Source organism: Pseudophryne corroboree, chromosome 1, assembly GCF_028390025.1.
Source record: "Pseudophryne corroboree isolate aPseCor3 chromosome 1, aPseCor3.hap2, whole genome shotgun sequence".
NCBI lineage: Eukaryota > Metazoa > Chordata > Amphibia > Anura > Myobatrachidae > Pseudophryne > Pseudophryne corroboree.
This window is the reverse complement of record NC_086444.1, coordinates 1,167,727,888-1,167,799,976: the sequence shown is the minus strand read 5'-3', so window position 1 is coordinate 1,167,799,976 and position 72,089 is coordinate 1,167,727,888. Positions and strand designations below refer to the sequence as shown.

General features: G+C 46.8%; 2 protein-coding genes across 3 annotated transcripts; one reads left to right on the top strand and one right to left on the bottom strand.

Moving 5' to 3' along the window:
- Positions 1–3,531: 3,531 nt before the first annotated feature.
- On the top strand, positions 3,532–6,985 carry LOC134929453 (uncharacterized). Its single transcript, XM_063925078.1, has 6 exons — positions 3,532–3,710; positions 3,879–4,398; positions 4,474–4,980; positions 5,070–5,195; positions 5,271–6,352; positions 6,872–6,985. Exons 1-5 carry the CDS (start codon positions 3,534–3,536, stop codon positions 5,954–5,956), a joined length of 2,016 nt encoding a protein of 671 aa, XP_063781148.1. The 5' UTR covers positions 3,532–3,533; the 3' UTR covers positions 5,957–6,352; positions 6,872–6,985.
- A 17,409-nt stretch (positions 6,986–24,394) lies between these two features.
- Positions 24,395–65,554, bottom strand: SMYD1 (SET and MYND domain containing 1). Of its 2 annotated transcripts, XM_063925067.1 has the most exons (10): positions 65,006–65,554; positions 46,783–46,959; positions 45,891–46,104; positions 45,152–45,282; positions 40,413–40,451; positions 37,510–37,705; positions 30,677–30,769; positions 29,776–29,939; positions 28,627–28,795; positions 24,395–24,807 (listed from the first exon to the last, which is right to left on the bottom strand). In XM_063925067.1, the coding sequence occupies exons 1-10, from the start codon at positions 65,125–65,127 to the stop codon at positions 24,649–24,651; spliced, it is 1,464 nt and encodes a 487-aa protein (XP_063781137.1). In that variant the 5' UTR covers positions 65,128–65,554; the 3' UTR covers positions 24,395–24,648. The 2 variants fall into 2 exon arrangements, with proteins under 2 accessions (XP_063781137.1, XP_063781142.1); XM_063925072.1 differs by lacking the exon at positions 40,413–40,451 and having other exon boundaries at positions 65,006–65,553.
- Positions 65,555–72,089: the final 6,535 nt, after the last annotated feature.

Sequence of the window (72,089 nt, the reverse complement as noted above, 5' to 3'; positions counted from 1 at the left end):
AAAATTTACGCTAGCCCAACACTTTTTGTAAGTCTATGGATATTGACAAAGCTTTTGCTCGCACTTTTGACAAAAGCCCAAAGAAGACTGCAGTCAACAGACACCAGACAAGACTTCAATCGACAAATGTTCATTAACCTCACATAGAATACGACTGCATTTCCCATAATTGTTCTTTATCTTCATTTCTACAACCTTCAGGTAATAACACACATAGTCGATAGGGAATACAGGCACAGATATCAGCATTCACATATTCCCCCATTCATGTATCATCAACTAAAATGTGCTCCCCCATTTTGTTGTAACCAAAAGCTGAAGAGAGCTCGGTAAAGTTTGACAGCCCATCCACAGACCCGTACCACGGGATAAGAAGGAATTCAAATGTATACTTCGCAATACCTCGAAGCTTGATTTAAAACACGTACGGCACGATGATACATGACCCCCAAACACGGATTCATACACACATGCTTCTGCTATCTCACTAGGTCATACCCTTTTCCCACCTTCTTCTCTCCTCCCTTACCCAATCATAGAAATGTATTTACATATGACATATATTTTTCTCTTTTTGAAATGTTTTAGGAAGTGGCAGTTATTGGTGACTGCCAAAGGGTGGACTGTCAAAGTCAAAAATATTACATAGAGAGAACATACAAACTGCACACATTTAAGTCGCTATACTTGCAAATATGCGCAGCGAACACAGCAATATATGGTAACACACGCATTTACACGGACATGGCACAGAGATGGATTCGACACTTATTTCATACAGTACATAATTATAATAATATCAAGCACCAGACATCATGGAGATTTAAAATTAGCTAATGAATTAATGTCATGAATGTGTATTATTTGAACAGAACCAGATATACCCGTCATGTTTAATATTGAAACAAGCAGATTGGTGTGTAGATTAATTTGATACTTGTTGTGAAGTTGTGGGACATTGCAGCGGATAGATATGATTATATGTATAAAAGCTAAAAATCACTTTGTTAGAACAATGCAGTGAACAGGGAACTGAAGACAACCCTTTTGGCAGTTTCCAGGGCTGAACCTGATCAGCATATACAAAGCAAGAGAGACCCCTCCCCCAGGAACTAGTCACACAGGAATGTAGTTCCTGGCTAGAGAAGAGGTCAGGGTTCAGTCGCTTATGGCCTCAGAGGACAGATGTACTGTAGCTACACTCAGAACAAAGCTCTCAGAAGCATGGCTGGATCATCACCAGGCACCTTACAAAGGCTAAGGAGTATATGCAATAGCGGGCGAATCGCGTCATTAGATCCGCCTCTGTATGATTCGCCCGCTATCGCCAGCCGCAGCCCTGTCGCCGGGACCCTGAATTCGCAATATTCAATGAAAAACTGATTCGCCCCTCCCGCAGGCGGATTCCGGCCAATCGGCGAGCAGTGGGCGTACTGAATTCGCCTTCCCTTCCAAAGCAGCACTATATTAGGGCTTGTTTGTTGCATGTGCTCTGCAGCCATTTTGTGAACCTGCAGAGAGGTGTGAGGAGGTGCAGAGCTAGCAATTTGGTTGTTTGCTGTGGATATCTTTGGACACCCCAGCAGGCTTTATTCCAGGACAGTCAGGAGGATTCCTGTTACCCCGGAGCAGAGCCATTTTAGGAGCTTTTACTACAGTTGTAGGTAAGTACCACATGTGTGTCTGGTGTTGCATGTATGTATGTATGTGTTTGTGTAGTGGGGGTTGCCATGAGGTGTACATGGGGTGTTTGTGTATGTGTGCAGGTATGTGTATAGCCCCTTGCTTGTGCTGCTGCATTTTTAGGGGGAGACTTGTGTTTTGGGGTAGTTTTTCACGTTTTTTTTTTTTTCTTTAATTGACTTTTTTGGGTCTTCTATTAGCATTGGTGTACCCCCTGAGTGTGTTGGGATGCTTTCTGGCCATTTTGGGGTGATTTGGAGCAAGTTTAGTCGACAGCCTGGTCGACATGTGCTGCTGACTGTTTTGCAAACATGTGTTTTCCCGCCTAATTTTGCTGTGGGGTGCCTCCTGAGTGTGCAGGGATGCTTTCTGGCCATTTTGGGGTGATTTGGAGCAAGTTTAGTCGACAGCCAGGTCGACATGTGCTGCTGACTGTTTTGCAAACATGTGTTTTCCCGCCTAATTTTGCTGTGGGGTGCCTCCTGAGTGTGCAGGGATGCTTTCTGGCCATTTTGGGGTGATTTGGAGCAAGTTTAGTCGACAGCCAGGTCGACATGTGCTGCTGACTGTTTTGCAAACATGTGTTTTCCCGCCTAATTTTGCTGTGGGGTGACTCCTGAGTGTGCAGGGATGCTTTCTGGCCATTTTGGGGTGATTTGGAGCAAGTTTAGTCGACAGCCTGGTCGACATGTGCTGCTGACTGTTTTGCAAACATGTGTTTTCCCGCCTAATTTTGCTGTGGGGTGCCTCCTGAGTGTGCAGGGATGCTTTCTGGCCATTTTGGGGTGATTTGGAGCAAGTTTAGTCGACAGCCAGGTCGACATGTGCTGCTGACTGTTTTGCAAACATGTGTTTTCCCGCCTAATTTTGCTGTGGGGTGCCTCCTGAGTGTGCAGGGATGCTTTCTGGCCATTTTGGGGTGATTTGGAGCAAGTTTAGTCGACAGCCAGGTCGACATGTGCTGCTGACTGTTTTGCAAACATGTGTTTTCCCGCCTAATTTTGCTGTGGGGTGCCTCCTGAGTGTGCAGGGATGCTTTCTGGCCATTTTGGGGTGATTTGGAGCAAGTTTAGTCGACAGCCAGGTCGACATGTGCTGCTGACTGTTTTGCAAACATGTGTTTTCCCGCCTAATTTTGCTGTGGGGTGACTCCTGAGTGTGCAGGGATGCTTTCTGGCCATTTTGGGGTGATTTGGAGCAAGTTTAGTCGACAGCCTGGTCGACATGTGCTGCTGACTGTTTTGCAAACATGTGTTTTCCCGCCTAATTTTGCTGTGGGGTGCCTCCTGAGTGTGCAGGGATGCTTTCTGGCCATTTTGGGGTGATTTGGAGCAAGTTTAGTCGACAGCCAGGTCGACATGTGCTGCTGACTGTTTTGCAAACATGTGTTTTCCCGCCTAATTTTGCTGTGGGGTGCCTCCTGAGTGTGCAGGGATGCTTTCTGGCCATTTTGGGGTGATTTGGAGCAAGTTTAGTCGACAGCCAGGTCGACATGTGCTGCTGACTGTTTTGCAAACATGTGTTTTCCTGCCTAATTTTGCTGTGGGGTGACTCCTGAGTGTGCAGGGATGCTTTCTGGCCATTTTGGGGTGATTTGGAGCAAGTTTAGTCGACAGCCAGGTCGACATGTGCTGCTGACTGTTTTGCAAACATGTGTTTTCCCGCCTAATTTTGCTGTGGGGTGCCTCCTGAGTGTGCAGGGATGCTTTCTGGCCATTTTGGGGTGATTTGGAGCAAGTTTAGTCGACAGCCTGGTCGACATTTTGTGAGGGGCAGCCATTTTGTAAGGGGCAGCCATTTTGTGTGGGTCAGCCATTTATACATGTATGTATTTTTTTTTTATAACAGAGATGTCAAGGGACAAACAAACCCGATCCGCCCCTTCCCCCACCCCCTCGGATCTATCCCTGCAAAGCAATGAGGAGTGGGAGCCAACCCAGGAGGCGGATGCGACCGACCAGGCATCTAGTGACCAGCCGCGGTCGTCAAGGGCCCATGAGAAGTCCAAGAAAAAGCCTAGTAAAAAGGTACTTAACCACACCTGCAGACACAAATAGCATCAAACTTTACCCACTGTAGTTTGTGCAATTCCATGCACACCTACTGTAATAGGTGCGCAATGCCAGGGATACTGACACTCACAGGTACATACCGATCTTAATAAAATTTATTTTTATTTTTTTTAATCCCTAAAGGCAAGAAGCCAGCCAGAGGAGCAGTCGGAGGAGGAAGCCTCTGGTGAAGAAGCAGGACAGAAAAAGCCGCGTGGACCCAGATACACTGAGGCGGAAAACTGTGTCCTAGTGGATTGCGTCGACAGGTCCTACGACGTTTTGTATGGATCAAGGGCACAGAAAACAGCATTTAAGGTAAAGCGGAACATCTGGGAATCCATCGCCAGTCAAGTAACTGCAATTTCTGGAAACCGTCGGAGCACCCAAAATTGCTTGAAGCGGTACAGTGATTGCCGCAGACAGACCAAGAAGAAGATGGGGATTCAGCGCCGACATGAGACAGCTACGGGAGGTGGCCCGGCTCTCAATTTGAAGTGGCTATCCTGGGAGAACGTTATTAGAAGGCGCTTGAACCCTGCCATGGTCGAAGGAGTTCGCGGAGGTGTGGACTCCAGCCGTCCTGCTGGCTTTCTCGAGGAGGAAGAACCGCCCAGAAGACGGAGGAAGGCGGGAGACCAGCCGTCCAAAAGGAGGTCTGATGGTAAGAATACATTCACATGAGCTGTACTTCCCTTTTAAATTTTTGTATGTGCTAATGTGTTTTTTTTTTTTTCAGACAGACCTGCCCAGAGGACATCACCTGCGCACAGGACATCGCCAGCGCACGGACCGTTACCTGTGCAGCAGGCATCGGCAGCAGCGCGCGGACCATCAACTGCGCCGCAAGCATCGCGAGCACACAGATCGTCACCTGTGCGCCACAGTTCGTCATCGCGCAGTTGGTCACCTGTGCACCAGACGACATCAGTGCACAGACTATCACCTGTGCACCAGACACCGTCGGCGACCACACCACAAGATGGGCGCCAAACTACAGCTCCTGCGCGCAGGCCATCACCAGATCGTCGTCTCTCCAGGAGCTCTGGGACTGTGACTGAAGAGCCTCAAGACACAACCCTTGTGGACCCATCACCCGATCTGTTTGAGTCTACAGGGTTAACTGACGAAACTTTTCTTGGGTTTGAGGACAGCCGTGCAGATGTATCCAGCCAGACCCTTGAAAAGTCTTCCGAAACGAGGACAAGTGGAGCTCCTGGAGCAGCGGCATCACAGGATGGAGAAGGTTTGTTTGTTTTTTTTGTGGGGGGGGGGGGGGGGGGGCAGTAGTTGTGTAAAGTTTATCAACTTTTCCAAAATTTATTTTGCAAACAGTGGTGCCACGAACCAGCAGCGGACTAGCTTCGGGGATTGGTTCGTACTTCAGGCCGGATCTCCTACAGGGGTCGTCAGAGGATGACGAGGTGGAAGTGCAGGATGATCCAGTTGCTACATCCCTGCGTGAGTAAATTGAATTGTGAACCTTCCAAAAAATGTATGATGAATGTGGATAATATTGTCTAATTTTCTTTTCAGCTGCCCAAATGAATGTGGTGGCAGACATCCAGGAAGGGCAGAATCCCTCAACTGTTCAGAGGGTTCACACCCTGGCATCAGAGATTGGGACACGCCAGGATACATACACAAATGTTGTGGGAAGCAGACTGGACAACATTGAGAGGACAATGGAGAAAATGTCCAACAATCTGCATGAACTGCAGAAGACTCTTTCCGACAGCACGGCCACAATACTACAGATCATAATTGAAGATCGTAGGGAGAATAGGAACATACTTAACATCATGTCCGATTCCTTGGTCAAGCTTGTGGAAAAAACCACATGTTTGGCAGAAAGCAATAAGAACATGTCGGATAGTCATCGACACTCCTCTTCCAGCCAACAGCTCATCGCAACCACACTGCAGATGATCTATGATAAGCTCCCAGTACCAGCTCATCAACACGCTGGTGATCCACCATATCCGCCGTCTCAAGCCACAAGGACGCATCGTACCCTTCCTCAAGTCCCATCCCAGTACAGTCAGTCACAGATGTACCAGGGATATACAGGGATGTACCCCACCCCCCAGATGCCTCCACCACCAGCCGCACATTCTTCAGCAGCATGGGCACCGAGGGCCAGTCGACATACTCCCCAGCCTCCCAGGACATCCACGCCCTATCAGGGAGAAGAAGAGGATCCGGACAGACTTCCACCATAAACCCGGTCGTATTATTTTATTTTATTTTAAATGTTTTTCATGTATCCCTGTCTTCCCCTCCCATTAGTTTGTTGTTTTTCTTACTATTGTTTTTTCTTTGTTGGGCTTCCCCACCCGTGACCGGGTACTACCAAGGAGCTTTGTGTAGGCATACATGCGCGGGCATGTATGCGGGCGCGTGTGGTAACGGATGAAAGCTCCTTGCGGCTACATGTATGATGGGCCAAAGAGCTATTCTGATACCCCCTTTTTCTTCAAAAAATCCTTTTTGTAATGATGTACAGTAGACTTTCATTGTGTGAATTTACTATTCACTAGTCTGTGTTTTTGACTTATTCATAGGATTTGTGAGGAAAAATGAAGTGGACGGCATAAGATTGTGTTGAGCGTACCAAGGTGAGTAGAACCATGTTTAATTCAAGAAACTTTGAACCGCATGCCTTTGTAGAACAACACCGCCCAGCAATGGCTCATGCTGGGCTGTGTTGTTCCACAAATGTTAGCATGTCAAAGTGCTGACCACTGACGACACTCTTTTACTTTGAACCGCATGCCTTTGTAGAACAACACCGCCCAGCAATGGCTCATGCTGGGCTGTGTTGTTCCACAAATGTTAGCATGTCAAAGTGCTAGACCACTGACGACATTCTTTCACTTTGAACCGCATGCCTTTGTAGAACAACACCGCCCAGCAATGGCTCATGCTGGGCTGTGTTGTTCCACAAATGTTAGCATGTCAAAGTGCTAGACCACTGACGACATTCTTTCACTTTGAACCGCATGCCTTTGTAGAACAACACCGCCCAGCAATGACTCATGCTGGGATGTGTTGTTCCACAAATTTTAATTGGAAAAAAATGAACATGAATTTAGTGTGTTTTTACTTTAATATACTTTTTTTTCTTTTCCCCACAGATATCTATATACACAAGAAAAGAATGTAAAGAAGAACAAACTACTTTTTTGTTTTAATTAACTTTCAAACTTTATTAAAAAAAATTTTTCTTCAATAAACTTTTAAAAATAGAAGTTTCCTGTGGTTTTTATTAAAATTTGTAATGCAGTTGAATTGTATGTAAGTAGATTGCCCAGGGAACATCAGGGGATCTGTCTCTTCACATCCACGCCACTTGGGAAGATACACCGCAGGACCTGTGGAAGAGAACAGTATGAGCTACCAGATGTGGGTAATAGTGTCACCCTGGGACTGGAAAGAAGAGGTACATACAGTCCACACAACACAAGCGGGGAACAGTGGGTCCAAATGCAAACCTCCAGCACTTGCGTCACTACACATCCAAACATTCCCTGACCAGCATTGCTGTTTCATGGAATGTTTGGATGTGTAGTGACGCAAGTGCCGGAGGGCTGCACTTTGGGCATGCCAGGGTGATTTTGGACAAAGGGAGTTCTGGGCAATCCATCTCACCTGTGTTGACACGCCGACTGCAACGATCTCCGACGAACCGAGGGTACCTGTCAAAAAAATCATACTCACCTTCCAGCGTCCAGAGGTACATCCAGGTCCAGAGAGATAATCCACGTACTTGGCAAAACAAAAAAACGCACACCGATCCAGCGGAATAATGAAAGGGGTCCAATGTTTTCACATCAGACCCCTTTCTCCCAAATGCCGAGACAAATTTTAAACATGTTTTTATTGGTGTTTTTTTTTTTTTTGGAATAGCAGATCTATTTATATTAGAAGGGATTAGGAACTTTTTTTTTTTTGGGGGGAGGCACAAATATTATTTATATATTTTTTAAAATAATTTTTTTTTTTTTTTTTTTTATTGCTGGAACGGTAAAATCAGGAAAAAAAATGACGTGGGGTCCCCCCTCCAAAGCATAACCAGCCTCGGGCTCATTGAGCTGGTCCTGGTTCTAAAAATGCGGGGGAAAAATTGACAGGGGATCCCCCGTATTTTTAAAACCAGCACCGGGCTCTGCGCCTGATGCTGGTGCCAAAAATACGGGGGACAAAACGAGTAGGGGTCCCCCGTATTTTTAACACCAGCATCGGGCTCCACTAGCTGGACAGATAATGCCACAGCCGGGGGTCACTTTTATGCCGTGCCCTGCGGCCGTGGCATTAAATATCCAACTAGTCACCCCTGGCCGGGGTACCCTGGGGGAGTGGGGACCCCTTCAATCAAGGGGTCCCCCCCCCCCAGCCACCCAAGGGCCAGGGGTGAAGCCCGAGGCTGTACCCCCCCATCCAATGGGCTGCGGATGGGGGGGCTGATAGCCTTTGTGATAAAAAAAAGATATTGTTTTTTCCATTAGTACTACAAGTCCCAGCAAGCCTCCCCCGCAAGCTGGTACTTGGAGAACCACAAGTACCAGCATGCGGGAGAAGAACGGGCCCGCTGGTACCTGTAGTACTACTGGAAAAAAAATACCCAAATAAAAACAGGACACACACACCGTCGACAGTAAAACTTTATTTCACACTACCGACACACACATACTTACCTATGTTCACACGCCGACATCGGTCCTCTTCTCCCTGTAGAATCCACGGATACCTGAAAAGCAAAGTTCAATATACTCACCTTAACCAGGGTCCAGAGATAAATCCACGTACTTGGCAAAAAAATAAAACGCATTTACCCGCACCAAAAACGGACTGAAAGGGGTCCCATGCTGACACATGGGACACCTTTCCACGAATAAGACCTGTCAGTGACAGCTGTCACTGACAGGTCTCTAAGCCAATCAGGAAGCGCAACTTCGTTGCGCTCACCTGATTGGCTGATCGCTGTGACAGCGCATCGCACAGCTCCCTCCATTATATTCAATGGTGGGAACTTAGCGGCTAGCGGTGAGGTCACCCGCCGGTCAGCCGCTGACCGGCGGGTGACCTCACCGCTAGCCGCTAAGTTCCCACCATTGAAAGTAATGGAGCGGCTTTGCGAGGCGCTGTCAGAGTACAGACGGCGTCCAACCAATCAGGTGAGCGCCACGGCAGTAGCGCTTCCTGATTGGCTGAAGGGACATCAGTGACAGGAGTCACGTGATGTCCCGGCATTCGGGAGAAAGGAGTGTAATGTGAAAACATTGGACCCCTTTCTAGTCCGGTATGGCTCGGTGATCTTTTTTTTTTTTTACAAAGTACGTGGATTTACCTCTGGACCTGGACCTCTGGACGCTGGAAGGTGAGTATAATTTTTTGACAGGTACCCTCGGATCGTCGGTGATCGTTGCAGTCGGCGTGTCAACACAGGTAAGTATGTGTGTGTTGGTGTATGAAATAAAGTTTTACTGTCGACGGTGTGTGTGTCCTGTTTTTATTTGGGTATTTTTTTTCCAGTAGTACTACAGGTACCAGCGGGCCCGTTCTTCTCCCGCATGCTGGTACTTGTGGTTCTCCAAGTACCAGCTTGCGGGGGAGGCTTGCTGGGACTTGTAGTACTAATGGAAAAAACAATATCTTTTTTTTATCACAAAGGCTATCAGCCCCCCCATCCGCAGCCCATTGGATGGGGGGGGACAGCCTCGGGCTTCACCCCTGGCCCTTGGGTGGCTGGGGGGGGGGACCCCTTGATTGAAGGGGTCCCCACTCCCCCAGGGTACCCCGGCCAGGGCTGACTAGTTGGATATTTAATGCCACGGCCGCAGGGCACGGCATAAAAGTGACCCCCGGCTGTGGCATTATCTGTCCAGCTAGTGGAGCCCGATGCTGGTGTTAAAAATACGGGGGACCCCTACTCGTTTTGTCCCCCGTATTTTTGGCACCAGCATCAGGCGCAGAGCCCGGTGCTGGTTTTAAAAATACGGGGGATCCCCTGTCAATTTTTCCCCCGCATTTTTAGAACCAGGACCAGCTCAATGAGCCCGAGGCTGGTTATGCTTTGGAGGGGGGACCCCACGCCATTTTTTTTCCTGATTTTACCGTTCCAGCAATAAAAAAAAAAAAAAAAAAAATTATTTTAAAAAATATATAAATAATATTTGTGCCTCCCCCCCCCCAAAAAAAAGTACCTAATCCCTTCTAATATAAATAGATCTGCTATTCCAAAAAAAAAAAGCACAAAAAAAAACATGTTTAAAATTTTTTTATTTGTTTTCACCCTCCAAAGTGTGGCGGATTGAAAATCGCGAATTTGCTGTCTAAAAGCACTGCAGGCGAATTTCCAAACTTGAATTGAATATGCTGGAGGCGAATTGCAGCATCTGTACCATTGCAGAAAAGGCGAATGCGGAAAAAGGCGAATTGAGAAAAGGCGAATTTTGACGGTCCGTTTTTTTGCGAAAAAGTACTGCACTGCATAGGCGAATTGATTTTTTGAGGCGAAAACGTTCCGGAATTCGCCTTTTTTTGAAATTCGCCCGCTATTGCATATACCCCTAAGTATCATAATCTCAATATCACATGGCTGATTGGCATAGAATAGTTTAAATATGTGTTTGAGGTAGAGTAGTTGTGAAGTGATTGGTATAGAGTAGTTAGTGGAGATACAAATGGCTTAAGGTTAATGAGGCTTGTGCAGTTGTGTGATTGTTATGTGTTGGTGATGATACTCTATGAAATCTGTAATGAATTGGAACAGTAGACAATCTGTAGCATAGCATCTCTGGTATAATTATGTGGATGGTGATTTATAACAGATTGTAGTGGTTTTATATAGAGTGCATCTTGCTGAAATATAGCATGTGTTTGTAGGAATGGCAGGATGATATGTGTGGTTACATTGTGATCAGGTGTAGAAGATGGCTGCTGCTGGGTGTTTTCCCCTCCCCCTTTGAACCATGTGTTGCAGTCTTTGGAATCATGGGAGGTTTTTCCCAAAATGGAGTCTAGCTTCTGCCCCATGCGGCATTGTAGGGACAATTGTGTTGCTGGGTGTTGTGTATATAGGGACAGGCAGCCTGGGTAAGCTCAAGTATTTTCTCCACAAAGATTCTCAGCATTGACTAACTGCGCAGCGATTGTTCCTCACATGTGTAAGATTCTCTGCAGCCATATAACCATATTGTCTTATTGTTATTGTTAGCCATTCTCTCTCCCCCTTAAACGTACTTGTGTCTTTATTGTATTATATGTTAGTTACTTGGTTAGATATTTTATGTTATTTTGGTAGTGTATAGCTTGTATTGTATTATTCTTTTTGAATGTTCATTCTCTCACTAAAGGCGTTAGAACCTTGGACCGGTATTTGATTGATTATTATAAATGCATAAAGGTTCTCAGAGCGTCATAGTCGCTCATACAGCTTTTAAGCTAACAAGGTTACACTGCATTACATCTACACATTATCACTGCACAAATGTTTACAGTATAAGTACATTCCTTAAGGTATAGTTAAGGGCGTACCCTTGTGGTACTTTTTGCGCCAATTGCGTACTGTGTTCTTTAACCTTTAACGTGTTTTTAATAGGACAAATATTATAGACATTGTCAGGTACATGGGGCGTTACGTGTGTAAGCGGTACTGGTACAGGGGGCATTTTGTGTGTAAGCGGCACTACTATAGGGAGCGGTACGTGTGTAAGCGTCACTACTATGGGGGGCGTTACATGTGTAAGCGTCACTACTACAAGGGGGTATTATGTGCAGTGTCCCTTTGTAAAGTATGGGAGGGTGCAAATTTATAGTTTGCAGGGGGGCGCCGAACACCCTAGCACCGGCCCTGGCTATGCCCGTGGTCACACACCTCTCATTATAGCAGTGGCTGTAGCAAGTGGTGTAGCCGGGGGGGGGGGGGGGGGGGGGTGCAAGGGAGAAAACCACTCCCTCTGATGTAAGTGGAGTGTATTTGAAAGGGGCACCAGTCATCGGAGGGGCAGAGGAGGCAGGTTTTTGTAATGTGAGTGTGAGTGTGTGTGTGTGTGTGAGAGGGGTGGGGGGGTATTAATGTAATGTCAGGAGCAATTATTGATGTTATTTGCATGCATATAATGTATTTAGAATAGATTATGTTAATATTTGAATTTTGAAACACCTGGTTCTCGGGCGCCAATTTTTCCAACTTTGGGGGTCATTCCGAGTTGTTCGCTCGCAAGCGGATTTTAGCAGATTTGCTCATGCTAAGTCGCCGCCTACTGGGAGTGAATCTTAGCATCTTAAAATTGCGAACGATGTATTCGCAATATTGCGATTACACACCTCATAGAGGTTTCTGAGTAGCTCCAGACTTACTCGGCATCTGCGATCAGTTCAGTGCTTGTCGTTCCTGGTTTGACGTCACAAACACACCCAGCGTTCGCCCAGACACTCCTCCGTTTCTCCGGCCACTCCTGCGTTTTTTCGGAAACGGTAGCGTTTTTTCACACACGCCCATAAAACGGCCTGTTTCCGCCCAGTAACACCCATTTCCTGTCAATCACATTACGATCGCCAGAACGATGAAAAAGCCGTGAGTAAAAATCCTAACTGCATAGCAAATTTACTTGGCGCAGTCGCACTGCGAACATTGCGCATGTGCATTAAGCGGAAAATCGCTGCGATGCAAAGATTTTTACCGAGCGAACAACTCGGAATGAGGGCCTTTGTTTCCTCTCATGTCAAAAACTGAAAAGCTGGCTTCAGTTCAACCGTAGTTGTAGCTCATCCAGTTCTAGGATTTGATAATCCAAAACTGCTTCAATATATATGTCCACTCCATCCTGAAATTACTCATCCAGTGGCACAAAATCTCATCATGTGGACGCAAACAAAAGCAAACAAGAGTAGCCAACCTTCAAAGATTATCCTGACCGCCCCCGTTTATTTCTACTGCTTCCATCAAAAAATGAAAACTTTTCAATCACATGGGTCTCCTCTATAAGCGAGTATAGCTGCACAGAAATAGCCCTGCTACACCACGAAACATTAGTTATACTACAGGCCTTTGCTGCTTTGTGATTGACCCGAAAAGGCTTTTATGTCATAATTAATACAATTTACAGAAATGCATTTACTTTGATGCATAGACAGATGGTTGCAATAAATGGTAAAATGTTTGCAGTGAAATGATGAAATAAGGGCCCTCATTCCGAGTTGTTCGCTCGGTATTTTTCATCGCATCGCAGTGAAAATCCGCTTAGTACGCATGCGCAATGTTCGCACTGCGACTGCGCCAAGTAACTTTACTATGATGAAAGTATTTTTACTCACGGCTTTTTCTTCGCTCCGGCGATCGTAATGTGATTGACAGGAAATGGGTGTTACTGGGCGGAAACACGGCGTTTCAGGGGCGTGTGGCTGAAAACGCTACCGTTTCCGGAAAAAACGCAGGAGTGGCCGGGGAAACGGTGGGAGTGCCTGGGCGAACGCTGGGTGTGTTTGTGACGTCAACCAGGAACGACAAGCACTGAACTGATCGCACAGGCAGAGTAAGTCTGGAGCTACTCTGAAACTGCTAAGTAGTTAGTAATCGCAATATTGCGAATACATCGGTCGCAATTTTAAGAAGCTAAGATTCACTCCCAGTAGGCGGCGGCTTAGCGTGTGTAACTCTGCTAAATTCGCCTTGTGACCGATCAACTCGGAATGAGGGCCAAGGTCCTAATCATCTGTATAAAGTGCATCTCTGCCACCTGTTGGTTGATTGCAGTACTGCATAGCTTTCTCAAAGTTGTATAACAGCACTGTATAAAGAGAGGGGCTAGCAATTTATCATTACCGTTTATTTATATACTGCTACAAGGGATGCCATTTCGAAACTGTGGGGCCCGGGACTGACAAAATAGGCAGGGCCCCTCTCCTCCCGAAAACAAATTCTGCTGCTCCTCAGCGCTCCATCCCTATGTGACATCACACGCCATGACATTACATATAAGTAGAAAGTAGCAGACCTGGAGAAATGAATCGCAGAGAACCAATGCACAGGGAAGGCTTGCTTTTAAGAAGTTCTCCGTGCTCATTGGGCCGCTGTTTTTGCGCAGCCTGGTGCAGCTCTCCAGGTATCGGCAGTAGGAGACAGGGGTGGGTCCCATTCTCAGCCTGGTCCCTGGACTTAAGTGCCGACTGTCCCCCCCTGATGGCAGCTCTGAGATTGTTTCATCATCCACATAATTTCCTGCCTCATTGGAGTTTACATAGGGGCTATTACCAATGGGAGAAGAGCCTTAAATTCTCAAAAAAGGATTGAATTGTCGCATATAGGACTGCCGGCGGTGCCTATCACCAGGTATTACTGGTACTCTCCTGCAAAATTTCAAGTAGTACATGGTGACTGTCATTGAGTTCCTCCATATAGAAAGCTGTACTATTTGTGTCAGTATCCGAAGCCTTACCTCCGGTGCAGTCTCCCGGGGGTTGCCATCGCGGTGGTTGGCGTGGCTGCGACGGCGGGGAGCTGCTTGCATTGGGTCCTTGGGCGTATGTGCGGCTTCCTGAGGTCGGGGGCTGGGGTCTGGTGAGCAGGGCGCTGCGGTGAGTAGTCGCTGCATCAGAGCCCTCTGGCGGTGATTCTGTTTCAGGAAGTCGGGGCAGGAGCTGGGTTAGCTAAAGTGCTGCAGCTGAGAATGTCCCCTGTGCTGGGGGTGGCCATGTTGGAGACCAGAGATTTGCCAATTGAATTCACACTCCGGTTCCAGCCAATCCGGTGCAGTCTTCCCTTATAAAAGGGAGCTGGCTCAGGGAGAGAGTGCCAGTGCTTCAAGTTACTTTCCTGTGAAAGGTGCTCCAGCTCTGTGCTCCCAGGCTGCTCCTGGTTCCCCTGTTTCGGTTGCTATCATCAGTCTGTGACCTATCGCTGCTGTTGTCCTGTCGCTTAAACCCGTCACCAGTGCTTAAAGTGGTCGTAGAGAGGTGGTGGAACTCACCCCCCACCCCACGGCGCCCATGTAAAAAAGGTATTGCGCGTGCCGCAAAAAGTGGGTGTGGTCTCAAAAATAAAGTGGTGTGGTCACAGAATAGTAGGAATGCTCACAGTAGTAACACCCCGTAATACACATAATGCCCACCGTAGTAGTGCTCCTTATGCAATGTCCACTGTACTCGTAGTGCCCTCAGTGGTAGTGTCCCTTATATAGAGCCCATAGTAGTAGTGCTCCTTATGCAATGCCCACAATAGTAATGTCCCTTATGTCCCCAGGAGTGATGCCCCTTATGAAGTGCCCCCTATACAATGCCCTCATTAGGAGGGCCCCCAGTAGTAATGCCCTTAATGGTAATGCCCCTGTATAGTATTGCCCCCAGTAGTAATGTTGCCTGTAGTAATGCCCCCAGTCGTTTAGCCCAGTGGCGTCACAAGGCGGGTGCGGGGGGTGCGGCCCGCACCCGGGTGTGACGCCTGGAGGAGGGTGACACCAAATGTCAGCTCCTCCGCACTGACAGGAACCAGGTGCTGCAGTGAGAAAGTCTCCTACAGCACCCGGCTCCTGTCACAGAAGTGGAGCCGACAGTGGACGGAGACTGGCTCTGGGGGAAGCCCAGCATCTCTGGAGATGCTGGGCACGCCCCCAGAGTGACGATTCTGTGATCCCAGCGAAGCCACGCCCCCTAAATACAAGGCAACGCCCCTTTTTTGCAGCGATCGCGGCAGGAGATCAGGGGCGCGCACCGGGTGTCACCACACCCGGTGACGCCTCTGGTTTAGCCCCCTGTAGTTTAGCCCTAGTAGTTATGCCCTCAGTGGTAATGCCCCTCCAGTTATGACCCCAGTAGTTTATCCCCCCCTTTAGTGTAGCCTCCCAGTGGTAATGCCCCCAGTAGTTTGCCTGCTTGTAGTTTAGCCACCAGCAGTAATGCCCCCCTGTAGTTTGCCCCCTTGTAGTTTAGCCCCTGTGGTTATGCCTCCAGTTGTTTAGTCCCTGTAGTTATGCCTCGCTTGTAGTTTAGCTCCCAGTAGTAATGCCCCCAGTAGTTTAGCCCCTGTAGTTATGCCCCCAGTAGTTTGCCTCCAAGTAGTAATGCCCCTGTAGTTATTCCTCCAGTAGTAATGCCCTCCTGTAGTTTGCCCCAGTGTAGTTTTCCCCCAGTAGTAATGCCCTCCTGTAGTTTGCACCCAGTAGTAATGCTCTCCTGTAGTTTGCCCCCAGTGTAGTTTGCCCCAGTAGTAATGCCCTCCTGTAGTTTTCCCCCAGTAGTAATGCCCTCCTGTAGTTTGCTCCCAGTTCTAATTAGAGATGAGCGGGTTCGGTTTCTCTGAATCCGAACCCGCCAGAACTTCATGGTTTTTTTCACGGGTCCGAGCGACTCGGATCTTCCCGCCTTGCTCGGTAAACCCGAGCGCGCCCGAACGTCATCATGACGCTGTCGGATTCTCGCGAGGCTCGGATTCTATCGCGAGACTCGGATTCTATATAAGGAGCCGCGCGTCGCCGCCATTTTCACACGTGCATTGAGATTGATAGGGAGAGGACGTGGCTGGCGTCCTCTCCGTTTAGACACTTGATTTACTAATTTTGGGGAGCATTAGGAGTACTCAGTAGTGTACAGTGCAGAGTTTTGCTGATAGTGACCAGTGACCACCACTTTTATTTATAATCCGTTCTCTGCCTGAAAAAAGCGATACACAGCACACAGTGACTCAGTCACATACCATATCTGTGTGCACTGCTCAGGCTCAGGCCAGTGTGCTGCATCATCTATTATCTATATATAATATTATATATCTGTCTGACTGCTCAGCTCACACAGCTTATAATTGTGGGGGAGACTGGGGAGCACTACTGCAGTGCCAGTTATAGGTTATAGCAGGAGCCAGGAGTACATAATATATTATATAGTGAGTGACCACCAGACACACAGTGCAGTTTATTTAATATATCCGTTCTCTGCCTGAAAAAAGCGATACACACAGTGACTCAGTCAGTCACATACCATATCTGTGTGCACTGCTCAGGCTCAGGCCAGTGTGCTGCATCATCTATATATATTATATATCTGTCTGACTGCTCAGCTCACACAGCTTATAATTGTGGGGGAGACTGGGGAGCACTACTGCAGTGCCAGTTATAGGTTATAGCAGGAGCCAGGAGTACATAATATTATATTAAAATTAAACAGTGCACACTTTTGCTGCAGGAGTGCCACTGCCAGTGTGACTAGTGACCAGTGACCTGACCACCAGTATATAATATTAGTAGTATACTATCTCTTTATCAACCAGTCTATATTAGCAGCAGACACAGTACAGTGCGGTAGTTCACGGCTGTGGCTACCTCTGTGTCGGCACTCGGCAGCCCGTCCATAATTGTATATACCACCTAACCGTGGTTTTTTTTTCTTTCTTTATACATACATACTAGTTACGAGTATACTATCTCTTTATCAACCAGTCTATATATTAGCAGCAGACACAGTACAGTGCGGTAGTTCACGGCTGTGGCTACCTCTGTGTCGGCACTCGGCAGCCCGTCCATAATTGTATATACCACCTAACCGTGGGTTTTTTTTCTTTCTTTATACATACATACTAGTTACGAGTATACTATCTCTTTATCAACCAGTCTATATATTAGCAGCAGACACAGTACAGTGCGGTAGTTCACGGCTGTGGCTACCTCTGTGTCGGCACTCGGCAGCCCGTCCATAATTGTATATACCACCTAACCGTGGTTTTTTTTTCTTTCTTTATACATACATACTAGTTACGAGTATACTATCTCTTTATCAACCAGTCTATATTAGCAGCAGACACAGTACAGTGCGGTAGTTCACGGCTGTGGCTACCTCTGTGTCGGCACTCGGCAGCCCGTCCATAATTGTATATACCACCTAACCGTGGTTTTTTTTTCTTTCTTTATACATACATACTAGTTACGAGTATACTATCTCTTTATCAACCAGTCTATATATTAGCAGCAGACACAGTACAGTGCGGTAGTTCACGGCTGTGGCTACCTCTGTGTCGGCACTCGGCAGCCCGTCCATAATTGTATATACCACCTAACCGTGGTTTTTTTTTCTTTCTTTATACATACATACTAGTTACGAGTATACTATCTCTTTATCAACCAGTCTATATATTAGCAGCAGACACAGTACAGTGCGGTAGTTCACGGCTGTGGCTACCTCTGTGTCGGCACTCGGCAGCCCGTCCATAATTGTATATACCACCTAACCGTGGTTTTTTTTTCTTTCTTTATACATACATACTAGTTACGAGTATACTATCTCTTTATCAACCAGTCTATATTAGCAGCAGACACAGTACAGTGCGGTAGTTCACGGCTGTGGCTACCTCTGTGTCGGCACTCGGCAGCCCGTCCATAATTGTATATACCACCTAACCGTGGTTTTTTTTTCTTTCTTTATACATACATACTAGTTACGAGTATACTATCTCTTTATCAACCAGTCTATATATTAGCAGCAGACACAGTACAGTGCGGTAGTTCACGGCTGTGGCTACCTCTGTGTCGGCACTCGGCAGCCCGTCCATAATTGTATATACCACCTAACCGTGGGTTTTTTTTCTTTCTTTATACATACATACTAGTTACGAGTATACTATCTCTTTATCAACCAGTCTATATATTAGCAGCAGACACAGTACAGTGCGGTAGTTCACGGCTGTGGCTACCTCTGTGTCGGCACTCGGCAGCCCGTCCATAATTGTATATACCACCTAACCGTGGTTTTTTTTTCTTTCTTTATACATACATACTAGTTACGAGTATACTATCTCTTTATCAACCAGTCTATATATTAGCAGCAGACACAGTACAGTGCGGTAGTTCACGGCTGTGGCTACCTCTGTGTCGGCACTCGGCAGCCCGTCCATAATTGTATACTAGTATCCAATCCATCCATCTCCATTGTTTACCTGAGGTGCCTTTTAGTTGTGCCTATTAAAATATGGAGAACAAAAATGTTGAGGTTCCAAAATTAGGGAAAGATCAAGATCCACTTCCACCTCGTGCTGAAGCTGCTGCCACTAGTCATGGCCGAGACGATGAAATGCCAGCAACGTCGTCTGCCAAGGCCGATGCCCAATGGCATAGTACAGAGCATGTCAAAACCAAAACACCAAATATCAGTAAAAAAAGGACTCCAAAACCAAAAATAAAATTGTCGGAGGAGAAGCGTAAACTTGCCAATATGCCATTTACCACACGGAGTGGCAAGGAACGGCTGAGGCCCTGGCCTATGTTCATGGCTAGTGGTTCAGCTTCACATGAGGATGGAAGCACTCAGCCTCTCGCTAGAAAACTGAAAAGACTCAAGCTGGCAAAAGGCAAAGCACCGCAAAGAACTGTGCGTTCTTTGAAATCCCAAATCCACAAGGAGAGTCCAATTGTGTCGGTTGCGATGCCTGACCTTCCCAACACTGGACGTGAAGAGCATGCGCCTTCCACCATTTGCACGCCCCCTGCAAGTGCTGGAAGGAGCACCCGCAGTCCAGTTCCTGATAGTCAGATTGAAGATGTCAGTGTTGAAGTACACCAGGATGAGGAGGATATGGGTGTTGCTGGCGCTGGGGAGGAAATTGACCAGGAGGATTCTGATGGTGAGGTGGTTTGTTTAAGTCAGGCACCCGGGGAGACACCTGTTGTCCGTGGGAGGAATATGGCCGTTGACATGCCAGGTGAAAATACCAAAAAAATCAGCTCTTCGGTGTGGAGGTATTTCACCAGAAATGCGGACAACAGGTGTCAAGCCGTGTGTTCCCTTTGTCAAGCTGTAATAAGTAGGGGTAAGGACGTTAACCACCTCGGAACATCCTCCCTTATACGTCACCTGCAGCGCATTCATAATAAGTCAGTGACAAGTTCAAAAACTTTGGGTGACAGCGGAAGCAGTCCACTGACCAGTAAATCCCTTCCTCTTGTAACCAAGCTCACGCAAACCACCCCACCAACTCCCTCAGTGTCAATTTCCTCCTTCCCCAGGAATGCCAATAGTCCTGCAGGCCATGTCACTGGCAATTCTGACGAGTCCTCTCCTGCCTGGGATTCCTCCGATGCATCCTTGCGTGTAACGCCTACTGCTGCTGGCGCTGCTGTTGTTGCCGCTGGGAGTCGATGGTCATCCCAGAGGGGAAGTCGTAAGCCCACTTGTACTACTTCCAGTAAGCAATTGACTGTTCAACAGTCCTTTGCGAGGAAGATGAAATATCACAGCAGTCATCCTACTGCAAAGCGGATAACTGAGGCCTTGGCATCCTGGGTGGTGAGAAACGTGGTTCCGGTATCCATCATTACTGCAGAGCCAACTAGAGACTTGTTGGAGGTACTGTGTCCCCGGTACCAAATACCATCTAGGTTCCATTTCTCTAGGCAGGCGATACCGAAAATGTACACAGACCTCAGAAAAAGAGTCACCAGTGTCCTAAAAAATGCAGCTGTACCCAATGTCCACTTAACCACGGACATGTGGACAAGTGGAGCAGGGCAGGGTCAGGACTATATGACTGTGACAGCCCACTGGGTAGATGTATGGACTCCCGCCGCAAGAACAGCAGCGGCGGCACCAGTAGCAGCATCTCGCAAACGCCAACTCTTTCCTAGGCAGGCTACGCTTTGTATCACCGCTTTCCAGAATACGCACACAGCTGAAAACCTCTTACGGCAACTGAGGAAGATCATCGCGGAATGGCTTACCCCAATTGGACTCTCCTGTGGATTTGTGGCATCGGACAACGCCAGCAATATTGTGTGTGCATTAAATCTGGGCCAATTCCAGCACGTCCCATGTTTTGCACATACCTTGAATTTGGTGGTGCAGAATTTTTTAAAAAACGACAGGGGCGTGCAAGAGATGCTGTCGGTGGCCAGAAGAATTGCGGGACACTTTCGGCGTACAGGCACCACGTACAGAAAACTGGAGCACCACCAAAAACTACTGAACCTGCCCTGCCATCATCTGAAGCAAGAAGTGGTAACGAGGTGGAATTCAACCCTCTATATGCTTCAGAGGTTGGAGGAGCAGCAAAAGGCCATTCAAGCCTATACAATTGAGCACGATATAGTAGGTGGAATGCACCTGTCTCAAGTGCAGTGGAGAATGATTTCAACGTTGTGCAAGGTTCTGATGCCCTTTGAACTTGCCACACGTGAAGTCAGTTCAGACACTGCCAGCCTGAGTCAGGTCATTCCCCTCATCAGGCTTTTGCAGAAGAAGCTGGAGGCATTGAAGAAGGAGCTAAAAGGGAGCGATTCCGCTAGGCATGTGGGACTTGTGGATGCAGCCCTTAATTCGCTTAACAAGGATTCACGGGTGGTCAATCTGTTGAAATCAGAGCACTACATTTTGGCCACCGTGCTCGATCCTAGATTTAAAGCCTACCTTGGATCTCTCTTTCCGGCAGACACAGGTCTGCTGGGGTTGAAAGACCTGCTGGTGACAAAATTGTCAAGTCAAGCGGAACGCGACCTGTCAACATCTCCTCCTTCACATTCTCCCGCAACTGGGGGTGCGAGGAAAAGGCTCAGAATTCCGAGCCCACCCGCTGGCGGTGATGCAGGGCAGTCTGGAGCGACTGCTGATGCTGACATCTGGTCCGGACTGAAGGACCTGACAACGATTACGGACATGTCGTCTACTGTCACTGCATATGATTCTCTCAACATTGATAGAATGGTGGAGGATTATATGAGTGACCGCATCCAAGTAGGCACGTCACACAGTCCGTACTTATACTGGCAGGAAAAAGAGGCAATTTGGAGGCCCTTGCACAAACTGGCTTTATTCTACCTAAGTTGCCCTCCCACAAGTGTGTACTCCGAAAGAGTGTTTAGTGCCGCCGCTCACCTTGTCAGCAATCGGCGTACGAGGTTACATCCAGAAAATGTGGAGAAGATGATGTTCATTAAAATGAATTATAATCAATTCCTCCGCGGAGACATTGACCAGCAGCAATTGCCTCCACAAAGTACACAGGGAGCTGAGATGGTGGATTCCAGTGGGGACGAATTGATAATCTGTGAGGAGGGGGATGTACACGGTGATATATCGGAGGGTGAAGATGAGGTGGACATCTTGCCTCTGTAGAGCCAGTTTGTGCAAGGAGAGATTAATTGCTTCTTTTTTGGGGGGGGTCCAAACCAACCCGTCATATCAGTCACAGTCGTGTGGCAGACCCTGTCACTGAAATGATGGGTTGGTTAAAGTGTGCATGTCCTGTTTTGTTTATACAACATAAGGGTGGGTGGGAGGGCCCAAGGACAATTCCATCTTGCACCTCTTTTTTCTTTTCTTTTTCTTTGCATCATGTGCTGATTGGGGAGGGTTTTTTAGGAAGGGACATCCTGCGTGACACTGCAGTGCCACTCCTAGATGGGCCCGGTGTTTGTGTCGGCCACTAGGGTCGCTAATCTTACTCACACAGTCAGCTACCTCATTGCGCCTCTTTTTTTCTTTGCGTCATGTGCTGTTTGGGGAGGGTTTTTTGGAAGGGACATCCTGCGTGACACTGCAGTGCCACTCCTAGATGGGCCCGGTGTTTGTGTCGGCCACTAGGGTCGCTAATCTTACTCACACAGCTACCTCATTGCGCCTCTTTTTTTCTTTGCGTCATGTGCTGTTTGGGGAGGGTTTTTTGGAAGGGACATCCTGCGTGACACTGCAGTGCCACTCCTAGATGGGCCCGGTGTTTGTGTCGGCCACTAGGGTCGCTAATCTTACTCACACAGCTACCTCATTGCGCCTCTTTTTTTCTTTGCGTCATGTGCTGTTTGGGGAGGGTTTTTTGGAAGGGACATCCTGCGTGACACTGCAGTGCCACTCCTAGATGGGCCCGGTGTTTGTGTCGGCCACTAGGGTCGCTAATCTTACTCACACAGCTACCTCATTGCGCCTCTTTTTTTCTTTGCGTCATGTGCTGTTTGGGGAGGGTTTTTTGGAAGGGACATCCTGCGTGACACTGCAGTGCCACTCCTAGATGGGCCCGGTGTTTGTGTCGGCCACTAGGGTCGCTTATCTTACTCACACAGCGACCTCGGTGCAAATTTTAGGACTAAAAATAATATTGTGAGGTGTGAGGTATTCAGAATAGACTGAAAATGAGTGTAAATTATGGTTTTTGAGGTTAATAATACTTTGGGATCAAAATGACCCCCAAATTCTATGATTTAAGCTGTTTTTTAGTGTTTTTTGAAAAAAACACCCGAATCCAAAACACACCCGAATCCGACAAAAAAAATTCGGTGAGGTTTTGCCAAAACGCGTTCGAACCCAAAACACGGCCGCGGAACCGAACCCAAAACCAAAACACAAAACCCGAAAAATTTCAGGCGCTCATCTCTAGTTCTAATGCCCTCCTGTAGTTTGCCACCAGTAGTAATGCCCTCCTGTAGGTTGCCCCCAGTAGTTAACCCCTTTGTAGTTTGCCCCCAGAAGCTTTCCCCCTTGTAGTTTGCCCCCAGTAGCTTGCCCCCTTGTAGTTGCCCCCAGTAATAATGTCCCCCTGTAGATGCCTCCCCAGTAGTAATGCCCTCCTGTAGTTTGCCCCCAGTAGTAATGTCCTCCTGTAGTTTGCTCCCAGTAGTTAGCCCCTTTGTATTTTGCCCCCAGTAGCTTGCCCCTTGTAGATGTCCCCCCAGTAGTAATGCCCCCAGTAGATGCCCCCCAGCAGTTTCCCCCTAGTAGATCCTCCCCTGTAGATGCCCCCCCCCAGTAGTAATGCCCCCCGTAGATGCGCCGCTGCACTAAGGACCCAGTAGTAATGCCCCCCGTAGATGCGCCACTGCACTAAGGAAGAAAACAATAACAATACTCACCGAGCCCCGTTCCCAGACCGCTGCAGTTCTCTCTCGCCGCCCGCTCCTCGGCACTATGGGAGAGATGTTATGACATCTCTCCCATAGTGCACAGTGACAGCGCCGGACGGCAGAGCTCAGTACTGAGCTCCTGCCTCCGGCTGCCGCCAGGCGCCCGCTGGTAACGCAATCTCAGCGGGCGCCCGGCATCTCCCACACAGCGGGTTAGGTGAGCTGGAGGAGGCGGAACTGCATTCCGTCTCCAAGTGGAACTGACGGAACGCAGTTCCGCCCCGTTCCGTCTCACTTTAACCCCTGCCCGTCGCCACTCGTGGAGGCGCTCACTGCCTCCCAGTTGTTAAGGGGCTTCGGGTGCTAAACGGTGGTTCCTACGGGCATCTCGCTAGCCCAAACCACAGTCTTAGTTTCTTCAGAATCTGAGTACTTCAGCCTCGCTTTCCAAGCCCAAGCAACAGTCTTCGTTTCTTCGGGATCTCAGTTCTTCAGCCTCGCTCTCCAAGCTCAAGCCACAGTCTTTCAGTTCTTCAAAACCAGTCTCCTTCAACCTCGTCTACCAGTCACAAGCCACAGTCTTTGAGACCTTCAAAACCCAGCCTCCTTCAGCTTTGTCTACCAATCATAAACCACAGTTTTTCAGTTCCTCAAATACCGGTGATCTTCAGCTTCATTCCTCCACTTAATAAATACGTTAATGACCTTTTAAAACTTACGCAGTGGTTGTCTGCGTCTTATTGTGTCCGTGTCAGTTATTTTAGTAAGATAAGCTAGCTTAATGGTTTATGGTAAAGGTAGTCACGATAAATCAATAGACACATTATAAAAACAAGCCAAGATGGGCAAGACTAGGAAGTCATAAATAGTCTTTATTTTTAGAGGGAAAACATGGATTTACATAGATTGGCATACAATTAAATAAAGCAGAGGGATGGGGTTCAATGTGACAGGTGCACAACATGGAAGATCACCCCACAGACAATAATGACAGTGCAAAGCTCTGCGCTGTGATCAATAATGACAGTGCAAAGCTCTGCGCTGTGATCAAGCTCTTGTGCAGGACTGGAAGGATTATGTGGCCTGAGACAGTTCCAAATGTCCGTCTAGGGCTTCTTGTGGAACAGGTTTGTTTGAGTCTCGCTGTTGGGTTCTTGCATGACCTGAATTGGTTTGTTTGACAGAGCTGCTTCTCTCATCTTGTAATAGACAAACTCATTCTGCTTGAACATCCTCAGCTCCATCTCTGTCTGTCCACGCATCACCTGTCGGAAAGGATCATGGGTGCAAATATTATATCAGGTGTTCACATATAGTTAAATGCCACGAGCTGTCTTTTGACTGAGTGTTATTGTGCATGACTCATCAGCCTCAATAGCATCACATCTGAGTCACCAGACTTAAAAGTAAGGCTGATTAGACTGCAGGTGCATGTTGTTTACTTAGTTCTATAAAGGAGTGTGCATAGGCCCAAGTCTGTCACTGTGTTATTGAAGTGTCACAGTGCTGTATGGCTGTACAGCACTTAGCCCTGGATAGATTTATACCTTATCATATTGACTGCTGTTTATCTTCTATCACCTGTATCATGTTACCTTCAATAAAACCTACTCTGGTTTGGAATCAACATGTGGACTAACTTTCTTGCTTACAGCCACTACACACCTAGCAACTTGTGGGCACTTGCCAATATAAGGTGTTAATACTTCTTTATTCACAGAGTGGAGCATGGCCCTGCAGGATCCGGTATGAATGTTCGACAATGTTAAGGTCGACAGTCATTATGGTCGACATTGACATGGTCGACATGGACAAATTGTCGACACACAAAAATGGTCGACACATAAAAGGTCGACGTGGGTTTTTTAACTGTTTCTGGTGTCATTTTTTCCGTAACATGACCAGGAACCCCAATTACAGTACCGCGTGCCCTTGCATGGCTCGATTCGCTCGTCAGGTTACTATTCCCAAACGTAGTCCATGTGGATGAAAAAGTAAAAAATCTATATATTTAAAAAAAAAGGCGTCAACCTTTTCATGTGTCGACCATTTTCACGTGTCGACCATTTGTCCACGTCGACGATGTCAATGTCGACAATGAGTGTCGACCTTAACATTGACAACCATCTGAACGGATACCGGCCCTGCAACTATTCTAATGAGCACAGTTGTTACTACTTAGTCCTCTTGCATTGCAAATATTACATTATAGGGCATTTATGGGACCTGGTGCACAGATAGTTGTGCAAAACAAATTGCAGTAGCCAAATAATCACATTCTAATTGTCCTTTTTCTTAAACAGAAGAGAAATTGACTAGTTTCAAGGCTGCTTTAAGACCTCAATGTGTCATCAGAATAAATATTCCTCTGTTTGCTTTCATGCTGTATGCTAGGACTTCAATGAGAAACCCTGCTTGTTAGCCTATTGTAGTGATTCCCAACCTGCGTTTTGCAGATTCCTAGGGTTCCGTGAACTGACTGTTGGGGTTCCATAAGGGACTTTGCACATTGTTAAGGTTTACTGCAGACATCCGCCAGACTGTCCAGAGTTTGGACAGGTGGTAATCCTTGTATGGAAATCAAATGTATGGAAATCAACATATATAGCCATATTGTGGCAGCAGCAGTTGCAAGCTCTCAAGCTTGCGAGACTCTGGTGGTCATTCCGAGTTGTTCGCTCGCTGCTATTTTTAGAAGAATTGCTAATAGGCTAAAATCCGGCAGTTCTGCGCATGCGTATGCACCGCAGGACGCACGCGCTAAGCAATTTCACACAAAATTATGCTATTTTACTCACGGGCGAACTAAGCTTTTCAATCGCTCTGCTGATCGGAGAATGAATGACAGGAAGTGGGTGTTTCTGGGTGGCAACTGAGCGTTTTCTGGGAGTATGCTAAAAAAACGCAGGCGTGCCAGCAGAAAACGCAAGAGTGGCTGGGGAAATGGGGGAGTGGCTGGCCGGACGCTGGGCGTGTTTGTGACGTCAAACCAGGAACTAAACGGACTGAGGTGATCGCAATCTAGGAGTAGGTCTGGAGCTACTCAGAAACTGCAAGGAAATACTTAATAGCAGAATTGCTAATCTTTCGTTAGCAATTCTGCTATGCTAAGATACACTCCCAGAGGGCGGCGGCTTTGTGTTTGCATTTCTGCTAAAAGTAGCTAGCGAACGAACAACTCGGAATGAGGGCCTCTGACCACTGCTTACCCTACCACAGTAGGGGCAGTTTGCGACACACAAACCTCTCCCTATTCCTGAGAGACAAAGTGAAATTACACTGCCTGAGAGACACAGGGGGAGATTTATCAAAGCTTGGCGAGAAATAAGGTGGAGAGAGATAAAGTATTAGTATCAGCTTCTAAAGAGTCACTTTACAGGCTGTGTTTGAAAAAGTGCGCATCAGCATTTTTCTTTATCTTGTGTAGTACTAGAAGCCTCAGCATGGTAGCACCTTTCATTATATTTAAGAACAAGGTGCACAGTCTAATCCCCCCTTTTTCCTGTGTTTGAAAAATGACAGGCGCTTAGTGGGTGGTACTTTGTCTCTCTCTTCACTTTATCTTTCTCCAAGCTTTGATACATCCCCCCACAGGCACCTCTCAAAGGTACTTGTAGAGCGTGGTTGGGTGTGGGGGGTGTAGTACAGCAGGCTGGATACAGGAGAACAGAGGGGATTAGCTGGTGGGGCCGCAGGGGGGATGAAGGATAATCTGGGGTCTATGTGCTCAGCCTTACAGAGCGATAAAAAGGAGAGAGATAAACTAAACTTACAACCAATCAGCTTCTACCTATAATTTTTCAACAACTGCCTGTAACATAACAGTTACGAGCTGATTGGCTGATACTTTATCTACATCTACTTTCTCTCTCGCCAAGGCATAGTACATAGACCCCTATATTTCTTATTGACTTTTTGAAAGGATTCACTGTTCCTTTATAGTAAGGTTTAAATCATATTTGATTACTTTCCCGGAAAGGCCGGGAGGCTCCCGAATATCATGTGGCACTCCGGACCCCCACCCCCCGAGAAAGTGGTCAAGTCTCCCACATCCCGCTCCCAGACCACCTTTCATCCGCCAGCCCCCAATTCGCTAAATTGTGTCATCATATGGACTGCCCCCCGCTTTACAATGCCGGTAAAGTAGGCATTGTAAAGCGGGAGCAGGGCTACGATGACACGATCGCATCGCCACCTCCTCCATGACCCCTCCTGCGCGACTTGGCTGCTCCCTCCAGGAGAAAGCAGCCATTAAGTAGGCAGGCATTGTGTAAACTCAGATCTTTGGCTAATATTAGAATTATGTAGAGTTCATGTAAGAACTGTTTTGTTGAACTTATTGAGGCAATTATTCATCTTGTTCAAATAGCTCATACAAATATTGGTAAGTTCCTTGTGTGAAAAAGAGGTCTTGTATCTTCTTATTACACCAGGGGTCCGAGCCATAAGCTCTTTTATTTTAACCATGACCCCGTCTGTATCTTTACTAAACTTTCCCTGAGACAGGTATTATGCAAGGGGTTGGGCCACTCTGGGGTTCAGGGCCAGGAGGTGAGGGAGCCAGTAACCACCCCACCCCCCCCTCTCCCACTCTCCCACTCCAAGGCTTCTGCTCCTGCCTGAGGCCACAGCTGTGCTGTATTGAGAGCAGAGAAGGTGGTCCCTAGAGGAGAGAATGTCATTACCGTGCGCTGACCCAAGTTTGCTATAGGACACACAGCCCCACCCTTACCCTCATTGATTACTTTGGTTTGCAGATAGGTGGTTTTGTTTGGACTTCATTGGATCAACACAATTACCGTAGAATGTGGTAAGAGTTGGTGCAGACTATCTTTGCTTCAATACAAAAACACGGGAGGGCACACGTGCGCGGCAGCTTGCAATCTTTGTGACCACCTGCAAAATCACTGAAGTGCTTGTCACCTGTGATATTCTGCATTATTATGGATGTATCATTTTATCATGAGTACACTTTAATTCAAACTAAACTCCTAACAAATGGGCCTCCGTTATGTGTTTGGTTTATAAACTATCATTCCCTAAAATAAGAGATAAAATAGTGGTGACAGGAGTATTGTACTGACCTCCAGATCTTTGGTAATGGGGTGACTGGGCCCATGAGTAACCAGAAGGATGGCGTAGGCCTTGCAGATCATCCCGTGCCCGACTTCGATGAAGCCAGCATGCCAGTGCGTGACTCCTGCCCTCATCACTGCCATACCAAGCTGGGCATTGTTCGGGTGGTATATTTTCCTGTTCATGTAAAAGTGAAGGTTAGTGACCCTCGGACTTTAAGACTGTCATCTTCAAAGGTTTGTAATGTCGGCTTTTGTATAAAGATGATTCTAAGGGAGAGATTTATCTAAATATGGAGAGAGATAAAGTGGAGATAGATAAAGGGGTCTATTTATTAAGCCATGGAGAGAGATAAAGTATACTCCTAGCGGCCATGGTAAAGGCTGTGTTTTAAAAACGACAGGAGCTGATCGGTTGACACTTTCTCTCTCTCCACTTTATCTCTTTCCGAGCTTTGATCCCCATTAATATTTTGAGAAAGCAATACTCCAAAATAAATGAAAAAATATTCTTAGGATTTTTGATTAAAACAACAGATATTGCAACACATTGAATGAGGTAAAGCGGAGTGAGCCCTCTTCAGTATAGTACCACACCCAAATCCAATATGGAGTCTTAGCAGTTATCAGCAGTTGAGACTTTGAGGATGCTGGGATACGGCGGCACGCTTATTAGCTAAGCACTGTTAATTATGAAACATAAGAGGATGCGGGTCCTCTCCAGCAAAGTTTGTTTCTCTTCTGCAGGGGCAGCCTAAGGCTGCACACACACTAGTAGAGGGATAAATCATAGTTAAATATACTGTAGTAGTACTACTAGTTGAATATATTACTACCAAGAAATTCTTGATCATTATACACATTTTTGCCGTAATTTTTTTTTTTTTTTTAACAATGACAACTAATTCATTTTTAATTTAAAAGTTGGTTTGTTTGACATGAATCATTAATGAAAATGCTGAGAATTAGGCTAAGTGTAAACCAAGCCCTAACAACAACACTAATGTAGTTTAGATTTAATACTAAAAGTATTGTGTGAAATCTAAACAAAAAAATAAAAGGCAATCCTCATAGTAAAATATCCATCTTTCCATGAATTCCTGGTTTCAACAGATTAGTTTGCGCCTGTTATACACGTGTCATTCTCTAATTACTTACAAGTATCCGTCCACCATTTTCTTGGCGTTCTCGGCAGCCTCCTCGAACATCTGGAGGTAGGACAGCACCTCAGAGGCTATGCTCTGGATCCGCAACATGTAAATGTTTGTATCTGCCAAAACAAGTTCCTGTCTCTTCAGACACTCGCGACAAAGCTTTACCACCTGGCCACCCAATCGGGAATGAAAAACATGGTAAGAGAGAAACAGGAATAAATCGAGATTACAGTAAATTCCTTAACCAACATTGTCAGTGACATATATGAACACTGGTGTAAAGTAATAGGCCCTACACATTCGGCGATTACACTGAAAGATATGAACGATCTCGTTCATTAATGAACGAGATATTGTTCATATCTTTCAGTGTGTAGGCACAAACGATGCGCGGCCCCGCGCTTGTTCATCGTTGGTGCCGGGTCGCTTATACATGCATGCTAATATGGACAATCTCGTCCATATTAGCATGCAGGGCTATGGGGCCGGGTGACCTGGCGCTGGGTCGCCCGTCGGCCGTATTGGCCGTTGGGCACCTCGGCGGCATATCGCCTAACGTGTAGAACTGTGGTGTTGGCTGTTGCAACCAATCAGATTCTCTCATTTTCCTAGCGCAGAATGTGCAAACCGTGATTGTGTGGATGGTCCAGTTAGGACAAATGTTGGGGGGTTATTGAAAATCCAGTATGCCCACTTAAAATATTAATGTGCTGGCTGACTTATACAGAATCACGTCACAACTAGCTCAACCACCATCCTTCTTTTTGGATTGATTGATTGAAATGAATGAATAAATAAATAAAATAAATACACAATGGAACTGCAAGTAAAAAAAACAAATCATATTTCTGGTTCTTCTGTGCATTTGCTGACATTTGTTGATGGTTCCAGAGCAATGTACCCACCTCATGGTATAATCCTTCGGACCGAGCTTTGTCTATTTTCTCCAAAGTCTTTTTTGAAAATTCTACAACCTCTTTAACGACGCTGTCTTCAGGCTGCAAAACAGGTGACATGTATGGTTCATGCTTCATAGAGAGGTACAGTACATATGACACCACAATCTTCCTGCATACATTTCATATGACATTTGCATGTCTGCAGTTGAGGGACCTTAAAATCCCGCTATCTCTGTCTATGGTGTATTGCTTGCCTCCATTCCCCTCCTTACATCATGAAACTTCGCCTACCAGATGTAGCCCTGTCCTTGCTGACACAGGGGCAGATGTGTTAACCTGGGGAAGGGCTAAAGAAGAGATAAAGCAGTGATAAGTGGAAGGTGATAACACACCAGCCAATCAGCTCCTAACTGTCATTTTTCAAATCTGTAATGACCGGCTGGTGCATTATCACCTTGCACTTATCACCGCTTTATCCTTTCTTTATCCCTTCTCCAGGCGTAATACATCTGCCCCAGTATTACCTGAGTTGACAAGTCAATGCCTCCTACAACATCAGCAGCACACGTGTCCTGAAATCATCTGTTCTGCTGTTAGTATTCTGATGGTCTACCATATCACTCTCCTTCTCACTTCATTAAGCAGCAAGACATTAATGAGCAGGTGATGAAGAGAGATAGAAGAACAATGCTCTGACCCTGGTCAAGCCCACTTCAAAATCTGAATAACAATTGTCTTGGCGTATTAAATGAATAATTTTATTACCACCTAGTGTGTTAGAAAACAGCTATGTGAAATAAATACAGTATGCACCGAATTTCTTCTCCCTCCCCACTGCAGTGCCCCTCATCTGTGGCGAGCCCGTGCAATGGCTGGCAGTTGCCATGGTTACTATGCCAGAGAACCTGAATAGTGACCTGTACCACATAATGTTTCAGCGCTTCCCCTGTGCCGACACATGTAACATCGAGTCATGCTAAGGCACATAGGAGGCGGATGTAACTATGGCTCCCTTATAGCCCTGATGTACCCCCTCCATGCCCCTGGATCCTGGCTCTCCAGCAGCAAGCAGCACCTGACTACATGACTGCACCCGCAGTGTCGCTGTAATGCTGCTGCCGTCTGTAAGAAGAACCATGACGATTACGAGAGAAAACAAGGAAACAACTTTTAGGTAAGTAACCCATGGGGGTTTCTGCGGGACCACAGACAATACAGATCTTACAGCACGATGCATGGTTTGCACTTGTAAATAGCATAATAGGTAAAACATAGTCACTGGGGCACATACAGTACATATGGAGGAGGGAGTGGGGGGTCAGTAATGAACTTACAGATTGGGAGATGGAAAACAATAAGGCGCATATAAATATATGTGTGTATATATGTAATTATACACAGGGGTGTAAGTTCATGCCAGGCACCCGGAGGCGAAATAGAAGGTGGTAACCCACCAGGGCCGGTTCTAGCCCTTTTTACGCCCCGGGCGGGAAATAGTGGCGTGGCTTCATACAGGGGGCGTGGTCAGTTACACCCCCTGTACAGTAGAGTAGCGCCGCTGAAATGCTGTGCGGTGCGCGATGACGTCATCGCGCACCGCACAGCACAGGTCCTCTCCACGAAGGGAAACTAGATGCGTAGTGTCTAGTTCCCTTCACAGCGGGAGCAGCGGGGGACACAGCGGGCAGCGGCAGTAGCGGATCTTGCCATGGTGTGGCACCCTCCGGATGGCGCCGGTGCCCTCCAGAAGGCGGCGCCCCGGGCAAAAGTCCTGCTTGCCCGTGGCAAGATCCGCTACTGTAACCCACAGTGTCTCCCACTTGCACATGTGCTGACGTCCCAGCGACTTGCCAATGGTGATTCTGAGAGGATAAAGATTCCATATTGCAGCTAATTGTGGAGATAAGGGATCTTTATTTTCAGGTGATGGCTGCAAATTATAATAAATGAAGCCCTGATGAGGGGTTTATTGAAAGCTTGGGGAGAGATAAAGTTGTGAGAGATAAAGTACCCGCCGATCTCCTGCCTTGCATTTTACATGCTGTGTTTGAAAAATGACAGCTGGGAGCGCATTGGTTGGTACTTTATCTCTCTCCAAGGTTTGATAATAATTAGTGCATTTTCTTAAAACCAACTTCTGCTCTCCTTTCTTTCCTCATATAAGACACAGCAGCAGAGCTGTAGCTCACTGTACACACTTTGGGGGCATAGTCATTATCCTTTATTTATCACAGTTTCTCTACTCCCCAATATAAAGTATGGGGATGTAGAAATTGGGACATTCATCAAACTATGAAACTGTTCGCAAACAGCTCCCGAATCTCCTCACAAGCTACCATTTACACAGCAACTTGTGCAGCAGAGAGGGGAGGGTGTCCGTAACTGCAGCGCAACCTGGCAGCCTCAGCAATAAGGTTACGGTGAATGGAGGCGCACAGCTGCAGTGCTCCCTTCTGCAGTCGGCCAAAGGGTTAAATTCTCACTTCCAAAAAAACTGACTTCGCAAAAAGTCCACTTTATTGGGAATTATAATTTTAAGATGGGGCCATAATGAATCATTAAAAAATTGTGATAGAATGCAATGAGAATGTAAAACTAAAAATTCTCATTATACAATTTTTCAATGATAAATATGCCTCTTGAGCTGTTATCACACACATTCCAGACTCTTCAGCTGAAGGGGTCTTCAAAGGGGGTTTGTGAGCTTGGACAGAAGTCAGCAGTGACTGCAGCAAATCACTATGAAATGAAAGAAGAGAGATCTTTTCTAGTTCATCAGACCCCTTGGCCTTCTTTCTTGGTGTCCCTCTGACAGCTGGAACCCGGCGGCAAATGTCTCTATTGTCTCTGGGAGTTACGCCACTGTGTATACACATTCTTTATTATTATTATTATTATTATTATTATCCTTTATTTATATGGCACCACAAGGGTTCCGCAGCGCCCAATTACAGAGTACATAAACAAATAATCAAACAGGAAAACAGCAACTTACAGTTGATGACAATATAGGACACATACAGGGTAAATATACACAGTTACATCAGCAGATGACACTGGAATAAGTATCAGGTGGCAGAAGACTGCTGGATGTGGTACAGTTGAAGATTATTAAAGTAAGAAAAAGGATAAGCACATGAGGGAAGAGGACGCTGCTCGTGAGTGCTTACATTCTAAAGGGGAGGGGTAGACAGACAGGGGTAACAGAGATGGGGTACATAGAGAGTGTGGAACAGAGGGTTAGGATGAGATTTGGCTGGGTTTGGTGAAGAAGTGGGTCTTGAGACCCAGTTTGAAGTTTTGTAGAGAGGTGGAGAGTCTGAGGGGGAGAGGTAGGGAATTTCAAAGAAATGGTGCTGCACGTGAAAAATCTTGGAGGTAGGAGTGGGAGGAAGTAATCCGTAAGCAGGAGAGTCGGTGTGCATTAGCAGAGCGAAGAGGATGGGTGGGAGTATAAAGGAGATAAGGTCAGAGATGTAGATGGGAGAGGAGTGGGTGAGGGCTTTGTAAGTGAGTGTGAGAAGCTTGAAATGGATTCTGAAAGGGAAGGGGAGCCAGTGAAGGTCTTGTAAGAGAGGAGAGGTGGACGTAGTGCGCTTGGTGAGGAAATTGAGCCGGGCAGCAGCATCGAGGATAGATTGGAGTGGAGAGAGGTATTTGTCAGGAATGCCAGTCAGGAGGAGATTACAGTAGTTCAGTCTGGAGATCACCAGTGAGTGGATAAGAGTCTTAGTAGCATCCTGGGTCAGAAAGGGTCTGATCCTGGAAATATTTTTTAGATGAAAACGGCAGGTTTGTGAGAGGTGCTGAATGTGTGGTTTGAAGGAGAGGGAGGAGTCAAGGATTACTCCAAGACAGCGTACTTGGGGCTAGAAGAGATAGTAGTGCCATCAATAGATAATGAGATTGTAGGAGGTGAGGTTATGCGGGAGGGAGGGAAGATGATCAGCTCAGTCTTAGACATGTTAAGTTTAAGAAAGCACTGGGACATCCAGGAAGAGATAGCAGAGAGACAGTTGGAGATACGAGTGAGGAGAACAGGGGAGAGGTCAGGAGAGGAAAGATAGATTTGGGTGTCATCAGCATAGAGATGATATTGGAAACCAAAAGAACTAATGAGCTTACCTAGTGAGGACGTATAGAGAGAGAAAAGAAGAGGACCAAGGACAGAACCTTGGGTTACACCTACAGTTAGTGGAAGTGAGGGGGAGGTGGAGTCATGAGAGGAGACAGAGAATGAACGGTCAGAGAGGTAAGAAGACAGCCAAGAGAGGGCAGTATCACGCAGACCAATGGAGTGAAGGATTTGCAGTAGGAGAGGATGGTCCACAGTGTCAAAAGCAGCAGAGAGATCAAGTAGAATAAGTAGAGAGTAGTGTCCCTTAGATTTAGCAGCATGGAGGTCATTGCATACTTTTGTAAGGGCAGTTTCAGTGGAGTGGAGAGGATGGAAGCCAGACTGGAATGGGTCAAGCAGTGAGTGTGAGGAAAGAAAGGAAGTAAGGCGGTTGTAGACAATACGCTCAAGGAGTTTGGAGGCAAAAGGGAGGAGAGAGATGGGTCAGTAGTTGAAGAGAGTGTTTGGATCAAGGGTAGGTTTTTTAAGAATAGGAGAGATGAGTGCATGCTTGAAGGCAGAGGGGACAGTGCCTGATGAGAGGGAGAGATTGAGGAGGTGGGAAAGATGGGAACAGGCAGAAGGAGAGAGGTAGTGGAGGAGACCGGAGGGGATAAGGTCAAGTGGGGAGGTGGTGAGGGGACAGGAATGAATGAGGGCCACGACTTCCTCTCCAGATGCATGGGAGAAAGATGTCAGAGTTTGTGGGAGGGATGGGGAGGGGTGGTAAGGGATAGGAGGAGGCTGGTTACTGATGGTCTGGTGTGATGTGATGTCCTGACGTATGGAGTCAATTTTGGATGTGAAGTAAGTGGCAAAGTCAAAAGCAGAGAGTGAGGAAGGGAGACGAGGTGGAGGTGGGCAGAAGAGTGAGTTGAGAGTGGCAAAGAGGCACCGGGGGTTGGAAGACTGGGAGGATATAAGGTTCTTGAAGTATGACTGTTTAGCAAGAGAAAGGGCAGCACTGAAGGATGAGAGAATAAGTTTGAAATGGAGGAAGTCTGCCTTAGAGCGTGATTTCCTCCAGTGTCACTCAGCAGTACGTGAGCATTTTTGCAGATATCTGGTGCATTTGGTGTGCCAAGGTTGAGGTGTTAATTTGCGAGGATGAATAGTGGTTGGTGGAGCAACAGAGTCTAGAGCAGAAGTAAGGGATGCATTGTATATGGAAGGGGCTTGTTCAGGGCATGAGAGAGAGAGAATAGGAGAGAGAAGTGAGTCAAACAGGGAGGAAAGGAATGTGGTGTCAATAGCCTCAATGTTACGCTTAGTGATGGTAGCCTTAGGAGGTAGAGATGGGGAAGCTGAGAGAGATAGGTTAAAGGAGAGCAGGTGGTGGTCAGAGAGGGAAAATGAGGAGTTGGCAAAATCAGAACTATCACAACGGTGAGTGAAGACCAGATCCAGTGAGCTCCCATTCACATGGGAGGGTGAGGAGGTCCACTGGGAAAGATCAAGTGAAGAGGTGAGGTTAAGGAGTTTAGAGGCAGGGGATTGCGTGGGGATGTCAATGGGGATATTGAAATCGCCTAGGATAATGGAGGGAATGTCAGAAGAGATGAAGTGAGGAAGCAAGGAAGCAAAGTTGTTGATGAATTTGGAAGCAATGCCGGGGGGGGGGGGGGGGGGGGTATGAGTTGGTAGGAGTAACTAGAAGGTAAAAGGACCCCAACACCACCCCCATGGCGACCCCCAGGTCGGGGTTTGTGTGTGTAAATGCGAGGCCCCCAGCAGAGAGAGCAGCAGGAGAAGTAGTGTCAGAGGGTGTAAGCCAAGTTTCAGTAATGGCTAGTAGGTATAGGGAGTTGGAAATGAAAAGGTCAATTAAATATCCCCACCAGACCCCATATGCAGTATGTATATATATATATATATATATATATATATATAGATATATATATAGATATATATATAGATATATATAGATAATATATATATATTTTATATATATATATATATATATATAATGATGGCACTCAGCAAAAATGTTAAAGTGGCTTCAGGGTTCTTTGCAATTCCTAACATGCCAGCGTGTATACAGTACATAGGCAGGAAGAAAGGTCATCACTCAAGAATTTTAACATTTTGTGACTTTGTTTATAATATACTTTTTCACTTTAAAAGTCCTTAAGTGTTGTACTGTTTCTCTGTAAATGTATAATGATGCAATTCACCGCATCCACCTGCATCTTCCCTCTGAGAGGTGTTGGGGGGAGGGGGGTTGCTGGTTAGGGGGCTCTAGGAGGAAGCTTTAACTAGGGTGCAGAGAGACTTTGCACCAGCCCTGGGAACATGTTTCAGAGTTATGTTTCTTTCAGGCTACTATACCTAAAGATGTTACTCTGTATGCATAGTAGTATGTAGTATGCTTACTTTAAGAGTAAAGAGTGACACCAGCAGCCATTTTGTGGGCTGAACTAACAACCAAATCCCCAACTTGTCCATATAAATCAGTCCGGCCATACACAAAGCTGTGTTCTCATCAATATTGATTCAGAAATTTGTAATGTCACTAGTTCCTGTAAATGAATAGGCATGGGCTGCATTCTCATGGACATTGGTTCAGCCAACAAAATGGCTGCATGTTTAGGTAGCCATTTTGTTAATTGGCCAACATCTACGAGTAATCAATCTGCAAATACACTTTTTAACTGTCCTTTATTGGGAAACAGAATGAGCACAAATTATTTTGCATAGATAAGGCTATTATTAATATTACTACCTTGCTCCCTTCTTCTTCTTTGACAGCCAATAGCAGGTCATCCTTGATCTTCTTGGTGCAGTGCTCACATGTGCATTCAAAATAGTACTGCTTCTTCAGCTGACTCTTTCTATCCTCACTGAGATTAAGGAAGTCTATGTAGGACACACTCAGCTCCTCTCCCTTGTTGATCTTTCCGAGAGACCGTAGCTCAATTCTGTTATTGAATAAGCAGGAAACCTGGTTAGTATGATTGCCAGGGGCCCCGAGAAGACTCCAGTGCAGGCCAAGGGGCCCTTTGGCATTTCAACTGTCTGGTTTGAGCTCTTCAACTGCTGAAATGCTGAAGGTTGCCCATCCCTGCACCAATGTTTCTACAAGTACTTAAATGAGTATTAGCTGTGAATGTGATACACATGCATCATCAATGTGACCGTACCACAATCCCTCCCTTTACCATCCCGGTGCATTATCACAGCTCTCCTCATCACTGCGTAGGTTAGAACTTTATGCAAAGTCGGTAATCTGTTATGCATTTTTTTTTTGTACCATTAAATGTATAAATAAATAAAAAAGGTAACATTGGCCCCCACCCAAAAAAAAAAAAAAGATTTGGACAGAATGACTACAAGAAAAATATACAGGCTGTTTTAGTTCCATCATGTCATTTTAGAACAGGAAAGAAACAGGGTTAGGCTACGTAACCACTAGTGTTAAAAATGTGTGTTTGGCATGAGCTATACAAGCAAGATAAGTGCATTTACATGGATGAGAAAATAAAAAGCAGCGTAATAAATGAGACCTTACATATGTGTCTTTCCAGATGCGCTTAAATCAAGGATGCATCCTAATTTTGAGCATTTATTCATTCAATTGCCGTGCAATCAACATTGCATCTTTATTCCAACATTTCAGTAGTCACACCTACTTTCATCAGGAACAAAAGTGGATATGGCTGCTGTAACATTGGAATAAAGATAAACTGTTGATTTACCTGCTGTGGAGTCTCTGAATATCGCCATTGTTAAAAAAAAAATGTAAATAATGCATGTAAGAAAAAAAAAATCAAATGCTAGTATATACGTAGCCTTATCCACAAATTTCTGTGTGAGAATATTAGTGTTCATTTTAGAACATGTTAAAAGTGTAAGTTTTCATTACATGTTATTCATAGTGAAGTTGCTGTAACCAAAAGCAGGATAGATGTACAACATGGGAAATTTCCCTCAATTATTGCCTTATATATTTTCTACATCTGAAATACCCAGCAACTGACAATGAACAGCTACCAAAATAAAGGAACTGAAGCTATGTTATGAAAAATGACTTTCCTTTGGTCACACACAAGGCAGCCATTTTGTGTGCTAGGCCAACATTCAAAAAAATGAAGCCTACCAATTCACTACAAATTAGTTTCCTTACAGTGCCTCGGTGTCGTCACCTGACAGTGCCTTAGTGACCACACTGAATTAAGAGACTGCATTCGCAAAATGGCTGCCAATGCAGTGTGTAAGCAACATGTCGCCATTATTGACTTGTTTTGACATACACAAGCCCTGGTTTCAGTCAAACAGAACCATGCATTTAAATTCTACCAATCTAGTACCCTCTTTTATGATGCCAAATATGTGATCCAGTTAAATTGATAAGATAATCAAACACAGTAGTGAGTTTTTAGAAAACTATATGTAGAAAAATAAACACGCTCATCTCAAAATTGCTTTTTTTTTATCCATACTTTATTTTTCATATGATATGGAAATGACTGTCTTATAGTACAGAGGTTTTCAAACTCGGTCCTCAAGGCACCCCAACGGCCCAAGTTTTAGCTATATCCTGGATCAGCACAGATGGCTAAATCAAATTGACTGAGGTGCTAATTAATTCACTTGTGGCCAAGCATGGATTAATTTAAAACCCGGACCTTCGGGGTGCCTTGAGAACCACATTTGAGAACCTCTGCTACAGTCACTTACCTTACATGACGGAAAATCACAAAGCCATACATAATTAGCTAATTGCTGTTCCTCTCTAACTCAGTATCTCTCTCTCTCTCTCTCTATATATATATATATATATATATATATATATATATACTGGATAGATAGATATCCTTCTTATACCGGTTACTATATACATCATCATGAAACACCACACCATACTATAACAGAACATCTACCAAGATATCATAATATCATATATTAAATTCTACATTTATTGTCATATATCATTATAAATCACCAGTTGCCTACACAAAATGGATTCGGGCAGTTTTTGGTATGAAACCAACATTCATCAGCATGCAGCCAATCAATGCACTGAACACCAGTGACATCACAAGTTACCAGTGTGGTGATTGGCTGCATTTTCATAAAAATTGGTTTCTGACACAAAATGGCTGCCTCTGATTCCTTTATCACGCTGAAATGGCAGTACGCTTTGTGTATAGGTGGCATGTGTACTTTCATTTTGGCATCAATAAAGTGTGAAAAACCAACATGTGCAACTCTGTATGAAAGTATTTACCTTTGTTAGGCTTTAGTATTTTTATTATTGTTAGAAATACATATTAGTAGGTCATCAGTAAATGGCTAAGACGTTAACTAAAACATAATTCTGCTTTCCAAACTTTATTGACCATAGTCCATGCTTTCAGATGACGAGCGTAGGATATCACTGTGCACCAAGGGATTCATGGGGTGGGAAGTGCAATACACGGAACGGAAGATGGTATTAGGATGGAAGGGGCAGGCTTAACAGAAACCGTATTAATTCAGAAGTCATACATTGTGCAGGATCATACGGATGTGCATATGTGGGGGTAGGGTGGGGGGTGGGATGCAGAGGTGGTGTGGGGGTTACTGATTTCATGAGGAACAGGGGTAGTAGAGGGTTTCACAATGGTGCTTGTGACACTGACCCACCTCATCTGTGTATGATACATTGATTTAACAGCCTCATGACTGAAAAACAAAACAACAGTCTAAAATGCATACGGGTCACAAATGTCCATCAAATGAAGCAAAGGTTGGGATTGTCTGGGAACACTACATTGATATTTCAATATAAAAGTCATGTATCAATTTCCAGTTTGCATAGGCACTTTTTGTTATGAAACATTTAAAACCTTGTAAATATTAATAAGGCAGGGTTTACTGCAATGCTTTCTCAGACAATCTATTTTTTAGGCATTTGCCGTAACATTTTGACTTCTGCAATACTGTATCCATACCTCCCAACATGACCCTCTCCAGGAGGGACAGAATATTCTGCTTCTGGACTTTTCTCTTAATGTATGCTTGCCATCACCTGTGCTAAAACACCTTTCATATCCATTTAACTGTTCAACACAGGTGTTGGCAATCATACATTAAGAGAAAAGTTCAAAAGCAGAGCATTGTGTCCCTCCTGGAGCGGGTCATGTTGGGAGTTATGATGTATCAGATAAATTATTGTCCATCTAAACTTATTTTTTACATCCTTTATTGTGATTGTGAATAATTAGTCCTGGACTTTTAGAGTTTGATACATAGCCTGTGACATATCTATACATATCATCAAATTTCTTGCAGCCTACTTTTGCATTACTTGTATTAACCAATCACAGGGATTTTTTTTTTCTTTTTAATCCTTAACATTATCGAAGTATAAGACATTCTAAATTAAGAATCTTGAATAACTTCCAGTGTTCTTGACACATGATAGAGAAATCTGTTTCTAAACATCTGATCTGACTCCATAAAACGCAGATTAGGAAGTGCATTAAATTCAGCTAATGGAGATCTGACAGATATGGCAATTTAGCAATAACTAATATGCATCCACTGCCCCATTTGTGGCCTTTCTCACTTACTGTTCCATCCAAACTGGTCCAAAATTTTCCATAAATTGATATAATGTTCTGTAAATTACCAAATCAGTTCCTTATGTAAAGTTTCAAATGCATTATGCATGCATACACTCAGAGTCCCAACTATCAGTATAACAGTGCATAATGCATGTAGGGGGTCATTCCGAGTTGATCGCTCGCTAGCAGTTTTTAGCAGCCATGCAAACACTATGCCGCCTCCCACTAGGAGTGTATTTTAGCTTAGCAGAAGTGCGAACGAATGGATCGCAGAGCGCCAGCAAAATTTTTGGTGCAGTTTCAGAGTAGCTCAAAACCTACTCAGCGCTTGCGATCACTTCAGACCATTCAGTTCCGGATTTGACGTCACAAACCCGCCCTACGTTCGCCCAGCCACGCCTGCATTTTCCCTGGCATGCCTGCGTTTTTTCGAACACTCCCTGAAAACGGTCAGTTGACACCCAGAAACGCCCACTTTGTGTCAATCACTCTGCGGCAACCAGTGCGACTGAAATGCTTCGCTAGACCCTGTGTGAAAATACATCGTTTGTTGTACCCGTACGTCGCGCGTGCGCATTGCGCCACATACGCATGTGCATAAATGCCGTTTTTTAGCCTGATCGCTGCGCTGCGAACAAATGCAGCTAGCGAACAACTCGGAATGACCCCTGTAAACCTATGTCGTATAACGCCTAACATGATACATAAAAAGTACATGGGAAGCTCAAATGCTCCACACCTGCTGGCTCTTGTCAGTTAGTTATAGGGATCAGCTGGTCGTGTAGCTGGGGTAAGCTAGGAGGTGGTATTTCAATGAATGAAATGTCACATAAATGTCATGGGATAAGAGAACAGAGGACGCTGCTTGTAAAGTGGCTTTATCACGGTACGCTGGACAAACCCGCTAATAGAGGAACAGATTCTCAGGTATCAGAGGTCCCTGCTGTAACTATCTAAGCCAAGAGGATCTGGCGCACCATGGATATCATAGTATTACGGAACACATTAAATTCACATGGCTGTACTTATTCCTAGAATAACTGACTGACAATTCCAATACTGGATGTTGTTCATAGGGCATAATATGAACGCAATACTTTGGGGGAGATTTATTTATTTATTAACAGTTTCCTATATACAGTAGTGCAGCAAATTCCGTTGCGCTTTACAATTGGAATAACAGTGATAGAACAAAACTGGGTAATAGACAAATATAGAGGTAGGAAGGCCCTGCTCACAAGCTTACCCACTATAGACAACTAGGCATTGCTACAGAAGGATAGGTGCTATTTATTGCATAATGGTCCAACCAGATTGCAAAGGTTCTTAATGGGCTGTATTATATGGTCACACAGGAATGTTGGCTTGGGGTCAGGAGGATGGGAAAGTAAAGAAAGACAAAATATGTGAGGTTATGTGTAGACTGTAGAGGGGAGTAGTAGGGCAGCCATCTTGGGGGACTGTGGGGGATGATGTCCCGGGCCCAAACAGAGAGGGGGGCCCACCCCTGCCTCCTACAGCCAATACCTCTAGAGCTGCACCAGTGTGTGAATCAACAAGCCTTATCTGCACATCAGCTCTCTGTAAACTGTTCCTGTAGTTCCGCAACACTCCAACTATATGTAACGTCACAGTGTATAACATCACATAGGGGTGGAGCAGTGTGGCAGAATCTTCTTTGGGGAGGGAGGGGCCCTGTCTATTTTGTCAGTCCAAGGCCCTACAATTTCTGATGGCAGTCCTGGGGAGTAGGATAGGGTAGTATAGTTTATGAAGGTAATGTGAGCGGTTCTGGAATTTGATACGCTTGCCTGAAGAGGGGAGTTTTCAGGGAACGCTTGAAGGTTTGAAGACTGGAGGAGAGTCTTATTGTGCGTGGAAGGGCATTCCACAGAGTGGGTGCAGCCCGAAGAAAGTCCTGTAATCGTGAATAAGAGCAAGTAATATGTGTGGATGAGAAACGCAGATCATGTGCAGAGCGGAGAGGTCGGGTAAGGAGATATCTGGAGATGAGTGAAGAGATGTACGTTGGTGCAGTTTGGTGAATAGTCTTATGTGTAAGTAAAATTATTTTATATTGAATATGGTTGAATACCGCTAATAAATGGAGGGACTGACAGAGCAGATCAGCAGATGATGAACGTCTAGTGAGGAAGATTAGCCTCGCAGATGCATTCAGAATGGATTGTAGTGGTGAGAGCCTCGTTTTGGGAAGACCAGTAAGGAGACTATTGTAATAATCAATGCGGGATATAATGAGAGCATGGATTAGAATTTTAGCTGTGTCTTGTGTAAGGTATGGTCATATTTTGGATATTTTATTTAGATGTATGTAAAATGATTTTGAGACAGATTGAATGTGAGGAGCAAAGGACAGTTCAGAGTCAAGGATGACACCTAGGCAGCGAGCTGGTATGGTAGGGTTGATTCAACTTGATTGTTGAGTTATCAACAGTGACAAAGATATCAGGTTGATAACTAATAATGGACAATGGAAATATCATTAATTATGGTTTGGAAATACTAAGTTTGAGGTTGCAAGATGACATCCAATATGAAACGGCAGAAAGGAATTCAGTGACATGGACCAATACAGTTGGTGACAAATCTGGGGAAGCAACAGCATAATAAAAAGACAGGATTCCTTTATAGTGGAGAAAGCTGGTGTCAGAGAGGGACTTTGAGCAGAGTTGCTGAGCAGAATTTAAGCAACTTTGTTGGCTTTGTTATTAAAGTATACCTGCGTTCCTGATAACTCATCAGTATTCTCCACTAGCCCTCCACCATATATCTTTCCCAGTTCACTCTACAACTGTTGACCCCTTCCCCATAGTATGTAAGCTCTTATGGGCAGGTACTGTACCCTCTTGTTCTTGTTCCAGATTGCCAGAGATCCTCTCCCTTGTCTCCTCCTACCACTGAGTGATTATGTTTGCTCATACATTGGGTACAGGGTTACAGAATACTGAATCAATTCCCTCCCACCACTCACCACTGTATGCTCCCACTAGCTTCAGGGTCATGTCTTACCCTTGCCCCTATTATTTGTCCTACCTAGATTGTGGTGTGATATATATTTTTTGGTCCTTGTGCCATGTACTTATGCTTTGGTCTCCCATCGTGTGTGGCATTTATGCTCTGATACCTTGTTGCTGTTTTCTATGTTTATTCTTTATGGCACTGCGTATCCTTTGTGTTGCATTAGAAATAAAGATAATATAACAATTATAAGCTAGCAAGTGGACTTGGTGTACCAGGGTCTTGGGTTTGGAACAGAGTAGATGTGTGCTGTCAAGGGTGGCTCATCCAATGTTGTAGAGATTCTAAAAGGAGAATTAATGTAGGAGAAGGAGGAAAGGGGTGAGGGGGTACGCATCTCTCATGTTGGGTAGTGCCCACAGAATTTTGGTGTTGAGTGGGAAGGATTTCATAGTAAAATCCTTCAGTCCTACAGAGAGGAGTTACCACACCCCCAAGATGCTGTGGCCTCAACCCCCTTGCCACAGGCAGCTTCTCCAGAAAGCCCTGGTATTCCAAAAGTGTCCACACCTCCACATTTGGCGGTGCTACTCTAGTACTAAGGGCCAACCAACCACTTGGCCATTCTGGAGAACTACACACACACACACACACACACACACACACACACACACACACTATAGACATTTGCCTTGCTACGTTCTGTGAAAATGAAGCTATAAAACTGGTCACCTAGGTCAAGATGTTTCTAGATAGAACATAAGAGTAAAGGCCAGGTCATTATACTCATTAAATGTCTTTGCAATTTGACACATCACAAGGAAATATTGTACTTACTTGCCATTATTGAAAATGACTGTGCAGTTAGGCCAGCAGTCATGGTTAACAAGACAAAGGTTTGGGAAAATGCCAACTCCCACAGCCTGAAGACCTCTTTGGTCACTTAAAGTGAATCCATTGCAGCTTATCTTTCCATGGAATGACGACCGGGGAGAGGTAGACAGACACAAGAAGGAAACCATCAATCAGCAAATACGTAAGCATGGAGCTGATGCTGTATTATTTATGTTTTATAAAAAAAATATATATTTTTAACGAACAATAAAATATAAGTTCATTATAGAAAATACAGAAAAATTTGAACATGATAAAATTTTGATTTACGTTTCTTACACCAGAATGTCGACATGGCCACTGTGTTGATAATTGTGAATGCTGTCACAATGCCAACAGTACAGGTTTAGAGTTAGGTTTAGGATTATCATTAGGTTTAGGGTTAAATGCGGTTAAGGTTAGGCACCGGTTAGGGTTGGGATAGGGTTAGGGCTCTAACACTAACAAAACGCTATGTTGGCATGCAGACTGTTGACATGTACAATGTCAACAATATGTCCATGTCACCATTGTTAACATATTGAGATTGCGCACGTTGACAGGTTGACATAACATCCGCGTCGACATTCTGAACGACGGCATTCGGCCAATGACGACATTCCGGTGTCGACACTCTGAATGTCAGCATAACGTACCACAGCCAGAAATCCTGTACACTTTGATCTCCAGCACTCAGACTTACCACTCCAAAGATATAGGAAATGTAGTGCATGCCGAACTGTTTATTCTGACTTGGCCAATAATCCAGAAAAAACTGAACATCTTCCATGAGTCCATTCCTTTCCTCTTCCTCAAACTTTAACAGGTGGTTCTCCAGGTCATCGACGGAAATGAAACACCCCTCCGTCAGCCCGCTTCCTTCTCTCTCTATCCGCCACATAATTCTAGCAGCAAGCCTGGTCACATGGCAGACACGCGTGATGCACACGTAAGGGACGTCATATCAAGTTATACAGTATTACCTGATCTCATTTATCTATTGCATGTTCCATGTAATCATATCTAATCAGGCATTTCCCCTGATACATGTCCATTCTCTCTTCCCCATAAATATATAAGCTATATAAAGCAGTCTTGTTATATATGTATAAAATAGTCTGGTGTCTTTGAAACATCAGAGATGGGGCTCAACAAGACCATATGTTTATCTACCTTTTATCTATTGTTATGGTTCATCTAGAAATCTAGGTCTAGTAACTATCATCCTCTCTCTCTTTCATGTATAGTATATGGGGCCATCTATCTAAAATGCTTTGGAATCTCTTCCTTCCTTCTCATTTGCATACTACAGCCACTGGCACAAGATGGTCTACAGACAGTTTTTAGGGGTCTATTCATGAAGCAGCGAAAAGAGTGGAGAAGTGAGCCTGTGGAGAAGTTGGCTATGGCAACCAATCAGCTGCTCTGTATGATTTTATAGTATGCAAATTATAAATGTTACTTAAATGCTGATTGGTTGCCATGGGCAACTTCTCCGCTGGCTCACTTCTCCGCTCTTTTCACTGCTTCATGAATAGACCCTTTAGTGTTTTAAATAAAACAAATGTTATTTTGTGTATGCGCTGTGGTCTTGCCTGATGTTTTCATTTGGCGCTCTGCCAAGTTTCTTGACGGAGGCGCACTCATATTTGTGGTCCACCCAGGCGTCCTTCTGGCAGGTCCGATCACAGTAATGTGCAAATTTACACTGTCCGCAACGCTGGAGCTTTTCCTGCTTCTTGAAGCACAAGTGGCAAACGGAGTGTGTGTAACTGAGAAGAGATATACAGTATATGAATGAAATGACTGTCACTGGCAATTCATATTTTATTATAGAATTAACCGTGTCCCTAATTATTACTTATCAATAAAACAGAAATAATTTTGCAGAAACTAGTATAATCTAATCTGAAATTCCACAATTTATTGCCAGTCATTTATAGGGCGGGATTTTATGAAGTCCGAGTTCAGCGGCCGTGCGGGAAGCCGGCTGAACTCAGACGTCTTTTTAAAGGGGCAATCATGTACTAGGCATGGTTTAGCCTTGTACATGATTGCCCCTTTAATAAAAAGTCACAGTTTGACCGGCTTCCCGCAAAATGGTTTTCAAGAATCACTTTAAAACTATTTAAAGCATCTCTGCACTAATGGCAGCTCTCCAGGGTCTGTTCTCCATGACAGAGGTGTACAGCTGGGTTCCTAGAATCTTTAGGATTAAAGGATTGAATGAGACATTGAGCTTGAAATGCTTCTTGTAAACTGCCCCTTCCCATTTGAATACTACTACTCCTGAATCATTCATGATTTGGTAGTAGTGGTTACTTGAAATTATCCCTTCACACGATAGTCGGTGAACTATTGAAATAGGCTCTGTTAGTCCTAAAGGTTGCTAACCCCAGACTAAGCATTTCTAGTGATTGTTGATTTTTGATATATATTTGATTTAAATTATACGTATTGATTTCGTAAATACACTGCATTGTTCTGGAGCATCTGGCAGCATTTTAATGTGTTATGTTTTATTTTTAATTGTGTGCACATATATGTAACAATGACAATGTCGCTTTGATGTGTTTCTGTATTTGCACTGCACTTTTGTTTTATGTTGTGTATTTCATCAAGAGGTCACGAATGTTGTTGACGTTGCCTTGGTTACTTATCTCCAACAGCCCGAGAGCGCCGGCTAGACGGACCGGTGACGCGTCACTTCCTGTGGGGGGAGTGACGTCAGTTCCGGGATCCGGGCAGCGCGACGGGCGACGGCGGTGAGAAACCTCCTTATGCACAGGTATTTAAACACTGAATATGGTCTAATATTGTATCCTGACGAAGGGGCTGTGTCCCCGAAACGTAGATTCATTAAAGCACTTTTTCTTCAACTTACTTGCTACGTCTCCCAGTGCCGCCCTCATTGCTGCTGTTGTTTATGGGATTGTATCCAGGAGGTGAAGGCACGTGGGGCAAGTTTTTTACAACGCTGGGGAGCGTGAGGAGTGCCGGGTCACACTGCATGGTATATATATATATATATATATATATATTTATTATCTATACACATATATAAATATGTATATCTCTCCTCCTTCCCCCATACACACTACAGTCTGTGTCTCCCTCTCTCCTTCCACCCACACACCCTACAGTCTGTCGCTTCAGGTCTTGATACATCTCCCCCATTGTCACTTGGGATCAAAGAACAATGGCTTCTAACAATTTTTTTTTTAAACAGTGCTATACATCACATGTATTGAGAAAGACATTGGGGGTCATTCCGAGTTGATCGCTCGCTAGCTACTTTTTGCAGCCGTGCAAACGCATAGTCGCCGCCCACTGGGGAGTGTATTTTAGCTGTGCAAGGGTGCAATTGCATGTGTAGCCGAGCGGTACAAAAATAGTTTGTACAGTTTCTGAGTAGCCCAGGACTTACTCAGCCGCTGCGATCACTTCAGCCTGTCTGGTCCCGGAATTGACGTCAGACACCCGCCCTGCAAATGCTTGGACACGCCTGCGTTTTTCCAACCACTCCCAGAAAACGGTCAGTTCCCACCCACAAACACCTTCTTCCTGTCAATCTCCTTGCAATCGGCTGTGCGAATGGATTCTTTGATAAATCCATCTCACAGCAACGATCCGCTTTGTACCCGTACGACGCGCCTGCGCATTGCGGTGCATACGCATGGGCAGTAGTGACCTGATCACTGCGCTGCGAAAATGGCAGGTCGGAATGACCCCCATTGTTTCCTCAGAATATGGGTTCATCACACAGCTATTACCCACATCTACGCATTTCTCAGACCCATAGCATAAACATCACCAGTCATTTTACAGAGTTGGCTGCTACAGCTTTAGGTGGACATTAGTGTGTCTGTCAGCGCAGGGTCTCCTACACGTACACACACAGCTTCTGCCAAGGGTAAGGGAAGTGTAAGGTGTTCATCACGTGGATGACAGATCTTAGCGCTCACTGAATGTCACATCTATTTTCTGCTCCATTACAGCCACACCATAATTCACTTTCATTTCCCTGCTCTACTACTAACAGCTCATCAACATGCAGTAAAGTACAGGACTCCTGCGCAAATCACTGCTCAATGTCATCGCCATTACTGGGTTCTATTCTTACAATTCTCACCACAAAAGACTCACAAAATGTGGGCTCCAAAATCCTATAGAAAATATAAGTTATTTTTAATAGCGAGCTTACTGGCAGTGAGATATAAGCTCTGGACATTTCCATCCTCGATCAGTGAGGACGTTTTACTAAAGGGACATTGGGGCAGCAGGATACATACAGAATAAGAAGCGAGTCTGTGCCCTTAGGACTAACAAATGCTTCGCTATGGGTTAGTAAAGCCTTATTCGTGTTCTGTTATTTCCCATCATCATTTTATTCCTCTCCGTGATCATTACAGTCAGCACTGTTATTCTGCATTGTACGTCTCATGTTTATTAAACTTTGCTCCTCGCCTAATTAATAGGGCAACTGCATTTTATATATAAAAAAAAAACTGTAGGTGGGACTTGTATCAAGCCTCGGGCAACTCTCCACTTTATCATTCATGAAGCTTTGATACGTCTCCCCCTAATCATGAAAATAAATTCTCCTTTGTACGCTGGCATATGGGACAAGTCCTCTGGATGCTGAATTGCCAATTTTATCCATCTGATGACCCAAAATGGCTGCTACACCCTTTGTATTATCGCAATGATCTCCGCATTTCATGCCTTTATTATGTTCATAATTTCTGTACTGTATTATGTTCATACGGGGCCTAATTCAGACCTGATCGTAGATGTGCTAGATTTAGCACAGATCTACGATCAGTCTTCAGACATGCGGGGTGACACCCAGCACAGGTCTAGTCCGCCCTGAATATAAGGCCTGACCTCCCCCGCACAAGTAAAAAAGCATCGCACAGCGGCGATGCTTTTGTACTAGAGGAGTAGCCAGAGCCGGCCTTAGGCATAGGCAAACTAGGCAAATGCCTAGGGCATTTGGTATGCTTAGGGGCACCATCAGCTTCTGCTGATTAAAATGATATGCGGCATGCCTATATTTTGTGTGTGACTGCGGCTGTATCTGCATACGAAACGCTATCCTACAGTGTATTCCTGGAAATCACTGTAATGTAGCTTTTCATATGCAGATACAGCCACAGTCGCACCCAGAATATAGGCATGCCGCATATCATTCTAATCACCAGAAGCTGCTTCTGCATACTAGTCACACAGCAATGCAAGATGCATTGTCATAAACAAAATGCGCCTGACGTTAGCAGAGATGCCAGCTGACTCATGCCAGGCATCTCTTGCAGAACTAGCGGCGGTGCTAGGGGGCACCAGCCAAAATCTTGCCTAGGGCATCATATTGGTTAGGGCCGGCTCTGGGAGTAGCTTCCAGCCAGTGCAGCTCCTGAGCGCTGGCAGGGAGCTACTCGTCGCTGCCCAGGTCTCAGTGGCTGCGTATGACGCCATGCAGCCACCGCGCCCCCCCCCCCAACAGTCCGGACACGTCTGAGGCCACCGGCCCACCCAGCTACTGCCTCTGCCTGTCAATCAGGCAGAGGCGATCGCAGGGCTAAGACAGGCGTCAGCTGTGTGGCAAGCGCCGGCACAGCGCATGCGCAGTTCAGACCTGATCGCTGCTGTGCGAAAACGCACAGCACCGATCAGGTCTGAATTAGCCCCACTATCTGTTAAGCATCTTGGAGAAAGAGCACTATATAAATAAAATAATAATAATAATAATAATAATATTTATTATTATTATTATTATTATAATCCTTCAAGGTCTGTCCAACGTCTTTCCAGAGTCAGACCTGTGTAATCTGTCCCCCACCACTGAATTCCACTGCAGGGCACAGAGTGAAGGGGTGAGACACGGCCAGGATGGGAGCAGGCCGGGGTAAGTGTAGCTGGGAATATAATTACCAGGATCACCTCGCTGTTGGGCAGATGGAGTTTATAAAAGATTTGCACTCAGAGCTGCCAAGAAATCTGTTGGCCCAGCATGTTAGAACGGGGGAAGCTCCATGACCCTTTTAGGCTGCCCCCTCCTGAGAGTGTATACTGTACTTTATAGCTTTACCACATACCTCCAAATATTTATAATGGGGACATCACAGTACAATGGGCGTAGCCACACATGGGGGCGGAGCATGTGCAGGGCCCCACAGAACTAGCAGATAAATTAACTACTTGAATGAAGATTAGTTTTTTCAAAAATTACGTAAAAAATTTACGGTTTTGTTACATTTAATTAAGCAAAAAAAAATGTATTTATGCTTCGAGTAGGTTTATACCTTTCCCATAATACAGAGCATACCAGAGCAAGTCACAGGATCCTCGACCACCATACCGGCTCCGGAATCCCGACCGTCAGCATACCGACATCTTTTCTCCCTCTTGGGGGTCCACGACCCCCCTGGAGGGAGAATAGATAGCATGGCGCACGTAGCAAGGGGCTCATTTGCGCTCACCCAGCTGTCAGTATGCCGGTGGTTGGGATTCCGGCGCAGGTATGCTGGTCCCCGGGACCCCGACCGCCGGCAAAGTGCAAACCATACTACACCCCTATTCCCCGACTAACTTTATTTGCCGGCACGTGGTATTCTGGGGCACAAACTGTTAAGTGATGCTGTTGCTCAGAGACCAGTACAGCACTGCCAGGGGGCCGGAGCAGCAGCAGGATATCATGTCTGCACTTCTGTAGTGCTGATTTCCATATACAATGGACAGAGCAGGGTGTTACGTTCACATGGGATGTGACTGTGGGGGTCATTCCAACCGATCGCACGCTGCGCTTCTTTGCAGCCGTGCGATCGGGTCGGAACTGCGCATATGCGGCAGCCGCATTGTGCAAGCGCGTTGTTGCCCGTCGACGGCTGTGGTCATGTACCCTTAGAAAAAAATACTGAAAAAATAGTATTTTAAGCACTTCCATGGCCACACTGCAGCCCAGTACTCAGCAGCAGAGTGTGCAGGGCTGATGAGAAGAGCTGCAGCTGCCAGGTAAGGAGGAGGGGGCCTGGGCCCCTACTGGACCATCACTGGGCCTCTCCATCAGACGTGGGCCCGGGTAATTTGTACCCTCTCCCCCCCTCTCTCGGCACCACTGCTTATGAATGTGTGACTGTATGTATGTGTACAGTATATGTGTGGGCTGAAGTGTTCCCTAGGGAGGAAAGGTAGGGAGGGGATGGTCTCCCCTTCTATTCTCACCAGACAGGGTCCAGCCCAGCAGCTGCAGAAGAGATGTAGACACACCCTGCATAAAATAAAATGGGGTTGTGATGTGTGACCACCTCCCCTTTTCCTGTACATAGTCTGATCACTGCATCCCAAATATTGCTCTTTAGGGACCCCCAGTCTTATATGCCCCAAGCCCCCCAAAGCTTTAATGCAGCTCTCTGTATCATACGTGTTGGAATTAGGAGGTATGCTATCACTGTTGTCCCTCCATAGCTACTATAGCCTGGAAACCAGTATCATATACAGGTAGGTGTAGGGTGTGTGTGGTGTACATGGGCACTTTAATCAACTGAAGCCCTGTGCCCAGTGCAGGGTCGTACCAGGCTGCCAGCAGTGCCACACTCCCAGCTCTGTAAGTATGGCAGCGGTACAGAAGCTAGTAATGGCTCTGGCACTGTGTCAGACATTTGTTACCCAGGAACTGCTGTGATGTCTGACAAACTAGCGCTGATGTAAAGCAGATAGAATAAAGGTATTCTGGGCAGAGAGATAACTGCTGTCTGAGCACTTCACAAAGCAATGGTTGATTGAGTAGGATTGTGCACCCCTTGTTTACTATCTCCATCCCTCAGTCTGTGATACTGTTTATGCTGCTACTACTATAAATTATATAGACAGAGGATTTGCTTTAATTCTCATTAGAAACATGTTAGTTGCCAATAATTATTTTATGAATTTGGCAATAAAAAGTATTTGTTAGGGATATAAAACCAGAAACAGCTGCACACACAACACATATGTCAGTATACTACATATAACTAATCATTGGTATAGGTGCTGGGTGCAGTATATTTTGTCACCATTCATAACAACGCCATAATGTCGCAGTGCATTGCGATATACTGTGATGTGACATTGACCACGTCGACATCCACCATATCAACACTGATTAAATATCGACATGATTAGGATGTTGACAAAACGTCCCTGATGGTCTAGCGGTGACTTACCTGGTACGTTAGCTCCAACTGTGTCTTCCAGGTCCGACAGTGACGTTTTTGATGACTTCCGGTGGATCCTGTTATGTTTCTGATATTGCGCTTTGCTAACCCTCCCCCTAGCGCATAAGCCTCCTCTCCCACAGCCTAACCCTAACCCTCCCCCTAGTGCCTAACACCTCACCCTAGTGCATAACCCTAACCTTCCCCTAGTACCTAACTCTCCCCTTTTGTAGCCTATACCTCCGCTCCTGTAGCCTAACCCTAACCCGCCCCTAAAGTAGCCTAACCCTAAACCTCCCACTAGTGCCTAACCTAAGCTCTCTCCCTATTGCCTAAACTTAACCATCCCCCTAGTGCCTAACCATAACCCTCTCCTTTTGTAGCCTGACCCTAACCCTCCTCGCCTGTAGCCTAACCCTAACCCTCCACTCCCGTAGCCTAAACCTAACTCCCAGTGCCTAACCCTATCCCTCCCCCTAGTGCCTAACCCTAACTCGTAGCCTAACACTCCACTGCTGCAGCCTAACCCTCCCCTCCCGCAGCCTAACCCTAACCCTCCCCTCCTGCAGCCTAAACTTAACCCTCCTCTCCCGTAGCATAATACTAGCTACAGTCATTAGCTACAGGAGTTATTCCAGAGGACTGGAAAAGAGCAAACATAGTCCCACTGCACAAAAGTGGAAGCAAAGAAGAGGCAAACAACTACAGACCAGTGAGTCTTACATCAGTACTAGGGAAAGTGATGGAAACACACTTAAAAGAAAGAGTTGTAGATTATCTCAAGTCCAGAGATTTACAGGATCCAAAACAGCATGGATTCACTGGGGGGAGATCATGTCAAACAAATCTTATTGACTTTTTTGACTGTGTGACTAAAGTGATGGATAAAGGTGGAGTCTTGGATATAGTTTATCTAGACTTTAGTAAGGCTTTTGACACTGTTCCACATTGCAGCCTGCTAAATAAACTTGGAAGTTTGGGATTGGATACTAGGATTATTGAATGGATAAGATCTTGGTTGAAGGTTAGAAAACAGAGTTGTGGTAAATGGAGTGCATTCACAGGAGGGAAATGTTACCAGTGGAGTACCCCAGAGATCTTTACTTGGACCAGTGCTTTTTAATATCTTTATTGGTGACATTGCAAATGTCATTAAAGGGAAAGTATGCCTATTTGCAGATGACACAAAGGTATGCAACAGGGTAGACACACCAGGTGGGGTAAAACAAATGATTGAGGATCTAGGTAGACTAGAGGAATTGTCAAGAGTCTGGCAATTACAGTTTAATGCCAAAAAATGCAAAATCATGCACTTGGGTCTCAAAAATCCAAAGTCTAAATATAGTATTAATGGCACTATACTGGGAACTACTGAGGAGGAACGGGATCTAGGATGAGGAAGGCTTGTCAGATGCCACTGTATAGGTCATTGGTACGTCCTCGTCTAGAATACTGTGTTTAATTCTGGAGGCCATATCTTCAAAAGGATATAAATACATTAGAGACTGTACAAAGAAGGGCAACTAAAATGGTGCATGGCCTGCATCACAAAACTTACCCAGAAAGACTAAGAAATCTCAATATGTATAGTTTGGAGCAGAGAAGGGAAAGGGAGGACATGATAGAAACTTTCAAATATATCAAGGGTTTTAACAAAGTCTAGGAGGGAAACATTCTCCAAATGAAGAGAAGCAATAGGACACGAGGACATGCACTGAGACTGGAGGGGGGGAGGTTCAGGAGAAATGTGAGGAAAAATGACTACACAGAAAGGGTAGTGGACAAGTGGAATAGCCTCCCATAAGAGGTGGTAGAGGCTAAGACGGTAGAGCAATTTGAACATGCATGGGAGGCATAAGGATATCCTTGCAAAGAAATAAGGATCAAATAAGGTTTGCGGCAAAAATATGGTAGAAAAAAAAAGTGGTTCTTATCTGCCATCAAATTCTATGTTTCTATGTTTACTAACCCTTCCCTCCTGCAGCCTAACCCTAACCCTTCTCTCCCCTTCAGCAGCCTAATCCTCCCCACCCACAGCCTTTGCCCCAACCCTCCTCTAGCCTAATACTAACCCTCCTTTCCCGTAGCCTGACCCTAACCCTCCCCCTAGTGCCTAACCCTCCCCCTAGTGCCTAACCCTAACCCTCTCCTTTTGTAGCCTAACCCTAACCCTCCTCTCCTGTAGCCTAACACTAACCCTCCCCTCCCGTAGCCTAACTCTAACCCCCCCTACTGCCTAACCATAAACTTCCTCCTAGTGCCTAACCCTCCCCCTAGTGCAGGCTTTTTCAACCAGTGTGCCGTGGCACACTAGTGTGCCACGAACAGTTGCAAGGTGTGCCGCGGAGCCAGAGCAGCTTCCTGCACCTTCAGAGTGAACTGTTGGCCCGGGCTCTTCTTAGAGGATCAGTCATGCTCCGGCCGTGATCTATGCCTTGATGACGCTGCGGTGTGATATCATAGGTCACGGCCACCGAATCTCACCACCCAGCCAGCCCACCTGCCTGCATACACATCTTCCAGTTTCTGCCTGCATACACAGCTTTCCTTGCCCACCCACTTCCACACCTGCCCGACCGCCCGCTGCTCAGTATTCGCAGCACTCCACTATGAAGAACCCCCGCCACTGAGGTACAGGGAGGAGGACAGCTGACTGGTAGCGGCTAATATTTGTTATGTTATTTCTCCTGTGTGGAGCAATAGGATTTATCGATTTATGGGGGGAACAATGTGAATAATTCATGTGTGGAGCATTAGGATTTATGGGGGTAACAATGTGAGTTCATGTGGGGAAAAAACAATGTATGTGTGGATTTTTTTTATACTGTGAGGGTCAATGTGTGATTTTTGTTTCTGTGGGGAACTGATGGTGTGCCTTGCCAATTTTAAAATAGTGTTTGGTGTGCCACAAGTGAAAAAAGGTTGAAAATCACTGCCCTAGTGCCTAACCCTAACCCTCTCCTTTTGTAGACTAACCCTAACCCTTCCCTCCAGTAGCCTAACCCTACCCCCCCAGTGCCTAACCCTCCCACTAGTGCCTAACCCTCCCACTAGTGCCTATCCCTCCCCTTTCGTAGTCTAACTCACACCTGCTGCAGTCTAAACTTCCAGCCTGCAGCCTAACCCTCCCCTCCCACAGCCTAACCCTAACCCTCATTTTCTGCAGCCTAACCCTCCTTTTCCGTAGCCTAATACTAATCCTTCCCTCCTGCATCCTAACCCTAACCATCCTTTCCTGCAGCCTAAACCTCCTTTTCCGTAGCCTAATACTAATCCTTCCCTCCTGCATCCTAACCATCCTTTCCTGCAGCCTAAACCTCCTTTTCCGTAGCCTAATACTAATCCTTCCCTCCTGCATCCTAACCCTAACCATCCTTTCCTGCAGCCTAACCCTCCCCTCATGCAACCTAACCCTTGCCCTTCCCTTCTGCAGAGTAACCTTCACCCTCCCTTCCTGCAGCCTAACCCACCCCTCCTGCAGCCTATCCCTACCTTCCTGCAGTTTAACCCTTCCCTCCTGCAGCCTATCCCTAGTCCTTATCTCCAGCAGCCTAACCCTAACCCTCCCCTCCTGCAGCCTAACCCTTATCTCCCGCAGCCTAACTGTAACCCTCCCCTCCAGCAGCCTAATCCTAACCATTCCCTCCCACAGTCTAACCCTAACCCTCCCCCCCGCCTTCCCCCACAGCCTACCCCTAACATTCCACACCCGCAGCCTAACCCTAAACCACCCCACTGGCAGCCTAACCCTAACACTCCCCACCTGCAGCCTAACCCTAACCCTCACCTCCTGCAGCCTAACCCTCCTCACCCGCAGCCTAACCCTAACCCTCATCTCCTGCAGCCTAACCCTCCTCACCCGCAGCCTAACCCTCCCCATCCGCAGCCTAACCCTCCTCACCCGCAGCCTAACCCTAACCCTCACCTCCTGCAGCCTAACCCTCCCCACTCGCAGCCTAACCCTCACCTCCTGCAGCCTAACCCTCCTCACCCGCAGCCTAACCCTAACCCTCATCTCCTGCAGCCTAACCCTCCCCACCCGCAGCGTAACCCTCCCCACCCGCAGCCTAACCCTAACCCTCATCTCCTGCAGCCTAACCCTCCTCACCCGCAGCCTAACCCTCCCCACCCGCAGCCTAACCCTCCTCACCCGCAGCCTAACCCTAACCTCCTGCAGCCTAACCCTCCTCACCCGCAGCCTAACCCTCCTCACCCGCAGCCTAACCCTCCTCACCCGCAGCCTAACCCTAACCTCCTGCAGCCTAACCCTCCTCACCCGCAGCCTAACCCTAACCCTCATCTCCTGCAGCCTAACCCTCCCCACTCGTAGCCTAACCCTCACCTCCTGCAGCCTAACCCTAACCCTCATCTCCTGCAGCCTAACCCTCCCCACCCGCAGCGTAACCCTCCCCACCCGCAGCCTAACCCTAACCCTCATCTCCTGCAGCCTAACCCTCCTCACCCGCAGCCTAACCCTCCCCACCCGCAGCCTAACCCTCCTCACCCGCAGCCTAACCCTAACCTCCTGCAGCCTAACCCTCCTCACCCGCAGCCTAACCCTCCCCACCCGCAGCCTAACCCTCCTCACCCGCAGCCTAACCCTAACCTCCTGCAGCCTAACCCTCCTCACCCGCAGCCTAACCCTAACCCTCATCTCCTGCAGCCTAACCCTCCCCACTCGTAGCCTAACCCTCACCTCCTGCAGCCTAACCCTAACCCTCATCTCCTGCAGCCTAACCCTCCCCACCCGCAGCCTAACCCTCCCCACCCGCAGCCTAACCCTAACCCTCATCTCCTGCAGCCTAACCCTCCTCACCCGCAGCCTAGCCCTAATCTTCCCCACCTGCAACCTAACCCTCCCCACCCGTAGCCTAACCCTCACCTCCTGCAGCCTAACCCTCCCCACCCACAGCCTAACCATAACCTCCTCTCCCCAGAGCTGGCTTAAGGGGAGATTACAGGCGGTAAATTCCCCGGGCCCCCTATCCCACGGGGGCCCTTGCCTAGAGCTGATCTGACCCAGCTTTGGCTGCTGTTGATGCCATGATTTCCCCGTGCCTGCGCTGCTGAAGTAATCAGCAGGATGCAGGCATGAGGAGGCCGGGATCACTCATAAGCAACAGCGCTCAGAGCCGGAATTAGCTGGGAAGAGAGGGGCATCGGCTCACACTGGTGAGCGGCAGCAGCAGCGCCCGAAGCCGGGGAGAGCAGCATCAGCTCACACTGGTAAGCGGCAGCAACACCCGGACCCTGGGACTTTGCCCAGAAGAGATAAGAGGCAGCAGCCTCTATCTGGTCGGTGGAGAGGCACGGTGGCCCCCTGAAGGCTTAATCCATCCCTGCCTCTACTGCAGCCTAACCCTAACCCTCCTCTCTCGTAGCCTAACCCTAAACCTCTGCTGCTGCAGTGTAACCCAAACCCACCAGTCCCAGCAGAATATCAGCATGTCACGTGTCAGCATTTCACACGGCGACATTGTGGGCATGTCGATATCCTGCAGATGCCGACATGCTCAAATTCAACATTTTAACAATGCTGGCATCATAACAGTCTACATGCACAAAACAGGAAGGGTGGGTATTAACTTTTGTCTCAATCGGGCAGATGTATTAAGCCTGGAGACGGAATAAGGAAGTGATAAACCAGTGATAAGTGCAAGGTGATAAACGCACCAGCCAGTCAGCTCCTAACTGGTCATTTACATATTGGAGCTGATTGGCTGGTGCGTTTATCACCTTGCACTTATCACTGGTTTATCACTTCCTTATGCCTTCTCCAGGTTAATACATCTGCCCATATTCCTTGTCAAGAAAATACCACGCCCTGACCAACTTATGACAAACCCATTTCCATTAAGCCACACCCACTCTGGTAGACCATGCTTCTTTTGACATACACAAATCCTGCACAAATCAGGACATCTGGGTCACACGTTTTTTCCCTGTAACCTTTTGCCTCTTAACATTGTCAAGGGAGAATTTCTTGTCCAGTAGGAGTATGGTATATCGGTAATTTAACATAAGTGGACATTGCGCAGCATGTTTTGGTGGAACCCATGGCGGGTAATGCTTACAGCGTACTTTGCAACTGTCCCAACTTCATTGAAAATAGAGTTTTTTGACGGAGCGGAGAGTGGCCTAACACTACAGAGGCAATAGGCCCGCCTACTGAGATGTGGCCACACCCACTACAATGCAGTTACACCCCCACCTTCCCTATTCACAATTATTGTGCCTTCAATATATCTGATCTTTACTTAATTTCCATTGAACAAAAAACACTGAAACAGGGTGTTTTATTCTTGACTAGACTTTTGTTCCATACATTGCAGTGGCACCCGCTGTCCATATAGTACTTGTTGGGGATAAGGGCCATCCCGCACAGAACAGATATAGGGGCCGATTCAGAGTTGATTGTAGATGTGCTAAAATAAAGCACATCTACGATTAATTACTCTGACATGCGGGGGGACGCCCCCAGTACAGGGCAAATCCGCCCTGCATGCCGAATCCAGCCCTCCACCCGCAGACATGCAAGAGCATCGTGCGGCGGCGATACTTTTGCATGTTTAGAGTAGACCTCTGCCTAGCTGCGAAGGCAGACGGCTACCCGCCATGTTTCGTCACACAGCCGCCTTTGGCCCCCCCAACACCGCCGCAACGTCCCCTCCAGTCCCGCAACCACCTCTGCCTGTCAATCAGGCAGAAGCAATCGCACAAGTGAGATGCCATTGCATCTCACTGTGTGCGCACGCACAATGCGGCTGCTGCGTGTGTGCACACTTCACCGGGCTTCAGCCTGCGACCACTGCCATAGCAGCATCCAGGTATGAATCAGCCCCATAGTTTCAATTTCAGCCTCGCAGTACATGTTATTTAAAACTAGCATGTGACTACTTAATGGACAACTTTGTAAATGATATATGGAGAACTCTACCATAAATACAGAAAGGGTCCTAACTAGGAATGTGCCACCGGTAAATCCGCCCAGAGTGCAAGCCTGAGGGGCTTGCACCGTCGCTGCTTAATTTGCACCATATTTACCGTCTTTTTTGCTGCTCTCTCTGGGAGAGAGCAGCCAGGTCGGTTCGGCAGGGGGGCGGGCTGCGATGTGTGTGTAGAGGGGGGCGGGTCGGAGGCGGACCAGGGGCGTGGTGGAGGCGGACCAGGGGTGTGGTGGAGGCGGACCGGGGGCGTGACTATGGGGATCGTGTCGTGTAAGCCCCGCCCCCGTTGTGTAATGCCGCTATTATGGCATTATACAGCATGGGGCGTGGCTACGATGATGCGATTCAACAAGAATCGCGTCATCGCCTGCCCGGACCGCCCACTTTACTCGCTAAGTGGGCGGCCGGGCTTGGGGGGACCCCTGTAATCGGGAGACTTGCCTGCTCTTCCGGGGGGCCAGGAGGGTCACCCGATTTTCGGGAGCCTCCCGGCCATTCCGGGAGAGTAGGCAAGTCTGAGTTGCACCTGTCTTGATCATACTTGCCTACCCTCCTGGAATGGCCGGGAGTCTCCCGAAAATCGGGTGACCCCCCCCCCGGTTCCCCGGAAAAGCAGGCAAGTCTACCGATTTCAGGGGTCACTCCCTGCCCGGCTGCCCACTTAGCAAGTAAAATGGGCTGTCCGGGCAGGCGATGACACGATTCTTGTTGAATCGCGTCATCATAGCTACGTCCCCTGCTGTATAATGCCGGTAATAGCAGTATTACACAGTGGGGGGCGTGGCTTACATGACGTGTTCAGCAGCCATGCCCCCATTCCACCTCTGGTCCGCCCCTGTTCAGCCTCTGGATCGGCCCCCTCTGCACGTCACTTCCCTGCCCGCCCCCCTGCTGAGCCGACCGGCTGCTCTCTCCCGGAGAGAGCAGCCCAGAAGTCGGCAAGTATGGTCTTGAGGCATGCAAGGGCACCCTGCTCCTTAAAGAGACACCAGGTGTGTCCTTAGGTGCAGTGCCGTTTCTAGCGGCAGGCGAGCCGTGCAACCGCACGGGGCACCCGCCGCGGCACTTTGTGACTCCTTATCTCCTCTCCTCTCTCTCCCCAAGCGCTCCTGCTCGGGGGGCGGGGCTTCGCAGAATGACGCGTTTGCGTCGTGACGTCACGACGCAAACGCGTCATTCCGCGAAGCCCCGCCCCCCGAGCAGGAGCGCTCGGGGAGAGAGAGGGAGGAGAGGAGATATGCATGGAAGGAGGAGGCGGCGGCGCGAGGGACGTGAGTCGGCGGGACCCGAAGAGCGGGAAGATGTAAGAATCATCTCTCTCTCTCTCTCTCTCTCCCTTCCTTCCCCCTCCCCCCACTTGACACCTGCCTGCCGCACTGTGTAAAATGGGGATACCTGCCTGCCGCACTGTGTAAAATGGGGATACCTGCCTGCCGTACTGTGTAAAATGGGGACACCTGCCTGCCGCACTGTGTAAAATGGGGATACCTGCCTGCCGCACTGTATAAAATGGGGATACCTGCCTGCAGCACTTTGTAAAATGGGGACACCTGCCTGCCGCGCTGTGTAAAATGGGGACACCTGCCTGCCGCGCTGTGTAATATGGGGACACCTGCCTGCTGTAATGTGTAAAAAGGGGACTTTTTAAATTTTTTTTTTTCCCTGTGGTGGGTGTGATGATATCAGATGAGGCCACGCCCACTTTAATGAGACCACGCCCATTTTAATCAGGCCACACACCCTTGTCGGGAGCGCGCGCGCCTTCGCCGAGAGCATGCTTTTTCTTTTTATGGCTATATGGGGGGGGGGGGGCACGCAATTTTTTTTTATAGCAATGGGGGGGGGGGGCGCATTTTGAAATCTCGCACTGGGAGCCAAATTGTCTAGAAACGGCCCTGCTTAGGTGTCACCTAGTGCACCGCTCCCTGACGTCACATGCGCTGGGTTTGGGGGGAATATATGGGCACAGAAGTGCCTGACTACAGCACTAATTACAGATAGCTTGTGTGTTAACAAACAGCAGAGACAATGTGGGCCCAAACTAGTGTCTTGGCTAGGGCCCCACGCAGAGTCGGACTGGCCCACAGGGGAAAAGGGGAAACCACCGGTGGGCCCTACTGCCTGTGGGCCCTCCTCCTCCTCTAGGGATCAAGTTCCAGACTATCCTAGTGCACTGGATTTATGCATTATACATATGTTAAATTATACTTCACAATAATTTGGTTTATTATATATTTACCAAGGGGCACAGAACATGTAATGGTTAGCCAAACCTCTGTGGTGGCTGGCCACGCCCCACTGGACCCTGGCTACACCTTTAAGCATGGGCCCCTACAGCAGCATTCCCCCAGTGGGCCTTTCTTGACCCAGTCCGACACTGGCCCCATGGGGTATCAATCAGGCTCTGATCCCTGTTATTGACAAATAAGCTATCTGTAATTAGTGCCATAATTAGATGCAGAGATGTAGCTACAGTATGAAAGCGCCAGCAAATCGCCTATATTATATAGATGTCAAGAGATTTTTCACATAATAAAAGTAACATTGGCCCTCATTCTGAGTTGATCGCTCGCTAGCTTTTAGCAGCAGTACAAACGCTAAGCCGCCGCCCTCTGGGTGTGTATCTTAGCTTAGCAGAAGTGTGATCGAAAGATTAGCAGAACTGCACAGGAAAAATGTCATGCAGTTTCTGAGTAGCTCCAGACCTACTCCTATCTTGCTAAGACTGCAGTCTGTTTAGTTCCTGGTTTGACGTCACAAACACGCCCTGCGTTCGGCCAGCCACTCCCCCCGTTTCTGCAGCCACTTCTGCGTTTTTGCCTGGCACGCCTGCGTTTTTTTTAGCACACTCCCTGAAAACGGCGAGTTGCCGCCCAGAAACACCCACTTCCTGTCAATCATACTACGAACACTCGAGCGACTGAAAAACGTCGCTCGAGCTTGGGTAAAACTACAAAGTTTTGTGTGAAAGTACTTAGCGCATGTGCGCTGCTTACCATGCGCATACACAGAATTGCCGCTTTTTCACTTGATCGCTCCGCTGCGACAAAAACGGCAGCGAGCGAATAACTCGGAATGAGGGCCATTGATATAGCTAACAGCTGCCAGTAAATTTACTGACACGCTGTAGTAAAAAGTCACATGTACACCTTCAGTGTGGCCAGTAAGATTCAGACCTCTGGTGTCTGTCATTACCATAACACAGTGCGGATGAGATGTACAGGATTGTATATACTGTACTGTAGTTCTTTACTTTCCAGTTCTGCATACATTTTTGAAACTGCACGATCACATGTCAACACAAAATGGCGGCTGTCAGTAGAGGTTACAAAAATCAAGTCAATAAAAAAGTATTTTGTAGCGTTAGCAATCCTGATTCAGGCCAGTACAAAGCAACGTGTCTATCCTCAGTGTGTCATCTGGGAGCAACGCTTAGGTCTGTGACAATGGTCCTGATTTATAGCAGTAAGCTAATGTTGCCGCAGATGCAAATTGTGACTCAGAGGATGTACGAAAATATGCTAATGTCACAGCCACCGGGATTTGTATAGAGACGCCCACCGCAGCCCATCGCAGCTGCGTACACATGTGCAGTATCGATGCAAATCTGGACAACATCGACTCCTTGGGTAAGTCTACAGTCACTCAGAAAGGCCGCCGCAACTGAGACGCCAGAGTCATGAATCCAGCGTACACTCCCTGAAAACGGTCCTGACATGCCCGCATTTTTGGCGTTACCTCCCACAAAATGGCCGCTCCCTGTCAATCACTTACAAATGAATCCTCACTGCCAGTCAGATATTAGTTACTGTAGTAAGGACAGGTAATTATCCATGAATGAAATAAAACCATAGTATCATGCAGAGCTCTGTTGCCTTACTGGTGTAGACACTCAACAAAAATGCTGCCCATTCATTAGGAAGACGCCCCCCGCGCCAGCTTCCCGGTATACGATAGATCAAAAGGTGCTTTTGCACCTTACAATCTATCATACGATCCACAATGGACCCCTACCCGGCTCTACTGATCATATGTGCAGCACATATGATCAGTTGATGCGATGTGCGACCCGTGGGGACGCGCATCGTAATCGCACCAAAAACATGCACGATGTGCATGCGATGGGTTGAATGACGCGTCGATATCGTGTATTCGTACACCATATCGACGTAGTGTAGGGCCAGCTTAACAGTAAATCCGTTGTGTTAAATGCCTGTCAGTAAGTTTCAGCATTTCAGGAGAATAGCAGAAGTTGGATGTATTGGCATAAAGAGAAGCTACACCGCAAATGAGTGTTATGTATTCACAATAGGTTATACAATGACAAATACGTTTTTTAAACTGCAATAACAGTGTCACCCAGCGACATACCTAGTGGACACATGCCATGAATTGATTACACATAGAGCACAGCATTGTAGTACTGTAGGTAATACCAGTCACACAGGCATTTAATTGTCATCCCCAGGCTCTCCTGACAGGTCCAGCTGTAGCGCCTTCATGTGCCACACTGCCAGGCTACGTATTCCCATATATAGCTGATCAAATTCATTCAAGGCTATTATTATTATTATTATTATTATTATTATTATTATTATCCTTTATTTATAAGGTGCCACAAAGTGTCTGCAGCGCAGTAAAGGGAAACTCTATATAACTCTCTGCAGGAATACACTTACTTGTCAAACACCACGGCAGAATAGGCAGGTTCTGCAAAGATAACGTCACCAGCCCAGAGATCTCTGGTGGCCCTCAGGCCCCGTCCCTTGCCTTCGGAGTTAAACATCTCCACGTTCTCCATCTCTGCGGTCGTCTTCTCCCAGAGCTGCACAGAACTGAAGTCAGCCTGGCTGCTAACTACCGTCCCAATCCCCAGACACGTCTGCTATTTCAGCACCTTCACATTCCCACAACGAGCAGTCCTATAAAAGGAAGATCCCCCTCCCTTCCCTGCCTGTCCCACAGCTCAGAGGTAATTGCACTTTCCCCAATGACCACACTCACCCTATACCAGGCTGGAATATCTGCTAATGTGTTTAAACTGTATTACAAAGAGTGTATCCACTGACAAGTGTCATAAAGTCCACCCACATTGATATACTACAATATTCTATTTACGCTACGCTCCGCGAAACTTGTTATCGACTTTCTATTTACGGAAACCAGTTGCTTGGCCCCATCAAGTGACAACAGCTGAGTGTGTGGGAGATACTGTGCAGCCCCTTGTTCCTCTCCAATGTGTCTCTGTACTTAGAACGAGAAATAATAAAAGGGAACAAGGGTATTGTTGCAGCTGTTTTATTAGGCAGTTCCAATAAAGGTTCATGTAACACAAGCAGCAGTGATAGGGGCACGGGATATCAGGAACTGTCCAGCAGAGTCCCTGTAATGCAGTTGAGCTTAAAATAGCTGGACATGTAAGCGAATAACCCTGAAGAAGTGCCTACGGCATTCGGGAAAGTTCTCCGGCTTTCCATACAACTCACAGTCATTCTGTACAAGCCTGTGATTGGCGCTTTTCCTAGAGCTGGGATAAAGGGAGGTACACACACACGTAGCGATGTATGCTTCATTTCTAAGCAATCTGACTAGATTGCTTATAAATGAAAGGGGGTAATTCAGAGTTAATCGCAGCAGCAAATTTGTTAGCAGTTGGGCAAAACCGGGGGGGGGGGGTCATTCCGAGTTGATCGCTCGCTAGCTACTTTTAACAGAAATGCAAACGCAAAGCCGCCGCCCTCTGGGAGTGTATCTTAGCATAGCAGAATTGCTAACGAAAGATTATCAATTCTGCTATTAAGTATTTCCTTGCAGTTTCTGAGTAGCTCCAGACCTACTCCTAGATTGCGATCACCTCAGTCAGTTTAGTTCCTGGTTTGACGTCACAAACACGCCCAGCGTCCGGCCAGCCACTCCCCCGTTTCTCCAGCCACTCCTGCGTTTCTCCCTGGCCTGCCTGCGTTTTTTAGCACACTCCTGGAAAACGCTCAGTTACCACCCAGAAACACCTACTTCCTGTCAATCATTCTCCGATCAGCAGAGCGACTGAAAAGCTTTGTTCGCCCGTGAGTAAAATAGCATAGTTTTGTGTAAAATTGCTTAGCGCGTGCGCCCTGTGGTGCATACGCATGCGCAGAACTGCAGGATTTTAGCCTATTAGCAATTCTGCTAAAAATAGCAGCGAGCGAACAACTCGGAATGACCACCCATGTGCACTGCAGGGGGTGGGGGCAGATATAACATTTGCAGAGAGAGTAATGCCCCCTACAAACTCGGCGATCCGCCGCAGAGCTGCCCGACGAGGGGGGGAGTGAAGAATAACAAGGAATACAGTACTCTCAATTTTACATAAAATTGTGTAAAATACTGTTGTACACTAAACATAGTCACAAAGATTTAAAAGAGGAACAGGAATAATGGGGGAGTACAAAAAAGGAGGTGATGGGTCAATTTCAGGGGGAAGATGCTGAGCAAGGCATATATATAAATCCTTTAGGACACAGGTTCTCAAACTCGGTCCTCAGGACCCCACACGGTCCATGTTTTGCAGGTCACCTGTAGATTTTTTAAATGTGACAGTTGGTGACACACAGTGCAGCTGCTGGGTGACATGGAAAACATGAACCGTGTGGGGTCCTGAGGACCGAGTTTGAGGACCACTGCTTTAGGAGATTAATAGACTCCCGTAGAGAGGACCTGAGGGCACTATACTAAGGACGGGGAGCAAAATACATCAGCAAGTCGGCCATTACTGGGGGTGGTTAATCATGTCTGAGAGCCAGGAACCCAACACAAGGTCAAATTTATAGGAGCAATCATGTATATACAGTAATAGGTAATCTTTTCCATATTAGCAGTAAACCAAATATCGTTATTTAGGGTGTAGTATGGTTTGCCGGAGGTCGGGGTCCTGGCAACCAGCATAACGGCACCGGAATCCCGGCCGCCGGCATACCGACATCTGGGCGAGCGCAAATGAGCCCCTTGCGGGCTCGCTGCGCTCACAACGCTGCAGGCACAGTGGCGCACCACGCTATCTATTCTCCCTCCAGGGGGTCATGGACCCCAAGAGGGAGTTTAAGATGTCAGTATGCCGGCGTTTGGGATTCCGGCGCCGGTATGGTGGTCGCCGAGAGCCCGGCCGCTGGCAACCTGAAGACCACCCATTATTTAAAGCCACCACAGTGGGAATCGTAGAGGATTTCAAGTGATAAGCAATTAAAGACTTTGCTGCCACCAGAATATAGGAGGATAGATTGTTTGGGGGTGGAACTACCTCTTGGAAAGGGCGAGCCAATAAAAACACCCATGGGTCCAAAGAAAGTGGGAAGCTCGAAAAGGACTTCAGCCTATCAAGGACTTTAAGCCAAAAAGGAAGTATGGGGTCATTCCGAGTTGATTGCTCGCTAGCTACTTTTTGCAGCCGTGCAAACGCATAGTCGCTGCCCACAGGGGAGTGTATTTTAGCTGTGCAAGTGTGCGAACGCTTGTGCAGCTGAGCGGTACAAAAACAGTTTGTGCATTTTCTGAGTAGGTCTGAACATACTCAGCCGCTGCGATCACTTCAGCCTGTCCGGTCCCAGAATTGACGTCAGACACCCGCCCTGCAAACGCTTGGACACGCCTGCCTTTTTCCAACAACTCCCTGAAAACGGTCAGTTGACACCCATAAACGCCTTCTTCCTGTCAATCTTCTTGCAATCGGCTGTGCGAATGGATTCTTCTTTAAATCCATCGCCCAGCAACGATCCGCTTTGTATCCGTACGACGCTCCTGCGCACTGTGGTGCATACGCATGCGCATTACTGACCTGATCGATGCGCTGCAAAAAACGGCAGCGTGCGATCAGGTCGGAATGACCCCCAATGTGTGGGCAGGTCTACCAGATATGAAGAAGAGTGTCCCTCTGACCGCAACCCCACCAACAAACCGGAGTAGAGGAGGGAAACATTTTAGATAGCTTTTTGGGAGTATAATGCCACGGTAATATAATTTGTAAGAGGTTTATTTGATTCTGGTAGAGATTGAGCTTTTAGCAATACCCTCTCTCACCTTCTCCCAGCATAATTCATCTGGAGGAGGACCAAGAACCCGTTTCCACTCCAGCTCATGGTGGACCTGTACAGCAATCAATAATCAATATATCTGGGAGATCATCCCTTTACTGAGAGGGTTCTTAGTGCATAATCGCTCAATAGGGGAAAGAGACCTTCTTGTTTCCTTGAGGGGAAGAGACTTAAGAAAATGGCGGATCTGAAAATATTCCAAAAAAAGGGGGCACTAACGTTGGATATTTACATTTAATCTCGTCTAAAGAGTCCTATACTTCCCGAGGGCAAAGGTCAGATACCAAGCGGATACCCGCTTTATACTATAATTTGAAATGTAAGGGTGAAACCCCAGGTGGAAAGGAGGAGAAGATTTTTTAAAGTATATTGCAGATATTAAAGACAAGATGCAGTCAGACAAATTCTGTGATTATTTATTTAACATATACCCAAATACGATATATTATCTGGATGATCCTCTGTTGCATGATGATGTCATTGGTTATATTTCAAGCAACCAGGCGTCTTCCGGACCATTTATCTCCTGGGGTGGTCTTCTGTATGCCGGCGGTCGGGCTCCCGGCGCTCAGTATACCGGCGCCGGGAGCCCGACAGCCGGCATACCGACACTTATTTTCCCTCGTGGGGGTCCACGACCCCCATAGAGGGAGAATAAAATAGTGTGGCGCGCGTAGCGCGCCACCGTGCCCGTAGCGTGGCGAGCGCAGCGAGCCCGCAAGGGGCTCATTTGCACTCGCCACGCTGTCTGTAAGCCGGCGGTCGGGCTCCCGGCGGTCGGGATGCTGGTCGCCGGGAGCCCGACCGCCGGCCAGCCGTAGTGAACCCATCTCCTGCTATATGATTAGTGAATACCAACTGAAAACACTGTCTGCCCAGCGAGGCTCAGTTTCTTCATAGGTTCCCTGATGAAGAGCAGTCACCATATAGATAAGAAAAGATTTAAGCCGAGAGGCGTGTACCTACCGGGGAAGGCTGGGGGCCCCTAAAAACATGAGTATCCCAGGGTTCCAAAAAATTTTTTGCCAGCCCTGTCAATAATTACATCAAAGTATGAGGCAGCTGTATTGACTTACGCCACAAATATACAAAAGTGACATACTGTAAGCCATACTTACCGACAATCTGGCTGCCCCCTCCGGGAGGAGGCAGCCAGGTCGGAGCAGTGGGGGTGTGGAGATGCCTCTTGATGACGCTTAGGGGCGGGGTTGGGGGTGTGGCTGCATGATCACGTCATCGTGGCCCCGCCCCCTGTCTAATAATGCCGTTAATATTGACATTGCAAGGCAGGGGGCGGGGCCAGGATGACGCGAATCGCGTCATCTGACTCCCGGACCGCGCACTTTGAACTGCGCCGCCGGGGGTTATGTAGGTGATGCGGGTGGGTTGCGGGTGGTGGGCACTCGTCCGGGAGACTTGCCTTTTCTTCCGGGTGGCCGGGAGCGCCACCCAATTTTCGGGAGCCTCCCGGCCATTCCGGGAGAGTAGGCAAGTATGCTGTAAGCACATAATGACAATCACTTTTTCCCATTCCCTAAGTTAATTTTTGTTTGCTAATGAGAAAAAACACTTGATACTGTGCATGATTTTAAAAATACCTAACTCTCTGGGGCCTTTATACTAATTGGCCCCTTTCTCCAAGAACAAGTTAACAAAAAAACTATAGTGGGCGCAATGAGCAATACTCAGGAACTCTCAGGTGATACTGGTCCGGTGCTATCATGCTATATTACTGCTTCACCATGCCAGTCCCTGTGCAATGCAACGCTGGCATGGAGGAACAGGTGTTGTGGTACACATACTGATTAAACAGGTCTCTCAGTACTAAAGGTGGCTACACACTAGGCGATGTGCTCTATGAGCGACGTCGCCTAGTGTTTCCCCCTCCCGGGCCGGGTGGTTGGCGGCCGGGCATACACACTGAGCGATGTGACGTTCATACCGCTCTCTTGGACGACAGCCCAGATTGATCTGCGTGCATGGCCAACAGCGAGGGTCGTTAATGACCCGCAGGGCCGCGCATCGCTCGTCGTCGCCGGCATACACACATGCTGGCCTGCACCCCCCTTTGTGACACCTGTACATGCCATTTATCCAGCATTAGCTGTAGGCAATTCTAATCCTTTAGAGAACAAAAGAGTAATGTTATATATTCAGAGGAATAAAAGGAACTTTAACCACATCTCTACGTTCCTAGATTATTGTGTCCATTATAGGGAATAATATACATGACTTCATTATGTATTGGAACAGTCAGCTGCAAGACTCTTAAGGCATGGAATAAATGTATAATCCATTCCTAACTGTATACACAGACTTTCCCCTGAGTGTGACTTGCTCACGTGTGCAACTGTCTGAGGCTCTTGGAAGTCAGTGTGATTCAATACAGTAGCCAAGCAATCTGGTGTAAAAGCAAATACAAGAGAGCTATTATAAACCTGGGGAATCTAAAGATCAGACTGGGCCTTAGCATGCATTGTGTGCCTCTCCTGATAATTCCTGTGTGCCTCTCCTGATAATTCCTGTGTGCCTCTCCTGATAATTCCTGTGTGCCTCTCCTGATAATTCCTATGTGCTGGTGTCAGTTACAGTCAGAGCTGAATCCACAGAATATACCGGGGGAAGCCGTTACATGAGCTGAATCAATATTCAGTAGTATCTATTGTACTGTATTACTCCCACCTGTGCCGATTTATGGGGGATTTATCAAACCTTCTGAAAAGGACAAGTGGATGTGTTGCAAATATCAACCAATCAAATTCTAGTTGTCATTTTCTAGAATGTACTAGATTGGGACAGGCACTGTTTTCTATTTTGACAACAGACGTTCAACATTACAAGCCACACAAATGTGCGGGTTGGGTATGGGTGACCGTCGGTTGGGATACAGCCGGACACCATACCGACACCGGGATCCCGGAGTTTAGATTGCCGGCGGGGGGAGGGGGGGAGCGCAACAAAGCCCCTTGCAGGCTCGCTGCGCTCGCCACAGGTTTTATTCGTACTCTATTGTAATAGTCCCTGTCAGTCGGCATGCCGACTGTCTGCCTTTCCATCAGACGGGATTCGGTATAGTGACCATCACATAATCCCAGATGTACCACCCCCCATTGTAACGTGCTCTACATATATAATATTTCATTTAAAACCACCAACCTATTCCATCTCCCACCCCCCTCCCCGCACTGTTACCCATACCACTCACAGGAGACCCAGAGGCAGTACTCTGGGAGGCAACGGAGTCAGCTGCCGCCAGGCTCCTGCTTTGAAGGAGGGCACCTCTCCTCTTGTTCCGTGTGTAAAAGGTTGTGGGTTCTAATCCTGGATATGACACTTCCAAACTAATTGTCAGAGAAATAATCAGCATCGTGAGTGACTGAGCAGATCTATGTAGTGTGTGGTTGGAACCCTACAATGATCTGCCTAGTTGCAACGGTTTGTAGTAGCTTCATATAGTTAGACTTAGAGATGAGCGGGTTCAGTTTTACTCTGTGTTACTCGGATCTCAAAACGGCATCTTATTGGCTCACGGATGATATATGGGGGGGGAGGGGCACCAATATTTTTCTTGCCTATACAGTGGGGCAAAAAAGTATTTGGACAGCCACCGATTGTGCAAGTTGACCCACTTAAAAAGATGAGAGAGGTCTGTAATTTCCATCATAGGTACATTACAACTGTGAGAGACAAAATCTGA

Coding starts and splice junctions, on each gene's coding strand:
- SMYD1 (XM_063925067.1), bottom strand. CDS start 65,127: ATGGAGAACGTGGAGATGTTTAACTCCGAAGGCAAGGGACGGGGCCTG. Junction 45,283..45,890: donor TTTCCTATATCTTTGGAGTG/GTAAGTCTGAGT, acceptor TTCCATGGAAAG/ATAAGCTGCAATGGATTCAC. Junction 30,770..37,509: donor AAGAAGAAGAAGGGAGCAAG/GTAGTAATATTA, acceptor CCTGTTTTGCAG/CCTGAAGACAGCGTCGTTAA.
- LOC134929453 (XM_063925078.1), top strand. CDS start 3,534: ATGTCAAGGGACAAACAAACCCGATCCGCCCCTTCCCCCACCCCCTCG. Junction 3,711..3,878: donor AGAAAAAGCCTAGTAAAAAG/GTACTTAACCAC, acceptor TAATCCCTAAAG/GCAAGAAGCCAGCCAGAGGA. Junction 5,196..5,270: donor TCCAGTTGCTACATCCCTGC/GTGAGTAAATTG, acceptor TTTTCTTTTCAG/CTGCCCAAATGAATGTGGTG.